We start from the raw sequence: 56,315 nt of genomic DNA, 5'->3' as shown, positions 1-56,315 counted from the left end.
TACTCTAATCTGTTTTTTATTACCTCACTTTTTTATTGAGATATTAGGGTCACCTGCAGTTTTTTAAATGGAATGTCTAATATTTATTTTCGAATTCGAATAAATCATCAAATTTTGCGTAAAAAGGTATTACACAAAGTGGGACTTCAAATTAATAATTACTGAGATATTTTTTAAACAAATTTTATTTCAAGCGGTGTTCGAAGTGCTGTCCATTACAGTCAAAAATTTGAATAAGAGATTCTACAGGCCAACATAAAACGAAAATCAAGAATGTCAATTTGCTGATTGAAGCTTCGTTAAAAAGTAATTAACAAAGTTATTGTTAAAAATTATTAATAAAATTTGTATACCTACACGAATTTTTTTCTCGAAAGTGCGTAGGATTCCGTGGATATGTCTATTCACAAAAAATGATTGAAATTGACCTCCGCAATCAAAAATAATTTTTTTAGAACGATTTAAATTTTTTTTGTTCGCCAAAGAATTTAGACACCTACCCCGTCGATTTTTCTTAAAAATTCGTTTTTCATTTTTAGTCATTTTGCTTGGCACCCTACAGAAAAGTTGTCTAATACTTTTTTGTAGGTACCCATGAGCACTGCTTCAGAAAAAAATTTCATTCAAATATATTCACTATTGTAAGAGTTATGGTTATTTGAAAATTACACCATATTTATGGGGTTTTTCTCATTTTGCGTGGTTAAGGAACACCTTTTCAAATATTTTTGAAATTTCTACATATTCTACACTAAAATACGCGTTGTTTGCCTTTTGAAACATTAAAATCCTCCAATCCGTTCATGAGTTATGATGTTTTAAAGATTTAGATGAAATTTCGGGGGAACCATTTCAGCCTCAGATTATATTTTCGGTAATGAATTTTTTTTTCGAAACTGCGTAGGATTTCGAGGGTATGTCTAATCACCAAAAATGATTGTAATTGACCTTCACAGCCAAAAATATTTTTTCCAGAACGATTTGAAAATTTTTTTTTACGCCGAAAATTTTCCGGTCGGTATAGAACTTCAAACGTTAATAACAATTTAACGAAGCCACAATCAACAAATTGGTATTCTTGATTTTCGTCTTATTTTGGCCTCTTGAATCTCTTATACAAATTTTTGACTGTAATGGACAGCACTTCGAACACCGCTTAAAATAAAATTTGTTTAAAAAATATCTCAGTAATTATTCATTTGAGTAATTTGCGGACACTTACCCCCGTACAACCCGCAGTGGGTGGGATTTCGAATGTCAGGAGGACTGGCCCACGAGGGATGAGCAAAGTTTTTACTGGTTAATAGAGTCTCCACCTATTTTGAAATAAGTATATAATCACGAGCAGAATAGACCACTTCAAGTTACACAAGAACATTTAACAGTTACAAGTTATACAAGAACCTTTACAAGTGACACCCAGAACAGAACCAAGTTACGAACAGAACACTTAAAAGTTACGGTCAGAACATTGTAAAGTTACACAAGAACATTCAACAATTGGTTAGAACGTAATTAGTACAGATTAGATGCCAGAAATCTACGAAACATTTATATATGTTAATTGTTAATTTGCTAATAAATTTGAAGTATCTGTAATTAGGTATTAGACTTATCTATTACTAAATAACTCGGCTCCACGAGTCTTGTGGGAGCCTACACCATGTTTGGGATTTCAAACAACGTGTCTCAAAAAAATTGACCCAGAAAATCCTTGCTTTATACCGCTTAGCGCGAGTTCTTTGTGATCCCCCTTATATTAATCCTGTCAAATAAATAAAGCCCTACGGGTATCGCTTCTCAGACTATCTGAGAAAAAATTGGAAATTAAAATTCTTTGAGATCGACGATGGAAATTTACCAGAGATAATTAGACGAGCAAGGATAGAAAATTGTCCAAAGCAGGTTGTTACGTTCCGTACGATCGGCGCTGATCGAATCTTTCTGACGTGTAAAAGTAGGTTAATTCGCTGGTATAGATCGCAGGAGGGTGTACTCCCGTGGGATAGCTCCTTCCTCCGTGCAGTCTCCCTCTTCCATTTCACACATCGTCCCGGATAACGCGACATCGCATTAATGTGTAATTGGTGGCGAGCTGGCAAGGTGACACGATACCGGGACGCCAAGAGGGAGGCCGGCTATGTGATGTAGTGGCGGCAAGCCTGCCGCTAGCATAGACATTTTACCCGTGGAAGACGCATGGTCCTTGCTAATATGACGTTTGAAATATGGCGCAACGCGCGTTCGATGGTACGGGAAGAGGTGCTCGGGCGAAGAAAAGAGACAGAATCGAGCACCGGCGCGTACAACCGAGGTAGAACCGGCGAAACGAACTCGCGAAGGAAAACAAAGCTGAAAGATATTAGGCTCGAGCACCGGCGAGCAGTTTTTGAACTACCGGTTAGGAAAACTCGTCCAAAGAGAAAACAAGTGTTACGCGTTCATCCTCGTGCCAGTTATTTTTCTTATTCTTGTTTCACGAGAATTAACCCCCCTACGCGAATCTTTACTTTATCTTTCGAGAACAAAATTATTTCGTAAACGATTCGATGCTTCGATCGAACGATGAATTACTGAACACGCAGAGATGTTCGAAAAAAGAAAAATACACTAACGATAAATCGATGCGGTTGAAGTTTCATTAAAAGCGTGCGTTGAAAATATATACGTACGAAAAAGCCTAAAAAATGTCTAGTTATTTGAAACCGAAAATGCTGTTACCCAATACTTTGCTTTTCGCCAAAACGTAAATGAATTATGTTCGTGCAATTGGAGAATGTTTGTCAATATAAATACAAGTAACGTCAATGTTGATAATAATAATTATATTATATAACGACTAGTGCTGTATACTTAATTGTCAAAATATCGTGTCGTTTCGTTATTCGTTACTGAGACACACAGGATGGATATCAATATCGCATGGCTGTAATCAGAATATGATGAACGTTATGGCCGTCAAGCGAACGTATCGTTAGCAATATGTTTTCACCAAGTTTGTAGAAGCCATTCTAGATCCGTCGCTACGAGTTTGCATTAACTGAAAACAATGAAACTTTTAGTTTCGTCGCTAAACCGTCTAAAGTCAATTTCATCTGATGTTAAGTATGTCTATTCCGTAGACGAATTCGGCGATTAAAATTTATAGAACTTTTCTAAATGTTTCTCGAAGGTGCTAGTTTCGCAACTATCTATACGTCTAACCTTTCAAGAATGTCTTAGAGATGAAATTAGAACTGTGATCTGAGGTTAACTTAGTTTTAAAGATAGAATCTTCGAAGTGTACGGATACGGAATCTTCTCAACTTTCGAACCCTGCACACGGAACAAATTTATCTCCCGTACAATATGCATTAAGCTTTCAACGATTCTACAAAGTATGGATTTGTACTATCACAACTTATAACAGTAACGTTTTATAATTTACACTTTTACAATACCTAATTTTTTTGATCGACCGAAAAAGAATTGCGAAAAAATATTGCAGTTTTTTTAAATTTTCTCTTGAATTTGGAAGATGGTAAATTTTCTTCTTTCTAACACTTGTGCGATTCATAAAGCATATTTCAAATTGTTTCGAACGTTATTCAATACCAGAAGGTCTCAAAAGTCTTGATTGAGCTTGAAATCTTGATGGATCTTCAAACTTTTAATGAGTCTTGAACACTTTACATAAATAAATTTATGGATTCGTAAAACTTATCGCAAATTTTATGTTCGAAAATGCATGTCACCTATTCAAACGTATTTAAATTAAAATAAATTTTTGAATGTATATGTTCTACGTAAAAAATAACAATGATCATAAATTTTCGAACGATCTTGTGATCGTTATTTTGCCATGGAAAATTTTGATTTTGCACTTCCGTGAATCGCTTAGAAGATATATCAATTCGGAACTAGACTTATGAGAGCTGCTCTTTAAACGATAGGGTAAGATTCTATATTAAACGATGTATCGCGGAAAGATATTTATAATCCTTCATCTACGATATCATCGAGCACTTTATCACGTCTACCATATTCCTTAAACGCTTTGACAAAGTTAGGTCCATTATCAGTCACGGTACCTGTAAGTTTCGACGTGTGCAAGTGAAATTCCCTATTAATTTTCTGCAGAGATAGCGCTACTTTATCAAATGAACGACTTCCTTTCGATCGATGGCTAACTAAAGCTGCAGGTTTTCTTATAGAACTACAAAAGTCTGATGGTAGCTATCGCCGCAAAAAACCTCTGTATATTTCACTAATGGGTCATATAAGATTCACGATTTCTATTTCTCTTAAAAATTCTAACGCTTTTTGCACGATTCAACGTTTGCAGAAAATGCGGAAAATAGCGAACGCTGTTGTTACTGATTCGATAAAATGATCGAAAGAAAAGTTAGCCCGTCTACGCTCTGATTAGACACACTATTCAAGACTTGTTACGACTTGCATAGGCCCTCGTAATTTGTAAAAACCGTGACCATTTATGGCAGAATTAGCTAGCGACGAGCAAGTACCTACAATCGACCCTTAACCCTTTGTTGGCCAAAGTTCATCGATGGTGGCCATAACCTGGAGTTCATGGTCAGCCAAAGTGTACTTTCATTTTCTCTCTTATTTTTCACATTATTAATGCTGCGTCCAAAAACTCCAGTTCAACCCCGGAAAGGGCTTCTACGCCAGTCTTCCCTTCCCGCCAGTACAACTAAGCCACAACTACACCAATCACTCACAACTAAAATCACTCATACAACACGACAAATTAGTCAACAAGAATACAATCGAACAAATGTACATCCAACGCAACCAAGAAATCGTCAGTTTGTTCCAGTCATGAGCAGTGAAACTACACAAGCATTCAGTGCATACAGCTCAATGCATTCAAATAAATACATCATAAAAGTAACAGTCAAAGAGTCTACACCAGTCTTGTGCGATCAGTATTTTATTTCAACGTTCCTTTCTCAACAACAAGATTGCACACTTCAACAGTCAAGTGTGATCAGTAGACTGCGGATGTTTATGTCAATAAAATATGTCAAAATATGTAAGTGACATATGTCAAATATATATCAATAATATGCCAAAATATACAGAAATATGCAAAATATATTCGAAATATGTTAAAATAATTTTATTACTTAAACATAATAATAATCAATTATAATGTAAATTACAGTATGTTACGAGTATTTTTTCAATATTGTCAAGAAATAGTTGATGATGTTTATTGCTTAAAGTCAATTTATAAACTGAGAACGAGCGCTCAACATTACAAGATGTTCTTTAACCCCTTACCATACAATGACGAGTCTAACACATCACAAGTTCTTGATGTCAAGTTTACAATTATGAGGCTACTCACTCGTTATAAAGTCTTATAAATTAAAATCAACACATTTTCACATTCACAAGGTAGTTGTAAAACAAATCTATTCTTTTTCGTGGCCATTCCTTGTACGAATTTAAACCAAATTAAATAGTCTACGTTTGAAAAATAGTTTAGAATTAAATCGTTCGTCAAGGGGTTAACAATCTGGCTTCATAAAATTCGTTTCCGTAGAACCTATCTGTCAAGAATATTTTAGAATTACTGATTAATACTATCTGTAGCATCTATGAACTATTTACCACTAATGATTCACTATAGGTAAACACGAGATGTATAAATAGGTATGTTATCATTTCTGCTGTGACTATTGTACAGAAACGTTGAATTAGTAGACTGAAATAGATGTTCGAAAGCCCATATAAGCATTAATCTTATGAAAAGAAATACACTAAACATGTGTGACATATGCAGTATGTTTCGACATATGTTTTGTAAAAGATATATTTGTCGTAATCCATTGGAAAGTTTTTATTATCGAAATTCATATTACTTCACATTGAATAAATAAAATTATGTTGGCCTTAATCAATACCTAAAAATCGATGCGAAGAATGTCATCGAAAACGTAAACGTGCGTCTGGTTGGCGTTGACGTTTGGATGTGGCCTTTGAAGGTAGTCGAGTTGGTTGTTTGGATACCGGAACGTTTAAAAAAAGAAATGTACAAAAAGAAAAGAGTACGAAAAGGGTTTCATAACGGAAAGAACGTGTAAGAGAAAAGTTAAAAGAACTCCTGCAAAGGACTCATCCGTTTTCATTGAGTATTCTTGCTTGTTAGTCAAGTATGTGTTCCAGTTATTAGTTGGTCATTTATTTAGTTAAAAGTTTCAAACAAAATGAAAAAAGTGACAAGATAAAGACTTGGTCGCCCGAGAGAACCTGATAGAAGTAGCCCAAAAGCAATGATTGATGAAGTTGTTTCTCCAACATATTTTTAAGGACCTGCTATGATGAAACAAACTTCTATTTAACTTTCACTCTTTTATCTATTTCCAAGAATCATATGGATTTGCATAAACATCCGCAGTCTAGTGATCAGTACATTTCATTCATTCAACTATTTCCAACAATCCCGATAATATTAATTTATTCCTCGGTTCGCGATCGTAAACGAAACAACAGTTTTAACGACGCAACTATGTAAATATAGATTCAACCCTTGAAAAGAGTTCACCGACCCGTGGAACCGGTGGGTTAAACGCGGGTCGCTCATTTTTCCGACGCTTCAAGCGGGCCGACAAACTTGGTGTCGTGGCTTTTCCGGGACCCTCGGAGCGCCAGGCCCGTCCGGATTACGGAACACGAATCCGGAGGGGTTCGGAAAGTCAGAGTCAAAGCAAGGACTCCGTTATACCGGAACGGCGCGTATTCTGCGCGCCGCCGATTTATTCGAAAATCCGTGGAAAGTGGCACGTTTCACCCGTTGTGAAGCGTCTGGGCCACCCCCTCGCGTCCCGGTGTGCCTGTCTTCCCTCGGTCGCACCTTCTTTTCCCTAACCGCGCCCCGCTCGGTCTCCGGGTGCCTTGGACGCCTAACGCGTTTCCAGCACCCCCCTCCCCCCCCCTTAGCCCTCCTCTGCCTCGTATCCCGGTTTAGGTATTCCATAGTAAGCTTGCCGGAGCCTCGGAGCCAGTTTAGCGTCCTCTCTCGCGCCCCTATCTGATTTCAATGTGGTTCGGTTACGTGCTTCAAATCAAAAACACGAACGTTATTTCTGCACGTGGTCTCCACTTTTCTCCTCCCGCCGACCCGCTTCTGTCGCTGCCACCCCAGGAACCGCTCGTCCACGACGCCCCCGAAACGCGATCGTTCCCCGCAACTTCTCCCTCAGCCGCGTTCTCGCCCGTTTCCCGCCGACGTTTCTGCTTTCCGCGCCTTCAGTCACCGAGCCCCGCCAAGGAACCACCCACACACCCGCGGGCACCGTTTCACCCACACGGACGCGACGCCTTATAAACTTTTATTTTCGCGCTGTACGGTCGAGAAGGAGACCGTCAGAGAACCGAAGGATGACGGAGCACGGGTGAAAGTTGGGGGTGGTTAGACGAGAGTTAGGTGTGGAAGGACGAAAGGATTCGAGCGGGACGGAGCGTATGTTCTGTCAAGCTGTCGCTGAGAAGGAGCTCGCCTGCCAACTTATGGGACACGTACAATGCGAGCCAAGAATATTGCAGCTACTGTCGCCCTTCTCGCCCCCTTCCGCCCGCTACTCCTTCATCCCGTCTCGTATCCGCGACCGTATCTTCCAGACGCGAAGCGTCGCGCGTTCGAGAGGACTGCTCCCACGTCGGATATTGAAATGTATTTAGCAAAAAAGAAGCGCATAAGTGCTTGACACGGACAACCGTTTTGTAGGCGACACGGCGGCCCTCGCCGTCGCACCCGGGGTAACTTCCAGCGCGACGAACTGTCTGCCTGGTGCTTATAACGTAGAAAAACGTATGACGGCTCCGAGATACCGATCGAAGGAAGATGAAAACGCGATGGCAACCGACTGCCTTGCTTCCGACCCGCGCACGTTTCACGACCCCTGTGCCCCGGTCCCGTACGCAATTTTAAAATGAATTACGGGTTACGCGCCCACGTAATCCGCCATGCTACACGTCGATGGAACTTCTTCCCCCGAGAGGTAGTCGCGTTGCGTCCCGATCGATGCGGGGGTTGTAACTTTTTTGCCGGATTTGTCGCCACGGGGAAATTAATTACAGAAATTACGCGCTGGTCTGCACTACAAACGCTCGAGCTACGTCACACGCATCCTAAACTGTATAATGTGCCATTAATAAACTGCGGATGCTTATGCAAATGCATATTTCCCATACGCTCGCAACTGCAGTTTTAATTGCATCCACCTTCCTTACTGGATAACTGTAACTTCGATTAATTGTTTATTCCGAGAAACGTTTATCGAATTCATAGCAGCGAGCGGTGGTGGTAAAAATAAAGTAACAGAAGTTTCTGTATTTAATGAGAAATATCATACGCGATTCGATATTACTCAGCTTTATCCTAAGCAAATTCAGGAAATTAAATTCAAAATTTAAACCAATATTCCACTGTTTGCTATGATTAGACTGCGAATGTTGATGCAAATGCATATGATTCTAGGAAATAAATAAAAGAGTGGAACATAAATAGAAGTTTGTTTCATCACTAGAGGTCCTTAAAAATATATTTTTTATTTTGCATGTTTTGCATATTTTGTATAAAAACATATGTCATATATGTTTGTTGCATTTCTTTTCATAAAATTAATGCTTATATGGGCTTTCGACCATGTATTTCTGTATACTAATTTATAAGTATATAAATTATACTTATACTAATAAGTTTCTACACGATAGTCAAGGCAGAAATGACAACATAGTTATTTATACATCTCGTGTGCACCTATAGTGAATAATTAATGGTAACAGTTCATTGATGCTACGAATAGTATTAATCAGTAATTCTGAAGTATTTTTAGCAGATAGGTTCTACGGAAACAAATTTTATGAGCTCAGATTATTAAAAAACCTAAAACAATTAAAACATGCTACTTCAGCAAATTCAAATATGCCTCAATCTTGGGTCATTCCATGCGAAATCGGACACTTTTCGGAGTACCATGTCGGATTTTGTTCTACTTTGAATATGTTGTAGTCTTTAGTGATATATAAACGTATCTCGAAGGATTTTTAAAAATTTTAAAAATTGTTGGTTTTACATCTGTTTCAAATATAGAGCTCACTTTTTTTCAATAAATAATAGCTGCTAAAGTAAGGAAGTTATAAAAATGAAATTTTAGGTACTTGTAGCAGACCCATGGGAGTATCAAATAAAAATTATTTCAATTAAAAAAAAAATTTTTTTAACTATTTATTTTGCAATTGTTTACAACAAATGTCATTTTTTTATAGCGGGGAAATATTTAAAAATCTGAAAAAAATGGGCATATAGTCCTGTTTGTCCCCTTCACGGACCAAGTTTTAAAAATACGGACACTTTAAAATTGGCCTTATAAAAATTAAGGAAAAAAAGAAGAATATAAGGAACATTCGGAATTCTTGCTGGAAAGGCGTTTTAAAAAATCCTTCGAGATACGTTTATATATCACTAAAGACTACAACATATTCAAAGTAGAACAAAATCCGACATGGTACTCCGAAAAGTGTCCGATTTCGCATGGAATGACCCTCTTGTAATGTTGAGCGTTCGATTTCAGCTTATAAGTTGACTTTAAGCGATAAACGTCAACAACTATCTCTTGACAATATTGAAAAACACTCGTAACATATTGTAATTTAAATTATAATTGATTATTATTATGTTTAAGTAATAAAATTATTTCAACATATTTCGAATATATTTTGCATATTCCTGTATATTTTGCCATATTATTGATACATATTTAACATATGTCAGTAACATATTTTGACATATTTTATTGACATAAACATCCGTAGTTTAGCCATTACTGTTGTCAAACTTCTACTATTTTCGAGATACAAGAATCTATAACATCAACGTCCTCGCGAATACGATGACTTAAATTCAGTTTCCAAACAAAACGAGAAAAATGAATCATCGAAGTTGAATAAAAATGCATTTTGTGACGGTTTGCTATATGGAAAAAGCGAGTAAGCGAGTAAGCGAACGTGTACTCGTCGCGAACGTAAATCGTTTCCGCGACGATCGTACCCCGCTGGTTCGGCGATGATTATTCGGGGATTTGTCGAACGTGATTGGCCCTTCGAATTTCTGCAGGAGGAAAACTAACGTTTTCTTCGGAGCAGAGCGTACGTGGAACATTTTCGTTAATTAAAAGATCGGATTTTGAAAACCAATCGCGTTGGTCGTCACGTTTTACGATTGTATTGAAACGTTTCTGCCCGACCGAGTCCTCGAAAACGTCTCGACAATAGAATAATACACGAGTTTCTCCCACAGCTGATCCAAAGATAAAGGTGCAAACAAAAATTACAATTCCCATATTTTGGTAGCTGAGTATTTAAGAAATTATTAGCCTCAAGTTAGGTGTATTCCTCGTGAAAAATGACTTTATCTTCGATCGAACCACTTGTTATTAGACACCCTGTACATGTCTGTACCGCAACGGCTAAACGGAGGATATCATAGAAGCTTCGTGCGTCGTACGTGAAGAATCGGTGGCTAAGTTTCCGTTGTTAAGTCAAATCCCCGCGAGTTGAGCCTCGTGTGTTATCGTCGTCGTCGTTCGGACACAAAAAGCGGCTTGACGACAGGATTTCGTGACAAACGATCGCGCATTGGGGACGCCCGACTTCGCCCCTTCTATCCACGTTTCTTCATAAGCAAAGATTTATTTTGTTTTCAGCTCTCTAATAATCGATCCAAGCGAGACGTACAGACGTACAAGTTTGAATTCTCAATTATTTGGTGCTAAAGTTATGTCGTTTCTCACGGAAGGAGAAACGAGATTAATTTTTTAAATACATTTCGATTTGTTCGACTTAAAAGCCTCATTTTACTTATTAAACTGTATCTAACTGACTACGAGTAATGCGTTTAAGGAATAATCAAGCACTCTGATTTCGTTGCCAGCTGGCTGTCCACCTTGAACCACAGCTTCTTGCGACCCAAATGACGTACATTCGTTTCAAGCGAAATGTGAACCGTGAATCCGTACACGACTCGACGCTTTTTGGAAAGTAAATTTCGTCGCGAAGCATAAACGTAAGAACTCGAGTGAATGAGCGCCCGTAGAAATCGGTCCTCGCGTCAAGCAAACGAGGAACATCTTCAACGTTTCTTGTCGCACCTTCTAATCCAAAGATTTAAATGACTGTAGCTGGAGGTGCAAAACGTATTCGGAACGTCTTCGTAAGCTCTGGCAGGGTTTTAAGGATTCGAAGGACCGAATGACGTACTGCAGTGCGTGATTTAAGTGCACGGTGTAAAAGGAGAATCGTGTAATCTTGAAGAGAAACTTCGTTCGTTCGTACTCTCTACGTACTTGCAATTTCGAAAATTTACACAAATTTTTTCAACCTGAATTAACCCTCGAACATTGAATCCGAGTCTTTAAACCCGTATTTTGAAACACTACGTATAAAAATAAACAAAACTAAACAGATAGTATCGTTTAAGTTTGTCCATCATTTTCCAGGCATTTCACTCTAATCTATCAAACAAAAATTTTTTTAGACAAAACACTTGGCCATTATAATACAAATTTTCAAAATTATTTGTTTAAATAAAAAAGATGAATTTAGGAGGGAACTGTGTTGAGAAAGTTTCGATTTTCTGAAATATCTCTTTTTGTTCTCGTATTGCACACTAGTGTGCACTACTTTACAGTTCAACATCGAATACCAAAGTTAGCAAAGGGGTCTACTTCGCCGACTGATGATATTCACTCCCTTCCTCCGCCCCTCCTAAAGACTGATAAGCAGAGTTCTACCAGAGACAAGGTTTGCAAGTAGACGTTATATTTAATATATTTTTTCAACCAATTTGTTTAGGGCTCTAGAGCCCCATTAACACTTCCGTGTCACTCGCACGTTACCAACAGGTTATAGAAAAAGGTCATAGCGCTTACTATGGCAGGAAATGAAATTACACGAATTCTTTTGTTTTTTAACGAAAGCTATACAGTTCAGAGTTGAACATAAATTGATTAATTTCATTGGAGTAATCGAGCATGAATGAAATCGAAATTAAATCAAACTATAACGCCATCAGCTATAAGAACTAAAACTAAATGAGACAAAAGTTACGATTTGATAAACGATCGAAGTATTTATCGCTTTGGATCTGATAAAGAAGCTATATTTATACTAAACTACACGAGGAAGATCGCAGCCATTAGCTCATATTATTTGCTATGTAATTAATTATTAAATAATTATATTATACAGTAACAAGCGATAAAATTAATTACATACTAAATAATAATCCCCAGGTCTCACCACGTAGCGGTTGCTGCCAATGGAGACCGCCCTAGCCTCGCCCCAACCACCCTCCTTTGACGAGGAATCCTAACAATACCTATGGATATTTTCTCCTAAGAGAGAAGCGATCGAAATTCGATCGTTGTGAGAAGCGAATAATAACAAAGAAAGAGTTTACAGAAAAGATGCCTGAAGAACAGACCAAAAACCTAACAAAATCTCGATACATGTGAGACAGACCACATGTTTTCTAGAAACGAAATATGAATATGCAACAGCACGTACGAAACCAGACTATTTGAATACCAATATGTATCTTGATATTAATTGTTCCAACTAAAATGGACGTTTATATTTCGATGGTGCCTAAGAAGACACTGAAGTACGAAATAGAAATGTGCAACTGCACGTACGAAACCAGACTGTTTGAATACCAATATGTATCTTGATATTAATTGCTCCAACTCAAATGGACGTTTATATTTCGATGGTGCCTAAAAAGACACTGAAGAACGCAGTAGAAATGTGCAACTGCACGTATGAACCACGTATATTAAGCTGGCGTAGCCATTTGAAAAGGCCAAAGCAAAATTAATACGATATTTTTTTGCTATTTATTTGCAAATTATTTGCCAAAGAATTAATTTTTTTGCTCCAGCCGTTTTTGAGAAACAATGGCTACGCTACCGTAATATTAAGCTGGCGTAGCCACTTATTGTATCTCTGTACGTAAGACAGATATCAATACCATTCTTGCGGCATATTTTGTTGCTAATTTATTGCTCTTAATCCACTGAATATTAATTTTTTTGCCCCAGCCGTTTTCGAAAATCTGTGGCTGCTGTAGCTCAATATTAACCTAACGTAGCCACATGTTGTATCACAGTAGGTAACAAAGCTATCGATACCATTCTTGCGGCATATTTTTTTGCTAATTATTTGCTATCAATCCCCCGAATATTAATTTTTTTGCCGCAGTCTTTTTCGAGAAACGACGACCGTGCTGGACCAGCGTTAATCTAGCATAGCCACGTGTCGCGCCTTTGTACCTAACACAGCTATCGATACCATTCTTGCGGCATATTTTTTTGCTAATTATTTGCTATCAATCCCCCGAATATTAATTTCTTTGCTGCAGTATTTTTCGAGAAACGACCTCGAAAAAGACTACGTCAAAAAAATTAATATTCGGGGGATTGATAGCAAATAATTAGCAAAAAAATATGCCGCAAGAATGGTATCGATAGCTTTGTTACCTACTGTGATACAACATGTGGCTACGTTAGGTTAATATTGAGCTACAGCAGCCACAGTTTTTCGAAAACGGCTGGGGCAAAAAAATTAATATTCAGTGGATTAAGAGCAATAAATTAGCAACAAAATATGCCGCAAGAATGGTATTGATATCTGTCTTACGTACAGAGATACAATAAGTGGCTACGCCAGCTTAATATTACGGTAGCGTAGCCATTGTTTCTCAAAAACGGCTGGAGCAAAAAAATTAATTCTTTGGCAAATAATTTGCAAATAAATAGCAAAAAAATATCGTATTAATTTTGCTTTGGCCTTTTCAAATGGCTACGCCAGCTTAATATACGTGTATGAACCCTTGTTCCTTTTTTAATGTGCGCTTATTTCCTTAATACTTAATACTTATAATCTATATACATTTGTACTTAATTCTAACGCAATCTGTAGAAGCATGTTGAAACGATGTTTGCTAAAACATACACTCATATAAAATAGATAGAACTCACATAAAACAAAAAATATAAGAAGATATTTTCTGTATCTTGTCTTTGTTAGTCCCACGATGATTTCCTGAAACATACACTCATTTACAATAAATATAATTCATATAAAACACAGAAATATAATAAGACATTTTCTTCTTCGCGCATTTATTAATCCCACGATGTTTTTCTGAAACATAAACTCAGATAATAAATAATTGCATGACATAGTTATTTCCTTAAGAACGACCAAGTTCAAATCTCGTATCTAAAAAGAACTTGTTCAAAAGAGTAATGGCTGAAATGAAAATGTATTAATGAACACAAGAAAAAGTGAGTATATATTATCAAGATAAACTGATCTTTGTCGATCATAGTAAAATTGATATTATGAAACTGATATTTCAACAAGACCATCCACAAGCAAAAATTGATATTAAAGAATTTAAAAACATAAACAGTACGTAATAAAAAATTTTTTAACGCGTATATATTGGAATAATTATATTTTGCTGCATTGAAAACTAAATTAAATTCATAAATAAAAGCAAGAACGAACACAGACGTCGATTCTTCGCGGAAATTAAGGGGCCTTTCTACCTTGTGGGATTAAAAAAATCGATATTTTTTTTTTTGCATTTTCCTTTAGTATGTAGTCTCGAAAATATGTCTACCAAATATTAAATTGAAATTTGAAAAACTAACGAAGTTATAGCCTGTTGAAATGTACCGCATGCAGGTATAACAACTGGACATGAAACTTTAAAGCTGTTTTTCTCGAAACTACATTTTTCGGCACTGCGTGCGTGATAACTAAAAAACTATTCAAGATGTCAACATCAAATTTATACAGTATCTTCAGAACTGGTCTCCCTATAGCATGAACTAGGATAATTGCGATATATGCAATACTTTTTCTTTTATTAACAAAAAAGCAACCAAATATATGAAAATATTCAGTATTTTTTCGTAAAATAGCTGCCATTTTGCCATTTTTTGTTTTTTTGAAAAGATCCTAGTCCATGCTATAACCACACTCATCTATATGAAGAATATCGTTGGTTTTAGGATTTCGAATAACTTGTTCGCAAGATATCACGTACGCAGTCGGGTGCCGTTCGTAAAAACTGTTGTTTGATGATCAACAAAAACAGCGTAATCAATAGATATTATGCGTTGCAAAAATTCGTAAATATAGCTAAATATATAATAAATGTATCTACAAAATCCGGAATTAATCGCTCTTTAATAACCCGCAAAAAAAAATCACAAAGAAACACGTATTTTTCATGCCTACAAGGTAGAATGGCCCCTTCATTCACAATATGAAATGCCGTATTGCAATTTGCACACCTTTTTGATGCAAGCAATTTATTTTCCATCATTTAAATCAATAATCGCGAACAAACTTTCATCTATGCATATTCCGAATATTTATAAAAGAATCCACTATTTGCAAATAACAATTGCGGTTGGAAAGGTCACTATATCCCGTAAAAATTAACAACTCTAATAATGAATAATTACTGATATATATTTCAAACGAGTAAACTGAATCTATGATCAATTTAATACATCATTTTTAAATGCACCACAAATGTGTGATAAAAATGTATACATAAAAGTTATAAAGTTATACACGTTATAAAGAATGAAATTTTTGATGTATATATGTATATAACAGTACTTTCGAGCAGTATTTCCATTCATAAATATATAAACAAAATATATATGTCACGTAGTTAGAATAAATTGTCCACTCTTAAATTCAAAAAACAACCCGTGAGTGGACCATTCTTTCTTTCGCAACGCTAATATATAAAATACAAAAATCGCGAGGGATGCTTATTATTCGTGAAATAAACCACATAGAGTAGCTTTATTAATTATATCGCGTGCACCTATATTGAAAAATACGCAACACTAATTTAAATAATGATATTGAGCCTTTTGGGGCTTTATAGAATTCCCTGCAGCATCTTGTTCCTGAAGCAGTGGACAGCATTCGATTTTGGGCATTGGATCGCAACACTAATTAATAAAAAACGCGATATATCAAGATCGCAACGCTAATTTATAATAATTCCAAACGCGATTTATAACAATAAAAGCAATCGCGAATGGTAATTATTCGCAACACTACCCTGGAAAGCAGACGCGAAAAATAGTAATTCGCAACTCTACGAGCAAACGCGAACATTGTATATTATACGTAACTCTAAGTTTAATCAGGGGTTAATCGTACATGTAAATGCACATGTAGGTACTGGCCACTAAATAAACTAACTACTTCTATTACTACAGTTAGGGTTGAATTTGGGCATTGAAAATATCGCAACGCTAAAGAAACAATCGCACAATAAATCAAGAACGCAACGCTAATTTATAATATGAAAATTACAAACGCGGTTGATATCCATTGTATGTATAAAAGAGTAAAAAAGCAACGCGAATCGTGACTGTTCGCAACACTACCCTGAAAAGTAAACGCGAAAAATAATAATTCGCAACTCTAAGAACAAACGCGATTATTGCACATTCGCTACTCTATGTACTATATTAAAATCGCGAGTTGCCCTGATGGCTGGCATGTATGGTGCAATCATGTACAAAGTACATGCATACATAAGCCAGCCAAAAAGATAATCTAACTACAACTACAGGCAAGTAAAATGACATGATAGTAACTGAAATGACTCTCCATCCTCATCCGAAGATGAAGATGAAGAACCATTTGTTGCAGCCCACTCTTGAGACAGTTTGTCAGAGCCTCTTCAGCTCATATAGAGCCTTTTCTTTCTTCGGCAGTCCTGCCGAAGCCGGAAACTTACGTAAGACTGGGCTCGAGATTTTGTGCAATACGTAGTCTTCCAACAATGCACGAATTATTGGAAGAGCGTACGTGGTGAGTCTCGAGGGGGACGAGCGTTTCGTAAGGGACCTAACCACGACCGCGAGCGTGAGAGAGCAACTTTAAGAGTCGCGCGATTCGAGGAGTCGAAAATAAAGCTAAAACAAACAGCGTAGACTGTTTGAATCAGCAAGATTTCTACTCTTCAAATCGTAACTACAGGTACAGAACTGCCACGCGAAACGCGCCTACCCGAGTGACTAATGTGACAGTCCTTCCCTGACCCTACCTACTTAGATTAAGGCACACACGCGCCAGAAAGTAAGTGACCTACCTACCTAACCCTATATTTAAAAAATAGCAAAACTCAATCTCGCAAACAAACACTCCACGATTCTCATTCTCAATGTCCGGGCGCGACCTAAACTAGAGAGGACTCCCCGGGGTTCCTCCGACACCCGGACACAACTAACTCCATTCATACTCTAAATGTACATACCAAATTCTGAAATCGTCTGACACCGACTAGCGACCATTGCGTATTTATATTATAGATTTTGATATAATATAAAATCTTTATATAATTTAATATAATACAAAGTCATTGATCAAGTATATTATATTTATTACTTTATTGTAGTATGAATTAGTAGAATTATCGTGTATGGAAACGAATACATAAACAGCAAAATCGATAATTAATTTGATAAATTGGTAAGTAAAAATTGAATATTGCAGTTAATAGAAATCTAGAGAATTGTAGAGAATTGTTTAAACGACGCATTTCCACAACCTAACCACAACACACACATGTGGTGGACAGTACATCGCGCACGATTCACTAACCAATGTCAGTCGCCAATATTATTATAAATTATAAATAAAGTCATCGTGCCCCGTTGCCGTCGTTCATGCAAATAGCACCTGGGCATGTGCATGAACTCAGACAACGAACACGGAAAAGTATCCTGAAAATCCTGACTAGAAAAGTTAAGTAAATATAACTAAACGGCATTTCTTGTTTAATTAGTTAAAACGACTCGATTTCATATATTTAATATATCAAAAATAAAATACATTAATATTGAAAAATATTATTATTCAAGAAAATTATTATGAATTTAATTTAATTATTTCAAGCGAAAGACTTTAATGAAGATTTTGTAATAAAATAATTTACTTTAAAAATTTGAAATACATTATTATTGAAATAAATTTATCAAACTGGTATTTAAAATATTTAGTTATCCTTGGTCGACTCTGTCGTCAAAGTAAAGGACCCCCCCACAGATCTTATGGAAAATGGCCCCCGGTTAAATTAGCTGAACTTTTGATATGATGTAGTTCATTATGTCTTGATGAAAAATTCCAATGGGCCCAAGCTCGTAAATTGAACAGTTTCCGAGATACAGGGGATCAAAAGTCAATAATAGTGCGCCTTATTCTAGACTACCACGTTTGAGCATATTTGAGTGTAAGAAGCACTGTTGTACACTGTCCATTTATTTGACCCCTTAAAACTCAATAGTAGTACTGTGGGCCCTTAAATATTACCCCTTGACCCCCTGACCCTCTGCTGCAAAAAGATGATGACGATGAATTACAGATTGACACTTCGTTGGTAGATAACAGCCTTAGAAGACTAAAAGTTTATTCACAATTTCGGAATTGTACCAAACATCAAGTTCTTATTTTTCACATTCCCGAAAATGAACTGGAACTAGAAGTAGAAGTAATAAATGGTTACTACTTCACCTGTCAATCTGGTGCCAAAATATTGGGTACATGCGTACATATTGCAAGTGTTTTAAGGTTTTTAGGATTTGCTCGTCATCAAAGGCATGCCAAATATTCGGATGGCACTCTTCTAAATACGACCAGAGATGCCCCTAATAGAGAGCATCAAGACAATATGAATGTTGAAATTCTTATGGCCGAATAGAGAGAACTATAAAAACGGCTCTTTTCAGGGCCACATGGTGTGCAAAATCCGATCGAGCAACCTCTTCGTAGTGCACACTGGGTAATGCTAATGTCGACGGTGTATCATGTTTGTACATTGAAAAAGAGAACCATTTTTTACCTTTTTGGGCGTTTTTTTATTTTGGCTCCTGAAGGGGAGTTAGAGAGTCAAGGGTTCAAGGGGTAATATTTAAGGGCCCACAGTACTACTATTGAGTTTTAAGGGGTCAAATAAATGGCCAGTGTACAACAGTGCTTCTTACACTCAAGTATGCTCAAACGTGGTAGTCTAGAATAAAGTACACTATTATTGACTTTTGATTTCCTGTATCTCGGAAACTGTTCAATTTACGAGCTTGGGCCCGTTGGAACTTTTCATCAAGACATCATGAACTACATCATATTAAAAGTTCAGCTAATTTAACCGGGGACCATTTTCCATAAGATCTGTGCGGGGTTCTTCGTCAAAAGATGAAATTAATATACAATGCAAGTTACTTTGACTCAAAAATCAACCAGTCGCGAAATGCCATTTTGCACGTAAAATACATCGTATGATGTATTATCTAGGGAAACGATTGATATTTAATTATTGTATTAACATGAAAAAATTAGCGTATAATATCATAGTAATTGATATTTATATTTTACTCAATCATATAATTAATATAATGTCTCCACATTATATTATGGAAATAATTCATATATTTTCTAAAAAATATATATTATATTGTAAAACATTTATTTGTTACGTTAAAAAACGCAAGTGCAAGAAAACCCTAGCCTGCACTAAAGAAATATAACAATAGATGTTACTAGACACGGGTATGAAAACTACCCGCGGTCACTAAACTTGCCAAAAATACTAAGTATACAACTGATCACCCGTATTGATTCGGATCTTTCATCCTACAACATGGTTGGGGACCAGAGGAACACAAACAACATGCGACTCACCAATGATGAACTTCATGAGATGTATCTTTGGGATGCTGCTGCCTAGTAGAAGTCATCGAGCAAGTCATCAGTCATCAGTCAGCTTGGTCTTGTTGGTCTTCAGAATCAGGCCCAGAAACTGTAAGAAGCCAGCAAGAAAACAATTATAATCTATTGTTAAAATTATAGAGATTTGTAATAAAAATTGAAAATATAAATTTATACTTACAATGTTCGCTCGTAGAGCATCGCTCAATAATCCTCTTCAGTGATGCACTGACTCTAATTCCGCAAACGTGTTTTAATTTCAAATGAAAAAATTGTCATGTTTATTACAAGTTATTAAATTAAATTACCGCGACCGAAGATTGAAAACGGCGAACAAATAAATCTATTCTCGCGATTCAGAAAACAAGAAGAGCCACGATGCTCTGGAAATACTTTAAAACTGCGTAAAAAACACTGCTTCTACTATCGCGTTTGCCTGACTACGTTGTACAACTTACTCAGGGTCACTTTACCCTGGAAAACAAACTGTTGCTACGCACAATCACTGAATCTACCGGCCGCATTGCGCGCGGCCAACAAATTTCCTGGAAAAAGAAGCTGAAACGAAAGGAACAGGAGACAAGAAATACAACAAGCACACGTGTGCTTTTCCTATCAGTTTTCTTTTTTTCTCTCCTTATTCAATATTCGTCAACAGAAATACTGCTTTACTTAGAACTGTTATTCGTTACGACTAACCGTAAAAGGTCAACGCCTCGAAGGCGAAACATTATCAAACGATGTGTATTTTAACGATAGAATATTATCCACGAAAATAATTACTTCAAAGAAATTATTCAATTTACAAAAATAATATCACCAACTTTCACAGTTAGAGTTGTAGGAACGATTATATTTATTTTATCGAATGTTTGAATACATCGTAATTTTTATAAATATTCCGAAATTTGTAAAAGTTAAAGTTCTATGGGATCGGGAAAGTAAAATGCCGTTTAAATTTAGGAAATATTTTATTCTTCCTATGCGCTGCGATGGTTCGCTTTAGCTGACCCGATGCGGCCACACATTCACTCACATACATACACTCACGCATTCAATTGTTTTTCACACTCACTCATGTTTTCACTCATCCTTGTCGCTCGGCTCGGAGGCGAGCGGAAGTCTTTTTCTTACTTGTCGCCGGCCGCTACAGTTCGTTAATTATTTATGCTTTAATAGCATATTCCAACTACGTAGTTGCTACGTTTTCTTAAACTTGCATCGAAAATGTATGCAAATTACAATTACAACAATTCATAAAGACAGATTTATAAACAATCAATTTAATAAATAATACTCGCGGCCAGAATATAGTTAAATGTAAACCATTCCAATTTACCCTTAATGTCTATCGTTAGCCATTCCTAAGTATCACACAATCGAAAGTACTTTGATATATGTATATCGAAAAAGTTAAAAAATTCATTAACCATTTTCATGATTTATCTTAATACGGACCGATTATAAAATTATGTATCAACAAATAACTTAATAAATAGATAAAAATATATAAATATTAATATGTATGTTAATTTTTGTTATAATAAGTTAAACGTTACCAATATTCCCTTCGAAAGTCGAATTGTCTGCCATCTACCGTGGTGTCTACGCGCCAATATTCCATGGCGTCGTATTTCAATTAGAGACTGCCAGAGAAATAAAATACAAATTAAAGTCAAACGCATTGAAGTAAACATATCTAATCATAATTAAGCAATAATTGATGTACAAGATACGTTATTTCGTTCAGGGAGATGTAATGAATCGATGCCGGTTAGATATCGAAGAAAACGCATAAAAGCCGATTCAGTTTTTGCGACAATTCCCACTTAATTTATAACAGGAACGTATAAATATTACACGAAAGCAACGTTCGAGAGTAAACGCGTGTAGCAATAATGATGAAATATCAACAGGTTAGAAATACGCACCTCGTTGGTCGCGAAACGCCGACACGTCTCGACACGTCTTGCTATGTCAACTTTCAGATTACGAATGACAAATCCTCGCTCTGCCCAATAACGCTCACGGGGAGGGGGGAGCTCAAATATCTCGCGAAGCCTATACTGCGAAAAGAAAGGTTCAACCACGTTTTCAAAACATCGTTAATTCGCATAACTAAGAATGCCCCAGGTAGAAACTGCAGATACAGAAAAAAAGAATGAAGACAGTAAGTCTACATACTAAAATAACGTAAATAACCATGACGTTAGAACCGTACTGACGAATGACAGTATGATGTATAAATTAAATATAACTCACATTTTTCTCGGTTTATGGTAGCAGATGACAGGGTTCTTGAATTTGTTAATTCACTTCGATGATTACATGTAATTATGATTTACAAAGTCACATTTCTTATGTATGAAGTGCGTAGTACGTGAGACGACGAAAGTTTCCCTTTGATTATTTATTGATCGAAAAATTTCGTTGATCTGTCACTTCCCATTTCACAGCACTCACTGCATCTAAATGACACGTTTTGAAATAAATATATCTTTTATAAACAATTGTTTAATCAACAATTTGATGTTGCTTACACCACCGATTCAATTAGAGGTTGTGTTTTAACGAAATACCGACCACGTGAAAAATTAACTTCGTAGCGCACTCTGTGTTTAAGACAATTATTCGAAGAATCATATCGACGTCGGTAACGCCAGCAAAGTTACGAATTTTGTTTTTGATGCGATATGGACCAAAAATAAAAAAAAAAATGTTTTGTCTTCATTCAAAATTATTTACGCACTGTACTTCACGACTCACGTAATGTTACACACAATTACAATCTGTGAACTACTTTTAAAGCAGTGCTGTTATAATCAAAGCGTAAAATCTGTTACTATTGTTTACTATTAGTAAAGGTATTGTAGTACATACTAAATTATACACTGAAGGCGTAAGACACTAATATATATCGTTCTTTATAAATTTAAATAAAAACATTAATATTTTTTATAACTCTATAAACGTTTATATTGATGATAAGTTGTCGAATTGTGTAGTAGTTTATTTTAAAAAAATATCGTAATAGGAAATTTTATCAGTAAGAAACTTCATTTGTTTATCATAACAATTTACATTAAAAATGGCATTGATCGAAATGCTACAACATTTTAGTTTAGTTTTAGTACATATATAAATTTTAAAAAGAATTAAGATCAAATAAACTTTTCTTCTATCTTTTCTAGAAAGGAAAAATTAAACGAAATCTTATATGCATTTATGTAGGTGCACATAGAGCAAAGTACCTATAATGAAAAAAATATTGTAAAATTTATTTTACGGAAATAGACGTTTTAAGACCCTCTGACTATATTTTAATTATTGAAAAAAAAGAAATTTTTTTTATTATTCCTATGTATGTCCATATATTTCAGTTGTTAAGAGCGAGAAGGCAAATGTGAAGCCTTTCTCTCTCGACTTCCACGAGGCGATCCGAAATTACTTCGGGCAGCTTCGGAGAATCAAGAAAGAGGGCATGCGTCAGTTTGCCTTTGTCGACTTTCCGAAACTCCACGAGCTCACGTACGCGTGATCTGGCATGTGTGCGTGTGCACCCGGTGGTGCTTTTCTGGCATCTCTGTACCGTATCTATAGCAAATTAACTCTGTATCAACAGTACAGGTAGTACACACGGTGAAAAATCAAATTTTTATAGAAAAAACCCATAATCCGTATAAACAAAGATACGTTTAAAAGATTTCATCGCTATTGATGATATTAGTTAATTTGATACGAAACGCAAGGTTATGAGAGTTATTACACGACTGTACAACAGAAATAATTCTTACTTAAAAACGGAAGAAGTTGTATAATGTAATAAATTCATATTGTTGTAGGTACATACGTTTTGTACTTTCAGACTTCTAGTTCATTTAGTACAAATTTAGAAATGTCGCAAAAAAAAATAAAAATTTAAATGTGATAACGAAAAAATGATATTTAAAATGCATTTAATGTAAAATGAAATCTTTAAAAATGGAATCTGTACATGTTTGTAATACAAATTTCATGTTTCATTTCAACAGAAACGTGTCTAATTTGGGGAACTCAGTGAAAATATAAGTTTGTTCTTTAGATCATTTTTATTAAAAAACAGTCAAAATGCCGTTTATGATCGGTCCAAGTCCTATACGTAGAACATTAAAATATTTAGAAGCTGGCAAACTAATTCTCAAAGATGCGATACATATATTTTCCATTAATTATAATACACACGGATCAAATCATCAAGGAACTAGGCAAGTTTTAGGTTATTTTCATCAAGTTATGCTTACAAAATTGTATGTTTGTAAAAACTATAAACAAATTGATGAATTTCGATAATAAAAATACGTACTATGATATTTTTTATGTTTCATATAACGTGGTTTATAATTAGATATTTTTTTTAAATATATTTTCTGAAATTGCAATTATAAAATCTTTATGTCTCGTACATCAAATTTCACATATACTTTATATTTAGGGATTTTGTGTTTTGGAATTTACCTCAAATTAAATATAAAAATCCAGCAGTGCAGGTTATTACTTTTAGAAATTTGACACCAACACCTTTCATAAGATGTTATTATGGTACGTACAAAAGGTTCACTTAATAAATGTATACCTTTTAAAATTATTTTAATGTCCATTATATTACATAGTTGCCAGTGATAAATCTAAAACTCTCTTTAATCTACACAGGTAATGGCAAAACTATGTTAATTGATGTGGATAACAAGAGTAAGGATGATATATTACAGCATCTTTGTCAAGTGGTAGGTAAAACACAAGACCAATTGGAAATTGAAAATATAATTAGGAGAAAACAAGACAATCCTGCAAATTTTGGTGTTGGTTGTTCAAAAAGTTGTATTTGCACAGTTCCTAATCAAGTACCATGTCCTGGTATAGTACCTTTACCATTTCATATGCGTGGTAAAACAAAAAATGCTAAGAAAAATGAAATGTAAAATTATTCAAACAATTCTATTGTAAATATAATAAAAGTAACCATCACAGTAATCATTTAATGTTCACTTTATTTGATTACTTGCCATTTATATTTGTATGTTTTGAGTTCCGTAATCTTAAATAAAAGGATGAACGTGTTTAATATATATATTCGTTTATTATAAAAAGATATCATAGATTATGAAAATACATGTACATCAATGTACATATTAAGCATTGCATTATCAATTAAGATACTCGTGTATCTAACGCGCTTACATCACTGTAGGAATCATGTTTGATTAGTAAAAAACGATACAAAAGATCAACTAAAAAGTATAAGACTTTATAGTACAAAAAACTTAATACACAGAGATCATTTAAATAGAAAATATAAATAATATATGAACTATGGTCATGGAACAAATGTTGGTCGGTAAAAATAAATTGTTTAGTTTTAATCACAACACTATGAAATAAAAAAAAGGATTTAAATTATCTCCTAGGTTTGTAACGGTTATATGGCTTATTATTGTGATAGTGATTTCGATTATGATAACGGGTCGACGTGGACGGTTTTGGATTTTCTGGTTTTTGATATAAATGTATTACAGGTGACCCATTCAAAGGTTTATTTAGTTCAAATTCTTCTTCCGATTCTTTCATCAATTTAAGCTTTGCTTCTATCGCTTGAATTGCTGTTTCACGACTGTTGTAAAGAAGATATTCATATAAATAATGTTAATAATATTTTTTTGTACTATGAAAATATTATTGAACCAACAACCTACCTTATTCTTTTATCTTCTTTCTTAGCTCCAGCCAAAGCAGGTATGTCTATTTTTGGTTTTGGTTTATCCATGTCAGACTTTAAAATGAAACACCGTTACTAATTTTTATATAATTAATAAAGATAAAAAATATTATTTTAGTAGTACCTCTGTCACACTATGAGCCCATCGGACAATAATATTTTTTGCTCCTACTTTCAAGTTATGCAAAGCATCCTTGGCTGCTTCTGCATCTTCAATTGTTTTATAGGTAACAAATGCGTATCCTCTTGGTTGACCAGCTTGTGGGCCTGATCGGTGGAATAGGAGGTCGAACTTTTCAATTGTTCCATGTTTTTGGACGAGTTTTAGGAGTTGGTACCAGTTGACAGATAAAGAGTTAGTTTTTTCAGATATTTTCCATTATGAGATTATATTATTTTTCAGTAGTAAAATACTATACTATAGAAGCCTAACAATGAAAGATCATGAACAAGACAAAGACCTTTTACAATTATAAATTAGAATGAAATGATGTCCTACAATTTGTCTCATTTAAAAAGCTGTTGTCTTAATTATGACCTTCCCTTGTAAGAAATAATTTACATAAATACTTACTCATTAATTCTTAAATCTAAATTGCCCACCCACAATCTTCTGTCCTCCACTTGATTTGACTTTATTGGTTCTAATGGTAGAGGAACTTTAGTAATTGGCTACAAAAAAAAAAAGACAGTATTATTGAAGACGCAATACGTATATATTTACGGCGTTCAATGAATTTTAAAACGATCGCATAACCTTTATGTACCTGAAATGCAAACGAATCCTTACCTCCATATCAATGGAGTCTAAAATAGTATTAAATTAATACAGTGAAGCCACAGTTGTTGTTATCGATCTCAGTATGTATTTCCGTGAAAAATTAGACATTGGATTTCGTGTATTTATAGGAAATCTTACAAATACAGCAAACCTCTCATACAGTCACTACACGGTAGTTTAGCAAATTGTTCATCTTTACGGGCAATTATAAACACCGTAATATCTGTTTTCAAAACAATATAAATATACTAGGCGAATATATTGCTTATATTTGCTAATAAATGTCAAAATTAAAATTGAATTTCATTGTATTTTATTATGGCAAAATATTTCGATTATTTTCGAAGTTAGTATAAAATTCGATCATTTTGTGTACTTATTTTTTGCATTATAATCAGATTGAAAAAATATTAGCAAAATGTAAGACGTGCATATATATATTGTAAATAGATAATTACGTTTGTTGCGTATGAATTGAAAAACAATTTTTCTTCGCAAATGTATCGAAAATAATGACCGGTAAACAGACTCATACCAATTTTAAACATGGCGTCGTTTTTATCAGATTACGAATAATGACAGTATGAAGTAACCGTAATATTGTATCACGGCGAAACAATTATATGTAGTTTTATCGTACTAATTTGAAGACGAGGGATTCCAGATGGAGAGATCAGTGATGTCTGAGCAATCGGCTACCCAATTACAAACAGAAACTGTTTTAGAGACAAATGTTACAGATTCTGGATCTCAGGTATGCTTATCTCAACACGATACTACGTCATTATTCAGATATGATAGTAAATATTTGAGATAGAAACGCCTTTTTTGTATTTTTAATTTATAAAAAATAATACGGTAATTGATATTTAAAATTAAAAAATACTTCTTTTGTCTTTTACATCAATGAAAAATAGTATGACAGTATATTTGAAGTAAAAACACTTTTTTTTCGTATTTACATTTATAAAAAACTACGCGTACGTGTTTGATACTATTAATAAGGTGTAGTATTAAACCTTCATAAAGTTGTTTGTGGTGAAAGAGTTACCAATTTTGTGTAATTGAATGTAAATTTGTGATTTTGTGAGAATAATAAAAGTTATTTGTGAAAATAAGACAATTTACTGTGGATTGGAAGCATACAAAATTATACATCATGCTTGCCTTCTTGTCAGAGTGTGCAATAAGAACAAGATTTGTATTAAGTGCGGGTAGTATCAAGATTCAAAGAAATCTTTGTACAACTATCGAAGATTGTAGGTCACCTCTGGCTGGTATTCGTATTTTGGATCTAACAAGGATTGTGGCTGGTCCTTATTGTACTATGATCCTTGGTGATCTTGGCGCTGAGATTTTAAAAATTGAAAGACCAGGTGGTGGAGATGAAGCAAGAAAGTGGGGTCCACCATTTGTGGAAGGAACACAAGAATCACTTTATTTTCTTAGTGTTAATAGAAACAAAAAGAGCATATGCATTGACTTAAAAAACGGTAAAGATATAATCTATGAACTGGCAAAAAAGTCTGATGTTTTGGTAGAGAATTATGTTCCTGGAAAGTTAGGACAAATGAGTTTAGGATATGAAGACATTTCCAAGGTAGCACCACACCTTATATATTGTTCTTTGACTGGTTATGGATACGAAGGTCCTTATATGAATAGACCAGGATATGATGTAATTGCTGCTTCCATAGGAGGTTTGTTAGACATAACAGGTCCAAAGGATGGACCACCTTGTAAAGTTGGAGTAGCTGTAACTGATTTAGCAACAGGTTTATATGCTCATGGAGCTATAATAACAGCATTATATCAAAGAACAAAAACCAATAAGGGACAATGGATTAATTGTAATTTATTAGCAACACAAGTTGCTAGTTTAATAAATATTGGTTCAAATTATATAAATGCTAACAAAGAAGCAACACGATGGGGTTCTGAACATGAAAGCATCGTACCATATGAAGCTTTTCCAACAAAAGATGGATATATGACTGTTGGAACAGGAAGTAACGTGCAATTTTTAGATCTACTTAAAAAAATGCAGTTACCAGAATTGTTTGATGATGATAGATTTAAAAATAACAGTGCTAGAGTAGAAAACAGAGATGAACTGTTACAAATTCTTAGGAGGGAATTCAAAAAAAGAAGTAATAAAGAATGGGTAGTCATATTTGATGGTTCTTCTTTTCCATATGGTCCAATAAATACACTAAAACAGGTATAAACTAATGGATGTTCAGATAATAAAAATCAACTTAATTTATTTTATAAATTATAAATTATAATAAATGTTTGGATAGCTTGAAACTTACCTTTACATAAGACAATTTTATAGGTATTTGAAGATCCTCATGTAAAACACACAAAAATGGTACAAGAAATGGAACATTCCACAGGGAAGAACATAAAAGTTGTTGGTCCTGCTGTAAACTACAGTTATGCTTCAAATAAAGTTAGATTAGCACCTCCTATGTTGGGACAACATACAGAAGAAATATTAAAATGTGTTTTGAACTATTCTGATGATAAAATAAATATGTTAAAGAGAACTAAAGTGGTGCAATAAAAAAAATTGTTTTTGAAAAATATGTAATCTTTAAACTTTATCAGTAAATGAATTAAATAAAAGAAATAAATTATATATTTTAAATATATAAATTTTCATTATATGTTCTTATTATAGTAAGAAATAATTTATGTATAGTTAACAAAAAAATAAATATCTTTTTAAACATGTTTTTACGATTTATTATAGTTATATCGCTTATCAATTTACAAATACAAAGGACAATAATTATGCTGTTACTTTTTTTACTTTTCCAGGATGTACCAACTGTTCGATTACGTCTGAGAAAACCAAAATCTAACAAGAAGGTTCAGTGGACTCAGGGTACCGTGGACAATGAACATATGAATAAAAAGAAGTCTAAATGTAAATTTTCATTAAACAATTGCCCATTTTTGATATAATAATTTTCATGCTTTATTATTTACTTATATTTACATGATATTTTAGGTTGTTGCATTTACGAAAAACCACGAACTTTCGGCGAAAGTAGTTCTGAAGATAGTGATGATGAATGTGAACATTGTCATGGACATAAAGATGTTCATAAGAGAATTATACAGCATAGTACAGAAACTTCTAAAGAAGAAGGAATTTCTCCTAATTCTGGTAATTTAATCTATTAAAACCAGTATGTGTGTAACTTTAATAATGTATAATTTGCTTAAAATGTTTGTATATTTGTGTACAGAATCAATAGTAAAAGCATCTACATAAGTATTGATGTCATACTTTTTCCAAATGAAAGAAGCATCACCTGTATGTTTCTTGTATCAATGTTATTTAGGAGATGAAGAATAGGTATGAAACTCAAATTTTTACTATTCTGTGTTGCATGAAATGTGTAATGCCAATGATAAGTATGATGTTAAATTTCATTTTACAGGAAATTCGAAATATCAGTGGAAGAATTACAATTTTTAATACAACTATATTATTAATATTCATATTATTGGCATTGACATTTTTGAATAAGTACTACCAGTCAGATTTACAGTATTTATACTCTCAATAAAAAATTGGTAGGACATATCATTATTATTAAAAAGAAAGAGACGAAAAATATAGACTTTTATTATTTATACGGTCAATTGTTGTTATATTATCTAATGGATGTATAGTATATTGAGTTGGTATGACTTATAAATATCGATATTTATTAAATAATTTTAAATGTATATATTTACACATCTTGTTGGTATCATTAGTAGTATTCATAGTTCCTATGATACAGAGCATGTATATTATATCTTAGCCATTTTGAAAGTATGAAAGTTATTTAAAATGTTTTGTATTATTGTAAGTAATCAAAAAGGTTATCAATGAATTCAACTACCTTGCAAAAAAAATATTCATAATGTAAATTTCAACAATTTCTTCATAATTTTGTATTATATGCTATTTATCTACTATCTCTAAATATATTCCTCCTATATACTATTTTGACAGGTATATGTATATTAAACACTAGTAACAAGAAATTGCTTTTTATTAATTTTTCATTTTACTACAATTGTTTGTGTATTTCCTTACCAATTAAGTATCTTTATTTTGAATAATATTATATTACATGTATAGTGGATATTAAAACATTTCTATAATTCTAATTTAAAACATAATTCCTTAATTTGAATACAGTTAATTATAATTAATGTAGTCATTTGTACAGTTTTAATGATACAGTACGTATGTATCAATAAGAATTACTCTGTTCTTTCTTTGGAGAAATAAATACCTCAAATTGTCGTGTCAAAAATTGGATCACATTTTTAATTTTATATTCAGTTTGTATAAATTTTAATATTGTACAAAGTCTAAGTTTGATAATTCCCGATTTAATATACATTAGAAATACGCGTGTAAGTACAATCAATACTTATTCTAGATTAATTTACAAATATCAGTCAAAAGAATTACATAAAGAGAAAATGTCAATTATGCCATAAAAATGTTTAAAAAATTCTCACTTTTATGCCTTATAAATGTTTAAAAATATACAACTTATCTTTGCAAGTTCTAATCCTTAAGTACATACGAACTATGATAGCAGAATGATAAAAGATAAACTCGCACAAAAATGAATCAGCCATAAAAACTTAAAGTTTTTGTATACGCTTATGAAACTATTTAAAAAAATATAAGCATTTTAACTGTAATAAACAATGTTACATAAAAGAATAAATTCTTTTCTGAATTATTAAGAATTTAATCTTGTGTCCTATAACGAAAGATGTGCTGCTTGTTTTAGCAATGTTCTGGTTATTAAAACATTTAAATATGTAAATATTTATAGATTGAAATCTGTAAATATATAGCCACACTCATTCTTTATTCTAGTCGAAAATAGAATTTCTAACTTTATATAATTTTATAGAAATCTAATATAGTACAAATTTAAGTACAAGATATAGGTATTAAAAGTTAATATACATTTAAAGACTTTAGATTGGAAATTTAATAGTCTTTAGTCAATCAATATTACAACCAGTTTTATGACATTTGCGCCTATTTCGTACTTCCGTACCCCTGGGATAAGAGTCTGCATTCAAGCCCAATGTACGTACCATAGATCTACTACGCCAAACTTTAACGGTATAATCATCGCTAGTTGTGACTAACATTTCAGGATCACGTGGATTGAAAGCAACTGAATTAACAACATCAGAATGAGGGAATTTAGCTAAACATACTCCATAGTGTCTGTCCCACAGATAGCCATGTTTATCTTCAGCACCACTAATAACATAATTGACACAATAAGTAAATATAATTGAGATTCTTTCTTTACTAACATGAGCATGTCGAGACTTGCGTACTCCTCTCAGAATTGCGTCAAGCTTCGTGTACGAAAGTATTTTTGTTTATTGAAAAATTTCAGACCAGCATTGGCCTATACATATATCAATATAGTAAGTAATATAATTAAAGGCGGTGTTTGTTGCGTTGCAAACCCTCGAGCTAAAAGGCCGGCAAGCGACAAAGGGAAGCAGCCTTGACAACGATTCCCAAAATCGAAAGGAGGCACGTGTCACGGAACACGACTCTCGAAGTATCGGTAATTATCGAGGACTATCGCGAGTGTTCCACGGCACGTACCGAGGATGTTTACACCCGGTTCAAAGAGAAACCAAAGTACGATCGGAAGGGCATACGTAAGGACAGGGTTCTCGGTCGCCCGGGTTAGAATTGCGCTAAATAGTTAGAGACGACATTCGACCACCAAAAGTAGCAACCAAATTATTATTTAATTTTGATTAGCCGAGCCTACCCTGACTTCAACAAGATGAGTCTTGTAAAATAGCCGAACCTTATAAGTACTCCAGAGTTCTCTTCCGAGACCTTTCAATAAAGTAGTCTAAGTCCGCGATTCGCGAATCAATGATACAAGAGTATTTTTAGTGTGACACAATGTTTGACGCAATTTTGAGGGCAAATTTTGACGTTCGTGAAGTAGATTTAAAAAATATATAATGGATTACCTTGCCACATACTCATCGCATACATCAAGGAAGATTAAAAAACATTCGTTATTTGATGTGTAAGCCTTATGAGCTCTTAACATGGTGCCAACTTGTTTTAGTGTTACTAAATCAATTACATGTATGTCAATTTCTTGAGCTATTGGTGGTGGTTGTAACGGATTTGTAATAACATAACCTCTTGGCCATGGTCTTGTATTTACATATAAATACCTGGGGATACATATGTGATTTACATATGAAAAAAAGTAGTGCAAGGATTTTATATGTACAAGATAAATAACTAACCTATGATCTGGAGAAAGTCCCATTCCTATAATATTTCCATGTAAATCAATTACATGATCTACTTTATCAAATTTATCGGCTACAGATTCATAATCCGAATAATTAGCATAGGAATTTTGCCATTCTCGTTCTCTTTCTCTTTGTGCTAATCTTTCACGCAATGACGGACCTGGATCTAATCTTGTTGGAAATTTCAAATTCTTTATCCTCTTGAAACCCACTTGATGTGGTGTATAAGTTTTAGATCCAGTTGTGAAAATAAGATACTTTTCACAGTTTACTAATTCATCAGTATCGTCTTCTTCTGCGTTTGACGATTCTGTAATTAAATGTTAGAATGAAATTTATGTTTTGGAAAGATTGTAATAATGTTATTTACAACAAGTTTTCTTTACCTTCTGACTCATACTCCTCGTCCCACTGAGAACTTTCACTGTCTTTGTCATTGTCCTGAACATCTTTTTCCATTTCTACTAGTCTATATTCCTGATTGTATTGAATGGAGTTGGCATATTCGAAATCATCTCCAAGTTTTTTCCAATTCATGAATATACCTTCCAATGTACTGCATCTATTTGCATATAATTTGCTTAACGCAAAGAAATTTTTTCAGCATTCGTTGCATGTATTATTCAGTTAAGGAAAAATATATGTACAAAAACATATTACATAAAAATAGCTTACTGTACTCTAGATGATGCACGTTGAAGAACAACAGGTTCTTCTTTTTGAGTAGCATTGTTATAAGATGTAGATGAAATGTCTTTATGATTTGGTGAATTATCTTTTCCTTCTTTAACGCTAGAAGATGAAGGTTGATTTTCTTGCTCTTCAGATTCATTTTGTTCAGGTGTTAAACAATTAGCCACCATAATTGCTCGTATTGATGAAGCATTTCCATTATAAAACCTGAAATATATAAAACATTCTTTATTGAGAAATTGTTTCATTAAAATAGTAAATCAATCTGTAATGTATAGTGGATACCTAAAAAGTTGTGTCATAATGGGTATATGTTCACTAGATGACTCTTGATTTGCCTTATTGAGCCAAAGGAGACTAGTGGTAACTAAATGTGCTAACCAACACAGATTCCCACTTAAAAGGTAATGTTCACTATACCATGTACCAAATATGTCATATGGTTTATTTACTACTCTACATTGCAGATCGAACCCAGCTGTAACAAATGAAGTCAAGTAACTATCTGTAGTATACTTTTGTATTATTAATCTTAGAATAGTAAACAATAAAATTTATTTTCTTACGTGCTAATCTAAATACTGCTATTTCGCCTGAAGTGCTAAGAGGAGTTCCGAAATGTACACCAGAAACAAGTAATAAGGTATCAGAGGAATTAAATTGTGAAAATTGTGTATATTCCCAACTAAATGTCTTCATATCATGAAGATATTTTATTTTAACAGGGTATTGGCTTTCCCAAACCTAGAATGAATTATATAACTAGTTTTATGCTTTCGGATATAATTACACATTGTAAAGAGTTGCATAATTATAGAGTAGTAAATAAAAGCGACTCACAAAAATATATCCATCTTTTGAACATGTAGCAAACATTTTTCCATTGTGTGAAAAGCTAACGTGTAATACTTGATGAGAATGTCCTTTAAGTACCTCAGTTTCTAAAAGCGGTATATGATATGTTAAACGTTTAAATTCTCCTAACCAAGAAGTTTTCCCTACGAAATATAATGATTTCTAAATTATACTGCCAAGCGTAAAGTATAAGGAATGCAGAGATGAATTTTAGTATCAATAATGATTGCTAATTATATATTAGATTGGTGTCTATAAAATGTTGTTTCTCTGAAATTCAAAAATATTTGATTATTGATTGTTGTACCTGATACAAGAAAGAAATTTACTAAAATATTAGTATTTCCAGAAGAACAAAAATAAATTTAGTATTAGTAATTAGTCTTTACAATATAGGGCTAACAATACATAGTTCAACATTGAATCAACTGGAACAACATTCAAAGAAATTTTGATTACCAAACTTCCTGATTTTTATCAAATAAAAGTAATATGGTCAATAGATTATTGAAGAAGTGTTAAATATCGCTTAGGAATTATCTTAATTGATTCATGCCTTTGATGTCTAGTAGATAAAACGACATTTCATACGCGCCAACCAAATATATTATCTTTGTTCCTTGTTACTTTTACAATAAAGTTAACCTGGCATGATGCCGACATCCGGATCTATTTTATACGTTTGATAGAATAAATCTTTCCAAAGAAATTCATCGTAAGATACTCTATGCCATGACCTGCATACTTCTCCAGCAATTGTCAACTCCCTTGGTGTCAAATATTGAAAAATATTAAGAAGAATGGAATCTGGCATGTAAGACCATCTTTCATTTTCCTCGTATCTTTCCGACAGGTAATCACTTTTATATTCCAACGTAATATCATTTTCCTCGCTATTTTCTTGAATTTCCGTAACATAATCGACGATGTCCATATCGAAAGCACAGTTTTTTATTTACTAAGAACAGCTGATATCTATCAGTGCCGCTGCTAAGTAAGTGAACTTGGTAACATAGATTCGTACCGCGTAAGGGGAAAGTCACCACGTATGTATTCCTTCTTCTTTACTTCGCAATATGTTTCTATACTTCGTTTACCCCAAAAAAATCTGTCGCATCATCATAATGTAATTTTGCGACAAAACTTCTGTCACAGAAGTTTATTATTGGTTTATTGTGCCTTGTAGGTTCAACGCTTACAAGGCGATAAATATATTTTTACTTTTATTGCCTTATTCAATATTTTTATACATTTGCTTTTACTGCCACTGTCACTGCAAAACTAATTATTATACATAAATAGTAACTTGTATAACTTTTACTGAATTTATCTTTATTTAGGGCACGTCTTCTCGTTTTGGTTTGTTGCAAGTCACATTGTTTTATTTATAGAGTTTTTTCGCTAAACGAAGTATGCGGTAATATCTTTCAAGTTGAGACTCGAATGACTCGATCAGTACCCGGGCTATCTCAACCTGAAGAACGGATAGGTGAAATTTAATCGCTTTATTTTTTTTCTCCTCGAAGCAAGGCTCGAGTTATGTTTATATTAAGGAAGAGAGCGTGAAATAGAGCGAGTGGAGTACAATTGTATTATCATTAGGGTAAAAGATTTAATTACTGTCCTCTTAATCAAAAATCAAATTCACGGGTTGATGAAGTTTGACAATATTCTGTCGTATGTTTCCATAAATAAAAACGTATAACATATTATAATTTTTTTAAAGTCTTTATTTAAAAAATGAAATTATAAATATAATTTTTTATAACATATGTAATTTCTGTATTTCGTGTTATTCCTAACAATTAACTGTATATTATCAATTATAGTTTGGATAGAAATGATCTATAGGGAGAGTTTTATTATGGAAGGCATATACAACACTATTTGGTAATTAATATAAAAAAAGAGTTTTATCATTTACACTGACATCATAAACATACATTCTTACTGAACATCACACATAGTACTCACATAATGTATACACAATCATATCTGTAATTAAATATAGAGGAAGCATGTATGTTATCATTACTTTGTTAAGAATTACTTGCTTGAGAAAGTAGTTGATTTTCGACCTGCATGTAAAATTGTTCTCCAAACCATTCTATATGCATCTCTAAGTAACTACAATATTAAGAATATAATAGACAATTAGGAGGAATAAAGAACACTTAAAATGTATATCGAGAAAAGTTACCTGAGAAACATATCCAAATATTTTAAAAGAATTTTCAATTTTTTATTTGGTATATCTGCCGACTGGAGTAAATCTGGTAGCTTAACTAAAAATTGAAAAAGTACATTATTCGATTATATGAATTTATTTATAAAAATTTACTGCTAAGAAATGTGCGATAAAAAGGTGTTTACATACCGAATAATCGAGTTAAGTGAATGGCACCATAATAGGTGGAAGGACTTCGAAGATCTTCAGATTTTGTAGATTCGGGTATTAATCTCCATTTATTTGATTGTTGAAGCAAAGCATTGACTTGAGCAGATGTAACAACCGGTATTCTTAATGTTACACCACGTGGGCTAGAACAACGAGAACTTGTACTTGCAATACTACAAAAAAAAAAGAAATTATCAATTTTATAACTACATCCTGATATCAAACAAATAATATTGATCATTTAACCCTTTCATCGCGGTTCACACGGAGCAAAGAGCATTCACGGGGAACAGGTTATAAATTCTATTTACCTTGACAAGTTTCCTGTATCTTGTTTGATTTCTTCGTAAGATCTTAGTTGTCTGTTTTCATCAATGGAACTCACTCTGCACGACCTTAATCTTCGTTTAGAATTTGTAAATGTTTTTGATGCATTGTCTACTTCTTGATCATGTTCTTGAAATGGTGGTAAATGAGCGTATTCAGTATCTTCATATTCTTCTTTAACTAATACCTCGGAATTCCTTAAGAGTACAATAATATTATATAGTTTTTGTGGGAAACATTTTTGATAATTTTAAAATTAACTGCATTTTACATAAGTTTAAAAAAGTTGAATTGTTATACTTACTCGACTGGTTCTTCTTTTACAAGTGTAGAGTGTTCAGTATATAAGAAAGAAGATTTTAAATTATAATATTGTTCTCGTTCTTGCCTATATAGAAGGAGGTCATGTAATGTAAAATCGAAGTATATACGTAATCCATCCGCAATTTCTCTGCATATGTTTATTTCATTGACTGTTTTTTCTATAGTATTATTTGTTTTGTTCCTTTGCGGTTTTTCTGGAATGTTAGTCAGTTGTGTTGTTGTAAAATGTTGTACCCATGATTCTAAAATACTCGCAACAGTAGGTTGTGAAGGTAGAACAGCTAGCTAAAATGCACGTTTCTTATTACTTTCAGTAATTTCTTCAGTTTAGGTTGTATTTGGTAAATTATACTTTTATATATTTTCATCAAAGGAAATACCTTATTCTTGTTAGTTATTAGGTCATAATCTTGATCTAGAATTCTTCTTAGTACAGTACCTATATAGAGATCAATTCCTGGCTTTATACTGGCACCTGATTGACTACCACCACCACTATCCTCATCATCACTTGTTTCACCAACGTAATCAGAACTACTTTCTGTATCCTCTTCGGTGATAACTTCCTTTATTAATAAAAATAATTATGCCTGTTTAGATTTTGTACAATTCAAGTATTTTGAATTTTCAAGTACTAATTGTTTTGTTCTTTGTATAAGAAAATATTAAGACCTCTGTGTCATAATCTGCATGTTGTCCCGAACTACCATCTTCCGATGATCCAGTTGTAGCAGATGTTGCTCGACTACCACCGCTCCTTGCTCTCCGTCGTGGTTCTCGATTTTCATTCTCATTTAATCTCTCTGACAGTTTGTGACTTCTTTTCTTACGCTCCCGGCGATACAAATAAGCTCCTCTATATACAGTTGAATTTACATATATTTGAATTACGAATTGTATTCTTTTCGATTGCCTTCATAAATTCCTTTTCATATAGTCCAAGTAAAATTTTATTGGATACGTACAAATGTAACTGTGCTTTCTGTGCTAAATCTCGTTGGAGTTGACGATTTTCCTCTGTGTCTTTCAATACATATTCCTCTGTTACACAACGATCCCACGAAGAATTCCATCCCTATTATTATACAATAATTTCAATTTAATTAATTTGATTGTATAGGTTGATTCTTTGCTACTTACCTGAAAATGTATCAAATACTCAATAGCTTTTCTTCCTCTTTGATCCTTGTTAACTATAACATCAAGTACCTAGAACATTTTCAGGTTAAATAATATATGTATCATTCGATGTTGTTTCAAATTAAAAATTTATATGAATCATTCAATATTAATGGATAATTGTTTTAACATTACATAAGTTTTTATAGTCAGCCCTGATCTATAAATGTCATAGTTTTAAAATTTTGTGCTATCTGTACAATGTATGATCAACAGGAGTTAATAAGAAAGAAAACTGACTTTGTTAGGGATAATTATATTATTTAATTAATTCTTCTGTACTCATAACATACCTTTGAGTCATACAGTACTTTTGCTTTTGTAGGATCAGGTTCATAACAAAGAACTTTTTCACCATCACAGAATTTGAATTTTGGTCCTCGAGTGGAAACCATTCCTTTCAATTAGATGTCAAAACCAAATTGCCAGTTTCTTTTACAAATAATCGTCTATCAACGCAGATTATAGAATAATATTGTTTATATTAACATCATAACCTCATATGTCAACATCTGAATCAAAATTGTTCGACAATTACGCAGGTATTTCTAACATACTTCGCGTAATTGTTTTTGCTCAAAACATAAAACGATTTAAACTGTCAAGCGTATTAAACTTTTAATCGGTACAACAATGTGTATTGTCAACAATATATACGAACGTAAATTTAAGTCTCCCGGTTTAACTTGCTTACAAGATCATGTTATATCGTACTACATATACAACTAACCTAACTCACTTCAAATCTAAATACAAACGTAATATTTGAAGACATTTCAATTTTATTGTAAGTCAATAATAATAAGTAAGGCATATGTATTTATAATGATTTATTTTCCATAGAATTTCTTAGTTTTTATCAATTTTAACTTAATTCAATCCTGGGGTTGGTCAAGAAATCAAATATTGATATTAATCAACAATATTAAAATAAAGCTCTAAAAACAATGTCGGTATTTTTAAGGTTCATCAAAATTAATTATTAATTAGATAAATACATAAATAATATGTGTTATCGACCTACAAGCTACGCTTGCGGTTGAGGTAGGCAATATCTATGCCTGTAAGAATAATTTATCGTACAAGTTGACAAAATTAGTGCCGAATTGTTCCGCTAGAGAGAACTGTGAATGGACAACGAAGTGGGGCTGAATCGTACATCGTACAGTTTGTAACGTACCTACCAGGTTGCATAGATTCGTTTGTAATAGTGTAGTTTGTTTCGAAACGGTTCAGTGTCGTTTTCACTGTTATATATTCATGCGTTCTGTTTCGGTGAAAGGAAGAAGTTCAAGTTTTTCGCTCTCGAGTGTTTCAAGGGCAGAAAGTCTCTTGTTTGTGTATACGAAATAAATAGCATTCGGAAATAATCGAGTGCGTAGATCAGTCTGTCAAGTCAGGTATGTCATGCATCATACATAGAAACAAACGTCTCGGAATTCCATCGTGCGGTCTCGTGGAAAATTGAAATCGAAAACAAGAAAACCGATAATACAGTACAAGAAATAGACGCAACAGATATGAATACGAAGCAACAGAGTGACGATAACAGTAGTTTAATTACACTCTGAGAATGCTAAATTACTCTTTTTCCCGCTATTTCGAGCTAACGTACTTACTTACGGAACGGCAGAAGCTGTAGGTCACGATTATTCCTGACGTAATTGATTGTTGATAGAAACACGTGGAAGAAGAGAAGTTTATTGAAATAACACCACGTAAAAAAGAAAATATTTCTCTTGGACGTTTACTATAACCATGTCAGAGAAGCTCGTTACAATAATTCCTATCATAGAAATACTACTCCCTTATGAAAATATATTTGCAAATATTGCGGTCTTCTTTTTGTTTTATGCCTTTTCAACTAGCATCATATTTTCTGTATTCGTATCACTTGCGGCTACTTCTGTATGTTATACCACGATAACGTGCCACAATCGAATTCACCGCCCACATTCGTAAATACCTAGTGATATATATTTCTAAATACATGTACGGAATTTGTACTCTCTCGTGTATTACGTGTATCACAGCTCATTGTTCATGAGATAGAAAGGCTGTCATTCGCTATTTTCAGTCGAGATGACTTCACACCATAACATTAAGTAATTCTTGTAGTATGCCGCCGGGATATGACATAATTTTCTCGAACAGTCTTGATTAAGAACTAAATACAACGTGATCATCCACGTTAATCTGAGACGCAAACGCGTATACGCCTTTTTGCGTTTGCACGATAGGTCGGTAATCGATCTGACTAGTATTTTTCTTTTTTCTTCATTTGTTACTTTCGATCGTGGTTTTTCATTCGTTTTCTGAAGGACGTTCACTCGTAAAATTACTTCACCTGGACGTTTGATATTTTAGGCAATCGCTTTTTATTTAAATCGTTTAACGATTAATGATTTTATGAGTATAAGAATTTTTAACGGTAATAGTTACGAATACGATCGATTATAATTTTCTGTGCCTCGTTCGGTTCAATGAAAACTACTTTTTCAAAATATAAAGGGTGTTCGACCACTCCTGGGAAAAATTTTAATAGGGGATTCTAGAGGCCAAAATAAGACGAAAATCAAGAATATCAATTTCTTGATTGAGGCTCCATTAAAAAGTTATTAAAAAATTTCAAATCGTTCTGAAAAAGTTATTTTCGGTTGTGGGGCTCAATTACAATAATTTTTGGTGAATACACATACCTTCGAAATCCTACCCTCTTTCGAAAACAAAATTCGAGTATGTACTGAAATGTTTAGTCGAAATTAAAAAATTTCAAATCATACTAGAAAAATTATATTTAGTTACAGGGGTTAATTACAAGCATTTTTGGTGAATAGACATACCCCGAAATCCTACCTACTTCCGAGAAAAAAATTCGAGTGTGTACTGAAATGTTTAGTCGAAATTAAAAAATTTCAAATTATAATAGAAAAATTATATTTAGTTACAGGGGTCAATTACAATCATTTTTGGTGAATAGACATACCCCGAAATCCTACGCATTTTCGAGAAAAAAATTCTTTATCGAAAATCTAATGCGAAGCCAGAAATGCTTCCCTGAAATTTCATGCGAATCCTTAAAATGTCATAACTTTTGAATGGATTGGAGGATTTTAATTTTTTAAAATGCAAACAACGCGTATTTTAGTGGAGAATATGTAGAAATTCTAACAATATTGGAAAAGTTATTCCTTGACCCCGTAAACTGAGAGAAACCCCATGAAAATGGTCTAATTTTCAAACAGCCATAACTCTTACAATAGTGAATATATTTCAATGAAACATTTTTCTGAAGTAGAGCTCATGGATACTTACAAAAAAGTATTAAACAACTTTTCTGTAGAGCGTCAAACAAATTTATTAAAAATGAAAAACAAATTTTTAAGAAAAATCGACAGTCAATTTTTCGGCGAAAAAAAATTTTTTCAAGTGATTCTAAAAAAATTATTTTTGGTTGCAAGGCTCAATTACAATCATTTTTTATGAATCCACATACTCCCGAAATCTTACCCACTTTCGAGGAAAAAATTCCAGAAGGTGTGAAAACCGACAAAATTAAAAAATTTCAAATTTTTCTGGAAAAAATTATTTTCGGTTGCCGGGGTTAATTACAATAATTTTTGGTAAATAGATCTACCCCCGAAATCTTACCCACTTTATAGAAAAAAATTCAGTAAAGGCTGAACTTTAAACGTTAATAACTTTTTAAACAAGCCTCCATCAACAAATTAGTATTTTTTTTTTCGTCTTAGTTTGACCTCTAGAATCTCTCATTAAAATTTTTTCCAGGGTTGGTCAAACACCCTGTATACTATAACGCGCCTATTTTTAGAGTGACTAGAGATGATGGACCAAGGATTTCCGGGGCAACATACCACGACAACGACTGTGACATCGACGACAACTACTACACAACCAAATATTCGATTTGATACATCCTATACAAGAACAAGGCCTGGTATTCTTAAAATCGCGCAAGTGGTAAGATATACATGCGATTGCGTATCGCTGGATTTAGATCACATCTTATAATTTCTCCAAATTGCACGCGATTAGTTACTAAGATTAACAGAAAATGAACACTGCACGATACATTCCGCCACGTCGCTTGAATATCATTTTAATCGGAGAAAATAATTATGTAAATAAAGCGATACTTTCATAAATATATTAATTAACATTTTTATGATGTACAAAGAGAAGGTAACGGAAAGTATTGAAAATCAGGATTCAATGTTTTGTAATTGAATATCATTTTAATCGAAAAAAATAATTATTTAAATAAAGCGACACTTTCATAAATATATTAATTAAAATTTTTACGATGTACAAAGAGAAGGTAACGGAAAGTATTGAAAATAAGGATTCAATGTTTTGCGATTTAAAATAATTTTCCTTCCTCGTAGGTCAGAAAGTAAAAACACCATGCATGCGCGTAGCCAGTAATATTAATGAAAGTGAACGTTAGCGTTTATTATCGCTTAGTTATCACGCTCGTTACACAGAATGGTCTGTCGGAAACGGAACACCTTATTGGTTTCGCCGTTAAAGATGCGAGAACGTGTATTCAGGGGAAGATTGAAATAATTGCGTAGTACGAATGAGAGGTGCGAATGTAATTATTTTCAAAAGTTATACTTTTTTTTGAGGAATAAAACTTCGAAACTTGTGGGAGTTCCGCTCACTCTATCTCTATTCTATCTCGTAAAGCAGTGTTTCTCAAACTAGAGCACTTAGAAGAAAAATATGTATATTTTTTAAAAATTCATCAGTTTTTGTTGTGTTGTATAGTTTTAGGTAAATTTTAAGAAGATCCCCTTATTTTTCAGCTGAGATTGTTTCGTTGGGAGATGAAATTTGAGAAACACTGTCGTACAGGAACTTCGGTTTACGTCGCGTTGTGTATGCGTGTCCTATTCAAACACAATGCGACATGTAGGGGGGATGAAAGGGTCCCCGCGCAAGGGGCTCCATCGGTGAACAACGCTGACACGCGGTGCAAGTCGAAAAGAAGTGTGAGAATGGAGATATTTGGTTGAGAGGAGTGCCACCACGATAAAAATTACTTTTTACTCATCGTTTAAAACTGATTTGAACAATTAAAGTGGGTATTTATAATAATAAAAATAAATACGAAAAATAGTAAAGGAGTTTACGGTGAATATAGAGTTGGAACGAAGTAAATTGGCCGCTCAAGGTCATTGGAGATGTTGTCCATCACTATAACGTTTTTATATTTCAAACAGTGTTTGATAATGGAGATAATTAGATGTTCTATTTCTGATGGATCGTCCTAAACATACAGGGTGTTCGGCCACCTCTGGTGAGAGTCTAGAGGCCAAAATAAGATGAAAATCAAGAATATCAATTTGTTGATTGAGGCTTCGTTAAAAAGTTATTAAAGAATTTCGAATCATATACGGAAAAATTATTTTCGATTGCCACGGTCAATTACAATCATTCTTGGTCGATAGACATACCCCTGAAATCCTACTCAGTTTCGAGAAAAAAATTCGAGTAGGTGTTGAAATTTTTCGGTAAATGTAAAAAATTTCAAATCGTTTTGAAAAAAATATTTTTAGTTGCAGGGGTCAATTGCAAACATTTTTTGTCAACAGACATACCCCCGAAATCCTACTCAGTTTCGAGAAAAAAATTCCTTACCGAAAATATAATTTCTGGCCAGAAGTATCTGCCTGAATTTTCATGCGAATCTTTAAAACATCATAACTTCTGAATGGATTGGACGATTTTAATTTTTCAAAAACAAAGGACGCTTATTTTAATGGTGTATATGTACAAACTCTAAAAATACTAATAATGTTGTTCCTTGACCTCATAAAGTGAGAAAAACCCCATAAAAATGGTTCAATTTTCAAACGGCCATAACTCCTACAATAGTGAACACATTTCAATGAAACTTTTTTCTGAAGTAGAACTCATGGGTGCCTACAAAAAAGTATTAGACAACTTTTGTGTAGGGTGCCAAGCAAAATGACTAAAAATTAAATACGATTTTTTAAGAAAAATCGACAGACCTAACCCAGACCTGACGATAGGTGCTAAAATTCAGTGAAAAACAATTTTTTCAAATCGTTTTGGAAAAATCATTTTTAATTACTGGGGTCAATTACCATCATTTTTTATAAATTGATATATCCCCTAAATCCTACCCACTTTCGAGAAAAAAATTCGAGAAGATGTAAAATTTTTCGGCAAAATTGAAAAATTTTACATCGTTCTGAAAAAAGTATTTTTGGTTGCAAGAGTCAATTACAATCATTTTTGGTGAATGAACATACCTCCGAATTCCTACGCGTTTTCGAGAAAAAAATTCTTTACCGAAAATATACTGTGTGACCGGAAATTTGTCTATAACTTTTTAACGAAGCCTCAATCAACAAATTAGTATCCTTGATTTTCGTTTTATTTTGGCCTCTAGAATCTCTCATTAAAATTTCCCCCAGGGGAACACCCTGTATCGGAATGTGTTGCAGTATGATATTATTGGCTTTCTTTAATATTAAAATGTTACACTTTTCGTAGGTAATATTAACCACTCTTCGTATTGTTCCAGGCTTTTAATCTGCTGGGATTCATATGCATCACAGTATCGAGCCAAAGCAACTCGAGTCGCGGAGCATGGTTCAATACGGTAGCCATGGCTGGTTTTTGGTTCACAGGAATACTACTTGTTTTTTACCTGTTCCATATCGTCGAAAAGTTTTCAAAAATTCCTTGGTTGAAAGTTGTGAGTCGAAAGAAAAGTTATTATTTTACATGTATGATACATTTAATTAGTTTGAGAATAGGATTGTAGCCCTTGAATGAATACTTATTGAAGACGTCGAATACAAGTTACTTTTACGTGAAGGTAAAATATCGATCTTGTGGTAATGGGAACACTCTGTGTTCTAATATGCTATACACAGCGAACCGCATAACGTGACCACTCTTATTATTTTCGTTGTTAGTTAGCGGATTAAAATTTGTTCACTTAGAACTGGTAAATTTACACTTATTCGTTGTGACATATTTAATTCGATATTTTTATTTACGTAATAATTTTATCGAAAAAATTTAATATAAAAAGAATTTCATTTAACATTATTATATGTTAACAAAATTATTCACACGAGGCAAATGAATTTTGTACGAGCTGAGTAACAGTGTGATGTCTTGAATCGTACGTTTTCGTAACCTTTTCCATGTTATTGCGCAATAGTATTAGTCATTGTACCTTACCTTGATAGTTGATGTGTAATCCACCATAAGATGTTTGCAAACACTTTTTGTTGAGGAAAGATTCGTATCCAGAAGTAGCCTTGATGTTAATGGTCTTGTAGCATTTCTAATAGCATGTGTGATTATCGAGCGAATAATCGGCCATAGTAATGAGGGAAAACTTGAATCGTTTCTAAATGAAATTGGAAAAGAGTTAGGCTCGATTGGTTTGTGTTCTCTTAAAGTTTAAGAAGTACATAGACGTTTGGATATAATCGTTCGGTACTAAAGGTGTGCCAGAATCCGAAAATCAGGATCCGATCGGTTCGAGTCGGTTTCCCAAAAATTTCGGAATTCTCGCGAGCCAACATTCTCTTTTACTTAACACTCTCGTTGATTCACTTCCTTGAACATGATACATATTAGATCAACTCTCTCTTGATATTATATAAGTGTTACAAGTTTCATATTTCATTTTTAAGCAACTAATGTACCGGAATGGCATATGTAGATAAAATTAGAAAATTGCTTCTTGATTTAGAATTATTTTTCATTTTAACATTAAAAATTAATTTGTTGGGTGGCTTGTACGGTTCGTAGGTTCTGTTGAACGCCATTCTAGTTGAGTGTGTAACTGTATAATGCAAATTAGATTTACGTGTTAGGAAGCTATTCGTATTCTTCTTTGCAGGAGTTCATATTTTGCACAATTTGGACAGCCTTCTATTTGCTGGCCGCTGCGCTCGCGGCAGACTATGCTAAATACGTAGAATCTTTTGGAGCAGCTGCTGTAAGTTTCATATGATATAATAATTAGCAATTATTTTGTACTAGGATACATTTTTTTTTGTAGTTCTTTGGATTCTGTGCTATGGTAGTTTATGGCTACGACGCATGGCTGAAGTTTCAAGCAGTGAAGAGAGGTACCTTAGCGCAGGGCCAGCAAACGCCTAAACAAATCTCCACAGTGACGAGTCCAGCGTATTAACTTTAATCCGAATAGAAAATAGTTGGTTGGGCCACGTTTGAAGCATATTGTTGCTTTTATGCATTGGATTTATTTCGTTAAATGTTACGTACGTTTCTGGTTATACCGTTCGAACGTAACATACTATACATAAGAACAGGGCACAACGGATTTGTCAAATTCATAATGATTAATTTTGCTATTTTTGTCGATGTACGTAAGCATTCGTGTACGTACATATCTATAATCTCACTCGAGCACGACATTCGATAATATCATACCGTTGTACCATAAAGAGACGATATATATATATATATATGTATATACATATATTTTTGAATCAATATGTATGTATGTATACATAAATATATATGTTAATTAATGTAGTTGTACATTATGTTATCAACTTTTAACATTTGTTGATATTGGAATAATATTTTTGGACAGGTAGTATATATATACATACAGATATTTGTATACATCTATAAGAAATATATATTTAATCAGTATTTTGTTCATGCTATAAACCGTTAACACTTGATATTTGTACTCATTTTGTATTTAATTTTATACAATGGCAACTCGATTGCTTTGCGTTGCATTTCTGGTTATAGCGGCATCTGGACGGACTTATTTGTGATCATTCACAGTGAATAGGGAAGTAGAGAATCATAAAATATGTAATACAATAAATCAAATTATTGTTTTCCGGTGTGTTTTTGTTACATTTAAGTTGTTTAAATTATGTCGTTGTTGTATGTACTATAGTACGTAGTATTAGAAACTAGTGATAAGGATAAGTTGTTATAATTTATCGATGATCATGATATTACTCAACATAATACGTATATTTTGTTATTTTTATTCGATCAACTCCGTACAGGTACCTACAATCATATGTACACGATATAGATATACATTCTAAATAATCTAGTTAAAAATTTTGAACATTGCGAATACGCACATAACGACAATCGTCATAATAGAGCTCGCATTACTAGATCGCTACTTAACGAAATAAATCATTAAATGTTATTTCCTCCATGTAACATTTTTCTCTCCAAACTTCTTGAAAAAACAAAATAGTGAACATCTATAAGCTCTTCTGGCTATTAATAACATATATAATTATTTTCTGTTACATGATTTTTTTTTAAATTTGTAACGTTAAAAGATGGAATATGTCTCCTTTTCATTCTTTGTCAAGTTTGTATCATAGGTGGGTATTAATTAACGAAAAAGATTTAACGTAGAATTTTTCTTAATTATCGGTTACTAAAAACGAGGCCTGCGAGATTGTTTTTTACCCATGTTAGAGAGATCTATAGTCTTGCCGTCGGGAAGAACCAATTTGTTTTCTTGATAATCTACAAAACCATTCTCTTCATCTTCTTCTCGTTGTTCTTCGTCGCATCTGATCCCGGTTTCGTAAGTGTATTCTCGACGAATACCGTCTGGATCGATATATCCGTATTTGCCTCTCGTTAAGCAATCGATACCAATTATTTCTTCTTTGTAGGATCCATCGTCGTTCTCGAAACCCCAGGTGATCGAACCGTCCGGATTATCATTACGATATCGCCTGATGATCTGTTAGAAAGTTGTACATTTAAACTCTCGCTATTCACATTTTTATAACATTATCTACTTACATATATCTTTTGTGTTTCAAACTAACCTGAGCAACCGGTTTCTTTCCACGACCTTCGTATGGCGATTTCACGGATTTTGGAGGTGCCTTTGCTGGTTGTCTGAAGGGCTCCTCAATTGGTTTTCTCGGTTTGTTCGGTTTTGGCGGCTGACGGTACTGTACTGGCGGTGGAGGCTGTGTCGTTTGTGCTACTCCTCTGCCAGTTGGCAGCGGTATTTGTTGCAGAGGACGGTATTGTACCGGAATCGGTTGACCTGGACCTCCTAGATTCGGACTTCTCGATATCGGGCCCCCGCTACTAGGATTCGATATGGGCCGTGGTATGTTTTCTTCGCTATCTTCTTGACTGTCTAATTGTTCATCGCTCAGATTCTCATCGTCGTCTTGATTGGCGTGATTTCGCGATGGTTCACGGTTCCGTACGTCTTCTTCCGGTTCCTCGTTCACGGGTTTAACCTGGTGAGCCAGTGACCCTGGTCCCGTGGATAAGTTCGGTCGTAACGGTTTGACTGGTGAAAATGATCCTGGCCCTGTTCCAGGTCCATCCTCGGCACCTTTTGGTCTAATTTCATAGAAGAGAATTCATGAATGAAAACGTGACAAGTAATTACAATTCCCGGGTCATTATACATACTTATCAAGGTATATCAAGGTTCGAGACTTTATTGCATTTTTATACAGGGTGCTCGGCCACCCCTGGGAAAAATTTTAATGGAAGATTGTAGAGGCCAAAATAAGACGAAAATCAAGAATATCAATTTTTCGTTTGAGGTTTCGTTAAAAAGTTATTAACAATTAAATTAAAAAATTTCAAATCGTTCTGGAAAAATTATTTTCGGTTACGGGGGTCAATTACAATCATTTTTGGTGAATAGACATACCTCCGAATTCCTACGCGTTTTCGAGAAAAAAATTTAGTACGGGCGGAACTTTAAACGTTAATAACTTTTTAACGAAGCCTTCATCAACAAATTGGTATTCTTGATTTTCGTCTTATTTTGGCCTCTAGAATCTCCCATTAAATTTTTCCCCAGGGTGGCCGAACATCCTGTATAGTATTGAACACATAACCTCAAAGTTGTTCACTACTGATGTGTTTACCCTATCGTATTGGTATCATTATAGAAGAGAATTCATGAGTGGAAACGTGAAAGATAGTTACAATTCCCGTGTCATTATGCTTATCAAGGTATATCTGGGTTCGAGACTTTATTGCATTTTTATATGGTATTAAACACATAACCTCAAAGTTGTTCACTACGTGTTTTTACCCTACCGTATTGGTATCGTTATTTGAGGTAATAAGGAGGCATGATCCAAACTGTTATGTTTGTGGGTTAGTTCGTCATTGTATTCAATAAATTGTGAATTTCAGTTCATAGTATGCACCTGAACGAAATTGGACGACGTATTCGTTGATTCGTAAGTATAGCCTGCGTTTGGACCACTGGTCGAGCGGATGGTAGTCTCTGGAAACGTGCCGATCGCAGAGGGATTGGCAGTCCTTTTGGTGGCAAACCACCGTCCACGTCTGGCTGATACTGGGCAGAAACCAACGCAGTGATGCACGCTAACAACTGCAACAAAATAGTTTATAATAAGTAAGATATTCCTAAAGTTTATTAGAAATATTGTCATAGATATTTTTAAAGATGAGACTGCTCATCTTGCCATGGCATTTCTTATCGAATATCTTGATTCGATTCTGCTTGCGAATGCTAATTATTCGTTTCCTTTCAGCTTCGATCGATCGAGGTCAGACTGTATCTTTTCTTTCGTTATTAACGAGTTCTGTCTTTCCTGTTGTTATTGCTTAAATGTCAAATGTCCGTTACGGCACGTATGCAAGTTTAACCGTAGCGACGCGTGCAGCGTAACGCGGATACTACGCGTCGCGAGGTATCGAAATCGAATCGCTTTCTCTTTTCTCCGGTATTCGTCGAAATTTACACGCTCACGCAACGTACAACGTGTCCGAGGCGCAAAGTAATTATCTCTATACGTGCATACGTTTACTCAGAAATCTGTGAACCAGAATGTTGAACCGGTATCGCCTCGATATGGGAGAACCAGTCTCTCGCGCAGAACCTGTCGCAACGAGATTGAACGAACAACAAACAAGAAATGCGAACAATCAAATTACGATCGAGCTAATGAACGGCAATTCGTTAGCCGGCGAGTTCGCGTTTAAACGTTACGGTTGATCCCGTGTGTCCCTTTCCTTCTACAATTTTCGTTATATAAGAATATGAAATCCCGGTCACGTTATTGCCATTAACGTAACAACTTGCCGTGCAAGAATTATATCGAATTATCCAACAGAAATTAAATATACACGACGAGAGTCGAACCGTCGTATTTGACAAGCAATAATGCCATGAAACAATTTCTCTTGCTGTATATTCGATGTACGCGGGACTGCGTGCGCATCCGACTAACAAGTTCACTGCGACATCTATAGTGGAATCCGTTAACCTGAATTTCAAACTCCCACGCGTACCCCAAGGAGATTTAAATTGGTTTTTTTTTCGAAAAAGAAATCATGAAACGCAAAAATATTATTTCGTGTTTCCGATTTATTTTTTGACGCGGAAATACTACCCTGTCGATTGGTCTATTCAATCTGAAACATGCTGTATGTAATGACAACAGACGGCGAGGTTCCAATGTAAGCTCTTATTGAGGTTAGTCTAAATGTTGCAACGTCCCATGCAGGTGCAATGAAAGGGACAGGGAAGTATAAGGATGTAGAAGGTGTTCCAAAACCAGAATTACTGATGTAACTGGTCGACAGTTTGTTATAGCAAACATATTTACATTTGTAGACTTGTAAGTCAATGATACAGGTGAATTTAGTTGTAAGAAACATGTGTGTTTCTAGTTGTACTCTGTAGATACAAGTTACGGCAATGTTTTGATAATATTTCATATAAAAAAGTAAAATTCGACATATTCGAACAGAAACAATGTTCTTGAATTTATCGAGCTATTCGAAAGTCGCTACTTTCACGAGGTTAGAATGCATGATTTCTATTGTTCCATACTTTAATATTATGGTAATATTTAATCGAGTGTAGCAGTATTGTATGATTTTTTACCAAATTATTGAAAATCCAAGAAAAATAGTTATTGGTGCTCGTTATAACTGTGTTCAACTGTTACTTGATTTGTAGGTTAAAATGCTGCATGTTTATAAATGATCAATTTGTAGTGTAAAAAATCATTATGGTTCTTAAAACTTGTTTGCTACATTTTACGAGTTCCAATAACCGGTTAAACGTGGTCCCTATAGTTTTAAAACATCCTGTATTGTAGCAATCGTGGCGACGAAGTCGATCGCCATATCCTCCTGTAGAGTTCCTGTAGTCCACAGGAATGCACCAGTCTTACAGAGAGGGGAGAGACAGGCGAATCGAACGGACGCGGATTTGTTTCTTACGGGCTTGCATTTCGTTCCAAGTCAAAGCACGCGTAGATATTTATAGGGAATACGACGAAAACTCTATTCGACTTTCTTACGGGGCACTTTCACCCGGGCTCGTTTGTCCGGCGCGAGTGTACCAATTTTCGTCCTTCGTGTCCGAACATCGTTAAGAATGCGTTCAAGATCTTACTATAATTTCTCCTTCCCTCCCTCTTTTTTTCGTTCTCTTTCACTTACTTGCTCGCTCTCGTTCATTCACTCCCTCGTACTTTCACTTTCTTTCTCAAACTATTAGTTTTCTTCTTTATTCGCAAGAAACGTTTCGACGAGGAGCACATGCTGTGCATACGCGTACGCGACAGCTGTGCGAATAATTTTCTTTAGAAATTGCCACTTTGAACGATCGTGCACAGAGCATTGTCTTTTTTATCTGATTGGTTGCAACGGTCGCTGTTGAATACCGGCGTTCGTGCTTGGCCATAACAAGCATAGAACAATATCAATAATTAATCGATAACTAACAAATATCAGGTAGATTTCGAACCACCGACCTTGGATAATATCTTTAAAAAACGTTGAGTTTTCTACTAAATACCGCCAGAGGGCGAATAACCTAAACAGTTTCCCGCGTATATTATTTAGTTCAGATTCCTACGTATAGGGATCATTGTCAACATCGAATCGCGTCCAGGGCATGAAAACAAAAGCGTAATTAGAATGTTTCTTGTTTAGATTACTCAAATTAATTAAAGTTGATGCGAATTTGCCCAGCTCTCTACTAGATCGAAATTCTCCAGAAAGTAGTTTAAGTAGAATATGGCCAAGTAAGGGCTATGCGTAATATCTGTTTCGTAGTTTGTTCGTTAAGTAACGATCGAACGTATATTGAATTTGATATCGAACATATGTAGCCTGTGCGTGCTTCTTACGTAATGTCCTGCGATTACAAAGTACGTAACTGGTCGAGACAGAAAGATCTCTGGTTAAATGTATGCATGCGGACACCAAGGGGGCTGATCGAAAGGAATGTCAAGTATAAAGGAAACTCTATATGTGTAAGTTGATACACTTTTTACATATTGTCTAACAACTTGTCTTTCAACTTGGACTCTCCGAGTAAACTATTTCTCCCGCCCTTTTTTCTCCCTCTCCTCAAAGACGTTATCCTGAAATATTTCTATTTTTTTATTAAAGAACAAATTTTTTATTTGAAATTTGTAATTAAACTTTACGAGATCAAAAATGCAGTACATCTGGAGAAAAAGAATCCCGCGCTCAGCGAGTGCCATTTCTAGCTTTACAGGAGATGAAACAGAACGGAACAGGACCGTTGCATGCGCAGCAGGCATAAGGCGGCGGTTTTAAAACGTTCAAGATTATGCATTGTACTCGTTTTCCTTTAATATTTTACCATCAACGAAAGTACATTAATCGGATCGCTGCACGTTCGTCGGACGTGCAAACGCTACTCTTTGACTCACATAAGAACATCGAGAACCGTCAGATACCGATTTTGATGAATATTTTAAGGGAGAAACTACCCCTTGTACCAAAGCCAACCATTTTATTCGTGTCGAATATTTTTTCTGATTAAATATTTTTAACTTTTATTTTAAACATTATTCAATATCCCTTGTAACTTAAGAATGAATATTTTAAGGGAGAAATTACCACTTGTACCAAAGCCAACCATTTTATTCATGTCGGATATTTTTTCTGATCAATTTGCAAGCTTAAATATTTTTAACTTTTATTTGTAACATTATTCAATATGTAATTTAAGAATTACATAGACACGTCTAATGCGAGCGACTGATATAAGGGGTAGTTGTTTACTTAAAGTCGCCTTCTTTGACAGAGCGTTTGAATCAAGTACTCGACATAAGAGTAAACGTTCGATCTAGCTTTCTTAATTTTACCACGGTCCATTGAATATCTCGCCCTTTCAAAGTAATATACTTTCGATAAGTTTCGCGATTACCGTTCTTTTCGATGGGATCTTCGTTAAAAATTGTTTCCTCGATTAACATCCTTTTAATTATTTTACAGTTCGAAGCGTTACAGGCGAAGCTAGGAGTCGGGGGGCACAACGAAGGAGCAAAGGCTACGATGGAGGCTGAAGGAGTAAAGGCTACGAGACGAAGGTCTTTAATGGGTTTGCAAAAAAGAGAACACTTTTGAGTACTCACGATCACCGCGACGCGCATGGCCGTGTCCCTTGTCCCGTGTCGCAATGGTGGTCACTCTGGGTGTGGTGCCGGCGCGTTTATGCCTCACACTACCGCGAACGACTCCCCGTCTCCGTGTTCTTATACCTATATCCCCGTTTAAATTCCTATGGTACGAGCAACACGCAGGCCAACTTTCCATCGGCCAACAGGAATTGTGTTCCGTGCGAATACGAGACCGCGAAACGATTCGGCGCGCCACCCGGCATACGCGTCCGTTAATTCACTGACCGGTTAAAAATTTTATTAACAATATCGATACTCGACGAGCATCTTTCTCGGGAACTGGATCCGCCGCGCCGTTAGCGTTTTAATTAGTCGGAAGAGCTTACCTGTTGTGTGGTACGAAGAATAATATTGGTGTTGTATAGCGCTGGTAACCAGCGTCTTTCCTATAGGCAAACAATGCTATTCATTGTTGTTATTTGCAGACTCGTCTTTATATGGAAGAGTATTTGTATTCAAGAGTGGGTCGTTTATGTTGAATGTTATGTCTTTACCCCTTGGTATAGATTTTTAAAAAGACAATATACTAATATGCTTTTGCAAATGATTTAAATTATTGGACTGCACATGGTCAATATTATTGTCAGTATCTCTACTGTTTCCCAGTATTGAGTAGACTGAATGCAATAGGTTAAGGAGCATAGAAATTCAATAAAATATTATGAATTTCTCTGCAATTCTTTGTAGAAAATGTGTAAAGGAAGCAGTGTATCACTTTCTCGAGAAGGCAAGTTTATTAGAGATATTGCAAGGCAGTTTGGCCAGTCGGATAGGATCATAAAATTTTTTTAAGGAACATTCAATCTTATGGTCAGAGTTGTTTGCAAGAGTTCTAATTCTTGAAATACTTCTACTATGAAAACAATGTTGAAATCGTAATTACTAGAGGTGATATTTGTATCAGGATAATTTCGGTTTTTGTTTAATTGCACAAATGCACGCTAGATGGTACTCAATGTCCTTTAAGAATATATCCGTTCATGGTGACTTGAAGTATTGTAAAACATACATTTTTAGAATTATTTCCTTTATAATATCATATACACACATATACTACCGTTATAGCACACAATACGTTTACCAAACACCCTTACTCCCGTAGCAATATGTTAAAATTCATCCTTGAGCAAGTAGTATAAATACGCGATTAAGCATACAATCAAATACCATATCATATTTCGGGGCTGTTGCATGAAATCGCGCGCAGTATTAATAATCAATATGTTTCAGGTTTCGTTTATAATTCACTCGATACTTTGTGCGCGACTAAAAATAACTCAAGAAGTCAGTACAGTGACTGAACTCGCTGACTATCCGCCGTAGCAGTTGCGTGTATATGCAGAACGATTATCTTTTATTGACGCAGTTACAGTAGTCAGACTTGCAGCAGACAGTAGTAAAAGTAAACATCAATATCAGTTAGCTAAGTGTTACATCTGTCCCGTTTTCCGCAGTTTCCGAATTAGTCCACGTTTTCTAGATCATATATGTTTATTAAAAATAATACACTCGATCCCTGCATAATATTACTTCAACGGACTTCTTATTGGTCCTAGATATTTCTTGGTTGTAGAGTTCAATAGAGCTCAATAATTTTACTTTCTTTCGCTAGCGCGAAGAGAGTGCCTCGTGGCTGCCTATCGTTAGAGGAACTTCTACGGGGAGACAGTGTTGGAGGCTATGAACCCAAGGTCAGTGTCGGGGCTGAAGCCGACTGTACCAATCTCGCAATATAATGGCGATCTATGTACAATATGCGCGACCTTATCGGTACGTAACAAGGTACAACGTATAATAGAGTGAATTTTCACAATAACCGTGCGTTATCTGGAGCGAAACTCGATAACAAAAGATTCAACTAGATTTCTAACGTAAAATAGCTTAGGGAATCTTCGTACCACTGATCGTATGGACCGAGGACGAGTTACAATATGTCGATTTGATAGTTTCTCGCGATGCATTATAAAAGCAACGACTCGTAAAACAGTGATGGACTTGTAAACTATGCACGCACACTAAATGCAAATGTTACCAGAACATTCTCCGCCAACTGAAACCAGTTTTCTCTTCGCGTCTCCTTCGTACATCGTAGTACGGAGCGTATTTCGTCTTCATGCCTCTTTTCTTTTGTAATGTTCAAGGCCAGCAGATATATTTCCATCGCTTCCGAAGAGAATGACCATTGAAAAGTACAGTAATTGCGTTCAGCCGGTTGTAAATAATTCGGTTTCAATACCTCAAAGATATCACGCAGCAGATGCAGAAGCTTTTCAACCAAAAGTGTCTAAGGCTTTGATGTAAAGAAGTTGAGAAGACAAGGTATCTTTATCGGAACCCGCG

The 56,315-nt window shown here is 34.4% G+C and overlaps 8 protein-coding genes across 13 annotated transcripts; 4 read left to right on the top strand and 4 right to left on the bottom strand.

Annotated features, from left to right (window-relative positions):
• Positions 1 to 23,386: 23,386 nt before the first annotated feature.
• Positions 23,387 to 24,822, top strand: LOC122401182 (probable 28S ribosomal protein S25, mitochondrial). 2 transcript variants are annotated; one of them, XM_043403152.1, is made up of 4 exons: positions 23,387 to 23,659; positions 23,853 to 24,065; positions 24,293 to 24,399; positions 24,511 to 24,822. In XM_043403152.1, exons 2-4 carry the CDS (start codon positions 23,929 to 23,931, stop codon positions 24,777 to 24,779), a joined length of 513 nt encoding a protein of 170 aa, XP_043259087.1. In that variant the 5' UTR covers positions 23,387 to 23,659; positions 23,853 to 23,928; the 3' UTR covers positions 24,780 to 24,822. The 2 variants fall into 2 exon arrangements, with proteins under 2 accessions (XP_043259087.1, XP_043259085.1); XM_043403150.1 differs by having other exon boundaries at positions 23,387 to 23,663.
• A 359-nt stretch (positions 24,823 to 25,181) lies between these two features.
• LOC122401129 (probable RNA-binding protein 18) lies at positions 25,182 to 26,915 on the bottom strand. Its single transcript, XM_043403081.1, has 6 exons — positions 26,813 to 26,915; positions 26,364 to 26,577; positions 26,148 to 26,245; positions 25,698 to 25,911; positions 25,551 to 25,627; positions 25,182 to 25,468 (listed from the first exon to the last, which is right to left on the bottom strand). Exons 2-6 carry the CDS (start codon positions 26,367 to 26,369, stop codon positions 25,255 to 25,257), a joined length of 609 nt encoding a protein of 202 aa, XP_043259016.1. The 5' UTR covers positions 26,370 to 26,577; positions 26,813 to 26,915; the 3' UTR covers positions 25,182 to 25,254.
• Positions 26,892 to 29,975, top strand: LOC122401130 (E3 ubiquitin-protein ligase PPP1R11). Its single transcript, XM_043403082.1, has 5 exons — positions 26,892 to 27,108; positions 29,181 to 29,289; positions 29,374 to 29,532; positions 29,615 to 29,724; positions 29,810 to 29,975. The coding sequence occupies exons 1-4, from the start codon at positions 27,019 to 27,021 to the stop codon at positions 29,638 to 29,640; spliced, it is 384 nt and encodes a 127-aa protein (XP_043259017.1). The 5' UTR covers positions 26,892 to 27,018; the 3' UTR covers positions 29,641 to 29,724; positions 29,810 to 29,975.
• LOC122401128 (succinate--hydroxymethylglutarate CoA-transferase) lies at positions 27,318 to 28,923 on the top strand. The gene is made up of 2 exons (XM_043403080.1): positions 27,318 to 28,575; positions 28,693 to 28,923. Exons 1-2 carry the CDS (start codon positions 27,514 to 27,516, stop codon positions 28,921 to 28,923), a joined length of 1,293 nt encoding a protein of 430 aa, XP_043259015.1. The 5' UTR covers positions 27,318 to 27,513.
• Positions 29,976 to 31,198: 1,223 nt separating the features above from the next.
• Positions 31,199 to 35,282, bottom strand: LOC122401177 (F-box/WD repeat-containing protein 5). 2 transcript variants are annotated; one of them, XM_043403140.1, is made up of 9 exons: positions 34,893 to 35,282; positions 34,233 to 34,390; positions 33,959 to 34,136; positions 33,678 to 33,870; positions 33,375 to 33,599; positions 33,086 to 33,279; positions 32,691 to 33,009; positions 32,403 to 32,615; positions 31,199 to 31,659 (listed from the first exon to the last, which is right to left on the bottom strand). In XM_043403140.1, exons 1-9 carry the CDS (start codon positions 35,179 to 35,181, stop codon positions 31,392 to 31,394), a joined length of 2,037 nt encoding a protein of 678 aa, XP_043259075.1. In that variant the 5' UTR covers positions 35,182 to 35,282; the 3' UTR covers positions 31,199 to 31,391. The 2 variants fall into 2 exon arrangements, with proteins under 2 accessions (XP_043259075.1, XP_043259076.1); XM_043403141.1 differs by having other exon boundaries at positions 31,201 to 31,659; positions 33,086 to 33,261.
• LOC122401180 (CKLF-like MARVEL transmembrane domain-containing protein 4) lies at positions 35,240 to 46,998 on the top strand. Of its 3 annotated transcripts, none has more exons than XM_043403147.1 (5): positions 35,240 to 35,293; positions 42,308 to 42,456; positions 45,053 to 45,226; positions 46,391 to 46,489; positions 46,553 to 46,998. In XM_043403147.1, exons 2-5 carry the CDS (start codon positions 42,319 to 42,321, stop codon positions 46,685 to 46,687), a joined length of 546 nt encoding a protein of 181 aa, XP_043259082.1. In that variant the 5' UTR covers positions 35,240 to 35,293; positions 42,308 to 42,318; the 3' UTR covers positions 46,688 to 46,998. The 3 variants fall into 3 exon arrangements, with proteins under 3 accessions (XP_043259082.1, XP_043259083.1, XP_043259081.1); XM_043403148.1 differs by lacking the exon at positions 35,240 to 35,293 and adding an exon at positions 35,705 to 35,850; XM_043403146.1 differs by lacking the exon at positions 35,240 to 35,293 and adding an exon at positions 39,636 to 39,875 and having other exon boundaries at positions 46,553 to 46,993.
• LOC122401178 (male-specific lethal 3 homolog) lies at positions 36,287 to 38,997 on the bottom strand. Its single transcript, XM_043403143.1, has 10 exons — positions 38,769 to 38,997; positions 38,437 to 38,505; positions 38,262 to 38,371; positions 37,969 to 38,152; positions 37,677 to 37,862; positions 37,277 to 37,581; positions 36,957 to 37,169; positions 36,625 to 36,818; positions 36,448 to 36,532; positions 36,287 to 36,374 (listed from the first exon to the last, which is right to left on the bottom strand). Exons 1-10 carry the CDS (start codon positions 38,868 to 38,870, stop codon positions 36,287 to 36,289), a joined length of 1,536 nt encoding a protein of 511 aa, XP_043259078.1. The 5' UTR covers positions 38,871 to 38,997.
• Positions 46,999 to 47,182: 184 nt separating the features above from the next.
• Positions 47,183 to 54,012, bottom strand: LOC122401179 (WAS/WASL-interacting protein family member 2). Of its 2 annotated transcripts, none has more exons than XM_043403145.1 (4): positions 53,931 to 54,012; positions 49,707 to 49,894; positions 48,345 to 48,879; positions 47,183 to 48,256 (listed from the first exon to the last, which is right to left on the bottom strand). In XM_043403145.1, the coding sequence occupies exons 1-4, from the start codon at positions 53,946 to 53,948 to the stop codon at positions 47,942 to 47,944; spliced, it is 1,056 nt and encodes a 351-aa protein (XP_043259080.1). In that variant the 5' UTR covers positions 53,949 to 54,012; the 3' UTR covers positions 47,183 to 47,941. The 2 variants fall into 2 exon arrangements, with proteins under 2 accessions (XP_043259080.1, XP_043259079.1); XM_043403144.1 differs by lacking the exon at positions 53,931 to 54,012 and adding an exon at positions 51,979 to 52,191.
• Between the last annotated feature and the right edge of the window lie 2,303 nt (positions 54,013 to 56,315).

The sequence above is a fragment of the Colletes gigas genome, unplaced genomic scaffold, assembly GCF_013123115.1.
Source record: "Colletes gigas isolate AHSC1104 unplaced genomic scaffold, ASM1312311v1 Colletes_gigas_Sc00022, whole genome shotgun sequence".
Classification (NCBI taxonomy): Eukaryota; Metazoa; Arthropoda; class Insecta; order Hymenoptera; family Colletidae; genus Colletes; species Colletes gigas.
This window is presented reverse-complemented; position numbering and strand designations above follow the sequence as displayed.

What these genes read in the sequence shown, in the direction of transcription:
- LOC122401179 (XM_043403145.1), bottom strand. An exon ending in CGTCGTCCAATTTCGTTCAG is followed by an intron (nt 48,880 to 49,706) that starts GTGCATACTATG and finishes CTATGAAATTAG; the next exon opens with ACCAAAAGGTGCCGAGGATG. An exon ending in GAAAGAAACCGGTTGCTCAG is followed by an intron (nt 48,257 to 48,344) that starts GTTAGTTTGAAA and finishes ACTTTCTAACAG; the next exon opens with ATCATCAGGCGATATCGTAA.
- LOC122401178 (XM_043403143.1), bottom strand. Translation starts at nt 38,870, where the DNA reads ATGGTTTCCACTCGAGGACCAAAATTCAAATTCTGTGATGGTGAAAAA. An exon ending in ATGCAGATTATGACACAGAG is followed by an intron (nt 37,863 to 37,968) that starts GTCTTAATATTT and finishes TTATTAATAAAG; the next exon opens with GAAGTTATCACCGAAGAGGA. An exon ending in TATTTGGATATGTTTCTCAG is followed by an intron (nt 36,375 to 36,447) that starts GTAACTTTTCTC and finishes TTAATATTGTAG; the next exon opens with TTACTTAGAGATGCATATAG.
- LOC122401129 (XM_043403081.1), bottom strand. An exon ending in TTAGATTTAAGAATTAATGA is followed by an intron (nt 25,912 to 26,147) that starts GTAAGTATTTAT and finishes ATCTGTCAACTG; the next exon opens with GTACCAACTCCTAAAACTCG. An exon ending in AAAGAAGATAAAAGAATAAG is followed by an intron (nt 25,469 to 25,550) that starts GTAGGTTGTTGG and finishes TCTTTACAACAG; the next exon opens with TCGTGAAACAGCAATTCAAG.
- LOC122401177 (XM_043403140.1), bottom strand. Translation starts at nt 35,181, where the DNA reads ATGGACATCGTCGATTATGTTACGGAAATTCAAGAAAATAGCGAGGAA. An exon ending in AGCAGTATTTAGATTAGCAC is followed by an intron (nt 33,871 to 33,958) that starts GTAAGAAAATAA and finishes CATTTGTTACAG; the next exon opens with CTGGGTTCGATCTGCAATGT. An exon ending in CGTGCATCATCTAGAGTACA is followed by an intron (nt 33,280 to 33,374) that starts GTAAGCTATTTT and finishes CTTTGCGTTAAG; the next exon opens with CAAATTATATGCAAATAGAT.
- LOC122401128 (XM_043403080.1), top strand. Translation starts at nt 27,514, where the DNA reads ATGCTTGCCTTCTTGTCAGAGTGTGCAATAAGAACAAGATTTGTATTA. An exon ending in CAATAAATACACTAAAACAG is followed by an intron (nt 28,576 to 28,692) that starts GTATAAACTAAT and finishes ACAATTTTATAG; the next exon opens with GTATTTGAAGATCCTCATGT.
- LOC122401182 (XM_043403152.1), top strand. Translation starts at nt 23,929, where the DNA reads ATGCCGTTTATGATCGGTCCAAGTCCTATACGTAGAACATTAAAATAT. An exon ending in TCAAATCATCAAGGAACTAG is followed by an intron (nt 24,066 to 24,292) that starts GCAAGTTTTAGG and finishes CTTTATATTTAG; the next exon opens with GGATTTTGTGTTTTGGAATT. An exon ending in TTTCATAAGATGTTATTATG is followed by an intron (nt 24,400 to 24,510) that starts GTACGTACAAAA and finishes TAATCTACACAG; the next exon opens with GTAATGGCAAAACTATGTTA.
- LOC122401180 (XM_043403147.1), top strand. Translation starts at nt 42,319, where the DNA reads ATGATGGACCAAGGATTTCCGGGGCAACATACCACGACAACGACTGTG. An exon ending in TTCTTAAAATCGCGCAAGTG is followed by an intron (nt 42,457 to 45,052) that starts GTAAGATATACA and finishes GTATTGTTCCAG; the next exon opens with GCTTTTAATCTGCTGGGATT. An exon ending in AAATTCCTTGGTTGAAAGTT is followed by an intron (nt 45,227 to 46,390) that starts GTGAGTCGAAAG and finishes TCTTCTTTGCAG; the next exon opens with GAGTTCATATTTTGCACAAT.
- LOC122401130 (XM_043403082.1), top strand. Translation starts at nt 27,019, where the DNA reads ATGGAGAGATCAGTGATGTCTGAGCAATCGGCTACCCAATTACAAACA. An exon ending in TTACAGATTCTGGATCTCAG is followed by an intron (nt 27,109 to 29,180) that starts GTATGCTTATCT and finishes TTACTTTTCCAG; the next exon opens with GATGTACCAACTGTTCGATT. An exon ending in AGGAATTTCTCCTAATTCTG is followed by an intron (nt 29,533 to 29,614) that starts GTAATTTAATCT and finishes ATTTGTGTACAG; the next exon opens with AATCAATAGTAAAAGCATCT.